We start from the raw sequence: 72,089 nt of genomic DNA on the forward strand, positions 1-72,089 counted from the left end.
ATCCTAAGTGATAGTTTTGGTTGGATGAAATTGAATCCCTACAGTGGCAGATTCAGAAAAAATATTAAGAGGGACTGGATAAAAGAGAATTGTTTCGAGTCATTTCTTCTCCACTAAAAATTTTGTTGCGGGGACTAAATGGGAGCTTCAATAGGGTAGATCGGATAGTAGGGGCTGAAGCACCCTGGCCCCGGTGGTAGATCCGCCCCCCAATCCCTGCATGGTGCACTAGAAAGGTCTGTATACAAATGCATGCTGTTCTTTTTAGCAATTATATAAATTACTAGACCTGATAAAAGTTTAGACAAAACTGAACCCATTCCTAGGCACCATCTACATAGCAGTGCAGGCTACAGATGCTGATAGCCATACCCAAGTGAAGCCTCTATCTCAAATTTTTCACATTTCCCTTGCTTTCCTAGTGGTGTTTTTCTCGTAGTGAAAAGGTGAAAACTCTTTACTTACTGGGTCAACCCGACCCTAGGCATGTAGGGTACAAGCAAACTGTATCTTATAAAAGGTAGTCAGGAGTCAGGAACAGTTACATGCATAAGAAACAGTTAACAGTACTAGAATGAGTTGCATTCTGGATTGATGAAAAGGTATGTCAGTAACGGGACCAAGAGTAGACTCAAGAGAGAGGATCACCCGTGCAGGATAGAGAAGAGCTCCTCGATGCCCTCTCTGCTGAGTTCTTTTCCCAATTATTTATCTTCTAGTCATGCTGACATATGTGCACTGAACAAAGTGCATATGATAGGTAACAATACCTGTCGTTAAGGAAAAAAGCATTGGATACAAATCCAAAATGAAACTTTGGTAAAAGTACCTATCCCAACCTAAACGAATTGTGTGTCATGGAAAGTGGCTAGACTGTGCACTAACGTAAAATAACGTTTTGATATAATCAAAATAACTATAGAAAAACAATTAAAAAACGCATAATTGTTTAATAGAAGATACATAGTTGCTTATCTGCTCTATATGCTGGCGAGGGACCGAGGGTTTGTTCACCCTAAACATACAAGCAACAAGATTCTTTAAATTCACAATTCTTTAAAAATAGTTGTGTAATACATACCTTCCAAAATCGGCATTACTCCTGCTCTTCCATGAAGCAGGCCCAAAATTAGTGTCTGTAGCTTATTTTGTTGCATTTTAATGATAAATTTCTATACAGTACAAAAGTCTGATTGCTTGTTTACTCTTTTCTGTGGAAAACATTCCAGAGCAATTTTGTTCAGTATTCTCAAATACCTGAGCAGTGGACAAGGGCCTAGTTGTTCACAACAGTCAGGCAACTGCTACATGATGTTCCTTGTTCTGAAGTTGCTTCCCAGCCTATATATACTGCTAATGGCATCAACTGCATATGTTCAAGCATTGCCATTCAGCAATGGAACTGATCTGGATGCTCTGCTAGCATTCAAGGCAGGACTAAGCTTCCAGTCAGATCCACTGCCCTCATGGAATGCAACTACTGACTTCTGCTGGTGGCATGGTGTCATTTGCAGCCTTAAGCATAAGCGAAGGGTCCTTGTACTGAATCTGTCCTCAGCAGGGCTTGTTGGCTACATAGCCCCTTCTATTGGGAACCTCACATACCTGAGAAGTCTAGACCTAAGCTACAATCTGTTGCATGGTGAAATCCCTCCAACAATTGGGCAATTGTCGCAAATGTCATATCTCGACTTGTCGAACAATTCGCTCCAAGGTGAGATCACACATGGCTTGAGGAACTGCACGCGGCTCGTAAGCATAAAACTTGACCTGAACAAACTCGATCATGGAATCCCTGACTGGCTTGGTGGATTGTCGAGGATCAAGGTCATGTCAGTAGGAAAAAACGGTTTCACTGGGATTATCCCATCATCAGTTGGCAACCTCTCATCACTGCAGGAAATGTATCTCAACGACAACCAGTTTAGTGGACCAATCCCTGAGAGCCTTGGCAGGCTTAGTAAGCTTGAGGTGCTGGCACTGCAAGTAAACAACCTCTCTAGGAACATCCCAAGAACGATCTTCAACCTGTCCTCACTTGTTCAGATTGGTGTGGAGATGAACGAGCTAGACGGCACACTGCCCTCCGATCTTGGCAATGGCCTACCAAAAATTCAATACCTTATCCTTGCCCTGAACCATTTGACAGGAAGTATTCCAGCTTCAATTGCCAATGCAACCACAATGTACTCCATGGATCTCTCAGGTAACAACTTCACTGGTATTATCCCTCCAGAGATCGGGACACTCTGCCCAAACTTTCTGCTGCTCAATGGGAACCAGCTAATGGCAAGCAGTGCACAGGACTGGGAGTTCCTCACTTCATTGACAAATTGCACTAGCCTTAGGGGTGTCACACTCCAAAATAATAGGCTAGGGGGTGCATTGCCGAACTCTATCACTAACCTATCGGAGCACCTCCAACTCCTGGATCTCAGATTTAATGAGATCACCAACAAAATACCAGTTGGCATCGGCAACTTTCCTAATCTAATTAAGCTAGGGCTCTCTAGCAACCGATTTACCGGCCTCATACCTGACAACATTGGAAGGCTGACAATGCTCCAGTTCTTGACACTAGAGAATAATCTATTGTCTGGGAGGATGCCATCCTTGCTTGGAAACTTGACACAATTGCAACATCTTTCTGTAGACAACAATAACTTGGATGGGCCTCTTCCAGCAAGTCTTGGGAACCTAAAAAGGCTTGTCAGTGCAACTTTTTCTAATAATTTGCTTTCAGGTCCATTACCTGGAGAGATCTTTAGCCTATCATCCTTGTCATTCATTCTGGATTTGTCTGGGAACCAATTTATTAGTCCTCTTCCATCTGAGCTTGGTGGTCTCACAAAGCTCACATACTTGTACATGCACAATAACAACTTATCTGGGGCACTGCCAGATGCTCTAAGCAGTTGCCAGAGCCTGATGGAACTTCGTATGGATGGCAACTCCTTAAACAGTATCATTCCAGTGTCTATAAGTAAATTGCGAGGTTTGGAACTGCTAAATTTGACCAAAAACAGCTTCACAGGTGCAATTCCAGAAGAACTAGGACTCATGACAGGCCTGAAAGAACTATACCTTGCACACAATAACTTGTCTCTACAAATCCCTGAAAGCTTCATAAGCATGACATCGCTGTACCAGCTAGACATATCCTTCAACGATCTTGATGGTCAAGTTCCAACACATGGTGTGTTTTCCAATTTGACTGGATTCCTACTTGTGGGGAATGACAAGCTTTGTGGTGGTATTCAAGAGCTGCATTTGCCTTCATGCCAAGTAAAGTCCATGGAGCATAATCGAAGGATACTTAAAATCATCCAAAAAGCAGGGATTCTGAGCGCTAGTGTCATCTTGGTGTGCTGCATATTGGCACTTCTGGTCTTCAGTTTGAAGAAGAGATTGAGCCCTCTGTCTGAGAGAGTAGAAATAATAGCTTCTTCTTTCATGAATGAAATGTATCCTCGAGTTTCTTATTCTGACTTGGCCAAAGCAACAAATGACTTCACATCCAACAATTTGGTTGGCACAGGGCGGTATGGATCTGTTTATAAGGGGAGGATGCAATTCAAAAATTCAGTATCTGATGTAGCTGTGAAGATTTTTGATCTTGAGCAATCTGGTTCTTCAAAGAGTTTCGAAGCAGAGTGTGAAGCACTAAGCAGAATTCAGCACCGAAACTTGATTGGTGTCATAACATGCTGCTCTTGCCCTAATTTGAACCAAAATGACTTCAAAGCTCTTGTGTTTGAGTTCATGCCTTATGGTAGTCTTGATAGGTGGATACATCCAGACACAGATACATCAAATCCAGTCAAAGTTCTTACGTTAATGCAGAGATTGAATATTTCTGCTGATATTGGTGCTGCCCTGGACTATTTGCACAACTGCTGCCAGCCAAGGATAGTGCATTGTGATTTAAAGCCTAGCAACATTCTTCTTGGGGACAACATGGTTGCTCGTGTTGGAGATTTTGGCCTGGCAAAGATTCTCACAGATCCAGAAGGTGAACAATTGATCAATTCTAAAAGTTCTGTGGGGATAATGGGTACGATTGGATATGTTGCTCCAGGTAAATTACATTTTTGTTGCAATAGTTATTGTGCTTTGTCAGGAATTGCTAATGATGTGTGTGGATTGCAGAATACGGAGAAGGTGGTCAAATTTCTCCAAATGGTGATGTCTATAGCTTTGGTATCTTGCTCCTTGAGATGTTTACAGGTAAGGCACCTACACATGAAATGTTCAGCGATGGATTGACCTTGCAGAAATATGTGGAAATGGCATATCCAGAGCTATTGATGGATATTGTTGACCCCCTTCTGCTATCAGTTGAGAATGGATGGGGAATAATCAACTGTGTCATGAGTGCTGTCACAGGATTAGCACTAGTATGCTGCAGGAGGAGACCGACTGATAGGTTATGCATGAGAGAAGTTGTGGCTGATATACACACAATAAGGGCTTCCTATGTTGCAAACATAAACAAAGTAGTATCTGACTGATGCAATATCAGTGACCTGTCCTTGATTTTTAGTATCATGAAAGGTGTTGGGTCTTGAGTGCTGAACACTAGAAACAAAAGTGTGTCGGATTTCATTGACATGACGATCCACTACTAATGTAGCACACCATACCTATCTGTTAGGCACTCCCATTGATTTTGAAGCCAAGTACATGGGCAAGATTTGTTATGAATAAATAATTAATCCCAGGAATGCTTCCAGTTTTTTTTGCTGATGTACACTAATTGGTTGTGTTATATGTTATTGGTGAACACAAACCATTACAATGAATGGCTCAAATTTTCACAAATTACCTATTGACACAGTTACAAGGAGTGCAGTTGTTTACTTCATAAAAAGATTTTGTAGGTGCACATAACAGTATATGTATATTTTTACTAAAACAGTTGAAAACGGTCTGAAATTTTCCATATTTATGAATTTAACTATTTAGTGGTAACTTCAATATGACACTGGCCGTTTTTTTAAAACTAAAATTTAAACACAGGAAAAATCAGAAAAATATTAGTTTTTTGGAAATGGTATCGGTACAGTCGGGAAGTTTCATACTGTTTACATCCCTAAGATGTATTACTATCCAAGAAATTATTGTGTACAAATAAAAGTGCATTATATTCTTGTCTAACAACTGAGCAGCAAGACCACATGGGCACTTGTTTTGTTTTTATATTTTGTTATCCTTTCACAAAGATATAAATGCAACTATTTTGATTTCGTTGAAAAATATGTAGTTACTGCAAGCAATAACTATGCTGGAAAAGTGTACATGTTGAGCTACTCTATCTAGGAGTACTTCATGAGATAGACCTAGGAAGCCCATTCTTCAAAGCAGGAATGGGCTCAATCTCTCTCTAAGATATTATCAACCCCCGGTAATACATATGCACACATAGCATTTTACTGGTGATAAACATAGAGTTCTAACTGAAAGATGTAACATTTGAAACAAGAAAGTTTAGAATCAAAATCATGTGACAGTATTTTTTACTGTAAGCTACTTCAGAACAGCATACCCAGAAGTTAGCTCTTTTTTTTTTTTTACGGAGGGATTAAGTTGAATTCCTTCCTGCCTTCCTCCTCCCATTTCTACTGCAACCTCTGCAATCTGCAAACAAGAAGGCAAACAGGGCTCAACACTCCTCAATTTACTCCAACAAGTTTCTAGACGATACCTGCAAAAACCACAACCATAGTCCACAGTGTTCATAGAACGAACAATGTAAAAAAAAAATCATGCTCCTCTAATACTCCCATTTGATGTGTAATACTAGCACATCAAATCGGCAACCCGTATGCTGGCGAATCGAAGGGCCTCCTGTTGGTTGATTTATCGGTTAGCCGATATTTAGGAAAGGATATAACCACCGTAATCTATCTCTAACTCTGAAATTCGTAACCCTCATGGGCCGTAACTGCGATCGGTGGTTACGGGTCAGAATCGGATTAGGAAAAGCCCCCGAGGCCCACCAGTGCTATATATAAAAGAAGAGGAGCCCAGGGGGACGCTCGTGTCGCTTATTCTCTCAACCAGAAATTCGAAATCAAGCTCTCCCAATCAGAGACGCGCTGGAAGGGTTTCGTGCGGCGATTCCAGGACAGTGCCGTTGGAGACTCGAAGGTCAGAGATTCAAAACAGATCACCGGCGATCTAATCTCGCCGGAGACGAAGGAAAGAAGACGAAATTGAAGAAAAGAAACGAAGGGAATCAAATGGCTTCATCTGCAGGTTTATTTAGTTTTCCGCATTTGAATTAATCGGTGATCATGTATTGATTAGGGTTTAAATTCATAATCTATTATTTATGATTGAATTGAATTATCTAACATTGTGGTATCAGAGCTTTCCTACTCGTACTTGGTCCCATATAATCAATTTTCGGCCTAATTGATTGTTGCAATCGGATTAGGGTTTGAATTTATGACACTGGTTGTTTAACATACAGTGTAATTGATTCGAATTCCAATCCGAGAAATCAACTAAACCCTAGATCAAAAACCCCAAAATTCATTCACTAAAATCAATTCGATTCGATTGAATGTATTGAATCGAAGAATTTACCGGAGTGGAAGTAGTAATCGTCGTCACTGCCGTGTGGACCTTGGTCACTGCACGGTGTCGCCGCTGTTGCTTCTGCTGCCTCCGCTTCGGGGAAATAGATCGCCGCCGTCGTGCGGGCTTCGTCCCGTGCGCGCGTGCACGTGGTCGCCGTTGCCGCCGTGCGAGCTTCTGCCCGTGCGCGCGCGCTGCCGCCTCCACTCTCCTCCGGCCGCGCCGGCTCCACCGCGCGTGCGTCGCCACCATCGCTGGACCTCCGCGCCGACGGGAAACGGCCGGCTTGGGCGCCGCTGCCTTCGGGCGCGTTCGCCCCCCCCAGCCGGCGGGCGACAGGCCATGTTTTTTGGCGCGCGCCCTCCCCGCCGGACCGCCACGCCGCCGCCATCCAGCGCTGGGCGCTCGCCGCCCGCCGCCGGAGAAGAGGAGAAGAGTGGGAGGAGTCGAAAAGGGGCTAGGGTTAGGGTTTCGGTCGCCGGGGTCTTTTGATCTCGTCGCACCAAATCCTAGTCGTCCGATTAGATCAGACGGCCACGGGCCGAGCACCCTTATTTCCTGGGTCACTGCCACTATTTGGGCCGTTAGCGCTCATGGGCCGACTCGGCCGCGTGGGCCGGTGCCCCCTACGCGCGCGCGCTGCCTAACGGGCCGACCTCTTGTAGGCCGGCCCGATAATTGGATGGGCCGAAAATTTAATTTAATTTTGTTTAAATTATTTTTAATTTCAGAAATCAATTTATACCTTGTTTGGGCTGTTTAAAATTGCTAAAAAATTGATAAAATATATTTTATTGCTCAGAAAATTATTTCTAGTCAAATGGAACCAACGGGAAGTTTGCTAGAAAGAATTTATGATGTGAAGTTATTTATTGACCAACGTTATTTATGATTTCACGTCAATTTAAATTTGATTATTTCTTCCTTGATTATTTCTGCCCAACGGTGATATAATTAAGGATTTATTTTATTATTTTCTAAGTCTTTTCTGCCCAACGGTGATTAGATTTGGAGAAGTATTATACACATATTATTTTATTTTGATCAAATGTTTTATATTATAAATTGTTATCTGCAGCTTTGTCACAGCTTAAAAGGATTGAGCCACTTGATGGGGCTAATTATGCTGAATGGAAAAACAACATGCTCCTGAATTTGGGGCTATTGGAAAATGATCTCGCACTTAGAGAGGATCCACCTGTGGAACCAAAATTAGCTGACTTCATGGATGAGAATGATGAGGAATACATCAATCTCAAGTGGGCTTACGATGAAAAGTGGCCCGCTTGGGAGAAATCAAACAGAGTGTCCCTAATGTACATCAAGAGCAACATCTCTCCTTCCATTATAGGGGGGATTGCTGACTCTGACAATATTAAGACGTACCTAGCAAACATTGAATCGAACTACAAGGCGTGTACCAAAACCTATGCCAATACTCTTATCATGAAAATGGGCTCTTCTGTCTATGCTGGAAAGAAAGGCATCCGACAACACATCATGAAAATGTCACACATGGCTCATCAATTAAAAACGATGGACATGGAAATTTCGGAAGCCTATCTTGTCCATTTCATCCTGAACTCACTAAACTCTGATTATGATCCATTCAAAATTCACTACAATACTCAAAGAGAAAAGTGGACCATTTCAGAGCTTATCTCCCACGCAGTGGAAGAGGAAGAGCGTCAAAAGGCCAAAAGGCAGAAACACATTGACCAGCTCAACCTCGTCAACTCTAAGGGTAAGAGGAAGTTCCATCAAGAAGAAGCCTCTGGATCAAAGAAAAAGGGCAAGCCACCTCACCCTCCGAAACAAGGAGGGAGTAAGGCTGCTCAATCAACTGCTCAACCTTCAGCTGGGCCAAAATTCAAGAATCCTCACTGCACTTTCTGTGACAGTGATGGACATTGGCACAAGGACTGCCCCCGCTTCAAGGAGTGGTTGGCCCGTAAAGGTATAAATGAAATTAATGAAATTTCCGATGTTAATGAATCCCTATATGTTGAGTTTTCCCGGAATTCTTGGTGGGTTGACTCAAGTGCCACTGTGCACGTCACTAATTCATTACAGGGATTGAATGGCGTCCAGATGCTAAGAAAGGGGGAGCACATCCTAAGAGTAGCTGATGGAGCGGAGATTGAAGTGGAGGATGTTGGAGACCTCGCACTCAAGCTTCCCAGTGGCTACAATTTAATACTTAAAAATGTCTTAGTTGCTCCTTCCGTTAAAAGAAATCTTATTTCAGTTAGAGTCCTAGCAGAGTCAGGATATGACTGCTATTTTTCCAAGAGAACTTGTTACATTAAGCATCTAAATAAAGTAATTGGTCTTGCCTTCGTGCGAGACAAACTCTACTTGCTCTCTTTGGATCATACTGGGATGAATGTCATAAATGCCTGCAATGATAAAAATGAGACTTCATCGAAATTGTGGCACTGTCGCTTAGGCCACATTTCTAGGGGGAGAATCGAACGTCTCATTAAAGAAGAATTATTACTCCCCTTAGATTTTTCTGACGCTGATCACTGCATAGATTGCATTAAAGGAAAATTTGCTAAATCAATTAAGAAAGGAGCCACTAGGAGCACGAGTCCACTAGAAATAATTCACACTGATATTTGTGGACCTTTCCCAGTGACATCTGTAGATGGTTTTGATTCATTCATTACATTTACGGATGATTACTCCCGTTATGGATATATTTACCCCATAAGCGATCGTTCTGAATCTCTCGAAAAATTCAAAATATTCAAAGCAGAAGTTGAAAACCAGCACAACGCGAAAATTAAAATAGTGAGATCAGACCGTGGTGGTGAATACTATGGGAAACATGCTCCATTTGGGCAAAGTCCTGGTCCATTTGCTCAATATCTTCAGATTCATGGGATTATCGCACAATATTCCATGCCTAGGGAGCCTCAACAAAATGGAGTGGCAGAAAGATGCAATCGCACACTCATGGAGATGGTGCGGAGCATGCTTAGTCACTCCAACTTATCAAATAAATTATGGATTGAGGCATTAAAAACGGCTGCACACATCCTAAACAGAGTTCCAAGCAAGTCCGTGCCGAAAACTCCGTATGAACTGTGAACCGGAAGAAAACCGACATTAAATTATTTGAAAGTGTGGGGCTGCCGTGCAGAAGCGAAATTATTCAACTCCCAATTAAAGAAACTAGACCCCAAGACTGTGAGCTGTCATTCTAAGGGATATCGATTTTACTGCTCAGACCGTGTCACTAAATTTGTAGAAACCAGACACGCTGTCTTCTTGGAAAACTATGAAATGGGGAGCTCACAGGAAAGGGAAATTAATCTTGAGGAAATTCGGGTGAGTGTTTCTTCTCCTCCGGAAATCCAAGAGAATAATGTCCCTATTTTTCATAATGTACCACAAACTGTAGTTCCCACAGTTGGTGCTACGGCTATTGCTGAGGAAAATATTGAAACCCATGAAAATAATGAGCCTCAACAGAGTCATGTGACACACAACGAAGAAGAAATTCCGCAACCTGATCCTGAACCGTCTGTGGTCAATAATGAAAATCAAGAATCAAGACGATCACAACGGAACAGGAGATCTGCCATCCCTGATTATTATGAAATTTACATGGGTGAAGATATTGGGAAGGTACACGACCCCACCTCATTTAAAGAAGCCATAAGCAGTAAAACTTCATCCAAGTGGGTTCAAGCCATGTAAGATGAACTCAAATTAATGAGCCAAGATAAAGTGTGGGATCTAGTAGAAATTCCTAAGGGAGTAAAAACAGTAGGCTGCAAATGGGTCTACAAAACTAAATTGGACTCCAAAGGAAATATCGAACGATTCAAAGCAAGGCTTGTGGCGAAGGGTTTTTCGCAGAGAGAAGGAATTGATTACAATGAAACGTTCTCTCCTGTCTCTAAGAAAGACTCATTCAGAATTGTCATGACGCTAGTGGCACATTATGATTTAGAACTCCATCAAATGGATGTGAAAACAACATTTCTAAATGACGACTTAAATGAAAATGTTTACATGGCTCAACCGGAATGTTTTGTTGTGGAAGGAAAAAGCCATATGGGATGCAAATTTAAGAAATCCATCTATGGACTTAAACAGGCGTCAAGGCAATGGAACCTTAAGTTTGATGAAATTATCAAGAAATTCGGATTTAAGGAAAATAAGGTGGACAACTGCATTTATACCAAAATTAAAGGTGGGAAATTCATTATACTAGTGCTCTATGTAGATGACATTTTATTAGCAAGGAATTTTTGTCATCGAAATTTGATATGAAAGATCTCGGTGATGCATCATACGTTTTGGGTATCGAGATTCACCGAGATATATTTCCAGAATATTGGAAAGATATAATATGAGCAAATGCTCGACATCACCTGCTCCAATTATGAAAGGGGACAAGTTTGGTTCATTCCAAAGTCCGAGAAATGAATTGGAAGAAAAAGAAATGACTAAGGTACCATATGTTTCAGCTGTCGGAAGCTTAATGTATGCTCAAGTTTGTACGCGACCAGAATTGGCGTTTGTAACCGGGATGCTTGACAGATATCTATCTAAACCAGGTATGGACCACTGGAAGGCAGTAAAGAAAGTATTACGTTATTTGCAAGGAACTAAACATTACATGCTCACATACAGAAAATCTGATAAGCTTGAAGTTATAGGCTATTCGGATGCTAACTTCGCAGGGTGTTTAGATACCAAGAAATCTACTTCTGGGTATATATTCACTCTTGCGGGGGGAGCCATTTCATGGAAAAGTACTAAACAAACACTGACTGCATCGTCGACAATGCAGGCAGAATTTATGGCGTGTTATCACGCAACGGGGCAGGCTGTATGGCTTAAAAATTTTATCTCGGGATTACAAGTGGTTGACAGCATTGAAAGACCACTGACAATATACTGCGACAATGAGGCCACAGTTTTTTATACGAGTAACAACAAGTCAAGTGAAGCTGCCAAACACATTGACATTAAATACCATGTTGCGAAAGATAGAGTACAGGATCAAACAATCAAAATTGAATACATAAACACTAAATCAATGCTTGCGGATCCATTAACTAAAGGCTTACCTCCCAACTTGTTCAAAGAACATGTGGCCAACATGGGATTGTGTAATGACCTTGAATAAAGATCCTGGAAACCGGGGCAATTAAGTTCAATCAACACCCGCTTAATTAATCAAGGGTTTATTTGTATGATATTGTGAACTATAAGTCTTGTCGTCTCAATGATACGAAATGTTGTTGTGACACATTGCTTTAGGGAGCTGTATTATATGATGGACTCGTAATTAACCTCTAAATCAAGGGGAGAATGTTGGTTGATTTATCGGTTAGCCGATATTTAGGAAAGGATATAACCACGGTAATCCTATCCGTAATCTATCTCTAACTCTGAAATTCGTAACCCTCATGGGCCGTAACTGCGATCGGTGGTTACGGGTCAGCATCAGATTAGGAAAAGTCCCCGAGGCCCACCAGTGATATATATAAAAGAAGAGGAGCCCACGGGGACGCTCGTATCGCTTATTCTCTCAACCAGAAATTCGAAATCAAGCTCTCCCGATCAGAGACGCACTGGAAGGGTTTCGTGCGACGATTCTAGGACAGTGCCGTTGGAGACCCGAAGGTCGGAGATTCAAAACAGATCACCGGCGATCTAATCTCACCGGAGACGAAGAAAAGAAGACGAAATTGAAGAAAAGAAAAAAAAGGGAATCAAATGGCTTATCTGCAGGTTTATTTAGTTTTCCACATTTGAATTAATCGGTGATCATGTATTGATTAGGGTTTAAATTCGTAATGTATTATTTATAATTGAATTGAATTATCTAACACCTCCACCACCATCGAGTTCGTCAGGAATTTAGGAAAATAGTAGTGCTTTTTTAAGTGCGCAAAAAAAAAATCTACTCGTTTGCCATGCTATAAAGAGGAAGCTTCTCACCTCGCATAGGGGCCTTGCAGTTGCAGCAAAAGGTCGCCTCGTCGGAGAAGAAGCTTCCGAGTTCCGACCACGCTGGCTGTGGCGGCGGAGCAGCTCGGCATCGCCCGGAGATAGCAGAGCTTGACTAGGTCTAACCGTCAAACTTCTGTTTGGGCCGTAGGGACGAGGCGATGTGGACGATCACGTATGGGCCCGCCCACTTAGCTCCTAAGGCCGCGTTCAGTTGTTCACGTTCGAGACAACGAATTTTTTTTTATTTTTAAAAATATTTACGGAACAATATTTCTATTAAAAAATTTTAGAATTCTAACATCCCGTGCCCAACCAACCAGAGGACGCGATATATAAAACGCCCTTGGAAGGACGTAATAGATGATGTGGCAAACGGCAAGTAGACCGTGGGCGACGTCCGTTGATTTAGGGAGGATTTTTTTTTTCATTTTGGCCCCTGGGCGCCCTTACAGACAACGGCAAGAGGCCGAATGCAAAAAGCTCCATCATCCGCCCATCGCCTTCCACGCGTGCCGCCTCATCGGCTGCGTGCTGCCTCGTCTTCTGGGCATGACATCTCGTCGTTCACGCTACGTCTCGCCTCCCGTGCTTGACGCTTCGCCGTCTGCACACTGCCTCGCCACCCACACGCTTCGATTTTTGCATTTGGCCCCCTTGCCGTCCTATGTAAGGGTGCCAAGGGCCCAAAATGCAAAAAAAAAACCCCGTCAAGGACCATCGCCCATGGTTTGCTCGTCATTTGTCACGTCACCTATTGCGCCTCAACTCAAGACACATCACCTATTGCGCCCTTCTGGATGACGTTTTATATATCGTACCCTTGGTTGGACGCAAGGGGTTACAATTGTAATTTTTTCAATAGGAATATAGTTCCATAAATATTTTTAAAAATAAAATAAAAAATTCCGAGACAACAATATGATTTTATATATATATACTAGCAAAAATATTTGTACGTGGATTGAATCAATTTAATTTTAGTTGTATAAATTAAAATAAATTTTGAAAATAAATTGCATGTGTAGTAAATTATGGTCAACATATAATTGATTTAGGAAGCGTACGCCCTTACATCAATAAGCTTATCTCGAGAATAGTAAATTATTATCACATCATAAATTAATTAAATAAGATGGCAGCCTTTCAATAACAAAGGAAGATAGATACACAATAGACTATGTTATGTCATTTTTAATCAAGTTATCAGGGGTGGTGTCAGGTTAGTACTAAAATCTAAATTAGACGTGAATTCCATATTGTATTTAGACGAAACATTTCTTTGTTTTCTTTACATAATGCTATTTTTAATTGTCTTTCTACTTGGAACTTTCTTTTAAAATAAAGGTAAATAAGTTCCTATGGCACCGCTAGGCTTTAGGCCATATTTGTTTCCACTCAAGATTATTATAATTTAAATTATTAGGAATAATCTAAAACAAACAGATGAATTATTATAATAACTTATTATAATCTATAAGCTAGATTACTATAATCAGATTATTAGTTAGCTAAAGAACCACTGCTCTTTTGATATTTCAAAGACCTTGCCACCGTTTACCCTAAAATAGTTAAGGGCATTACATATTTTTAGTCATGCAAATCCAGTAATCTTGCATATCCAATAATCTGATAAATAAATAGATTATAACTTATTCTTCTCCAGCTTATTGTAATCTAGCTTATAATAATCCTAAATGAAAATAAAGGTGGCCTTAGAAATTAGATGTCTTTGCTCGAGATCAAACACTAGAGCTACGGTTTGGTAGATACCCAGTTATCCATTGGCCACGGAGTCACAGTGGCATGGATGAGTGCGAGTCAAATCGAAGCAACTTATTCGGTTACGATTAGGTTCACGCGATCGAGCGAACACAAGGGGAGACGGACGACAGAGACACTAAAGATAAATATTACCTCCTGTTTTTTTATGCAGTTGACTTTTGGGTCTAACCATTTATCTAATTTAATAAATTTATATAATTATTATTAAGTTTGTTATGATTTGATTTATTACTAAAGAAAATTTAAAAATAATTTACAATTTTGCATATATACATAATTTTTGTAATAAGACGAAAGGTCAAAGGTAAGGTAGATCCAAAAGTCAACTGTGTCCAATATAAAAATTGGAGGAAGTATTTATTTATATTTAAAAAAATATATTAAAAATATTGCAACGCTATACCCCTAACACCCATTAAATGAGTTTTTAGTTTTGAAAAATGCCCACCTAGTAAGTTACTTTTCCGACATGTCAATTGGCAAATGATCATTGGTCCCTGGTGAGGGTATTATTGCGGACAGACCCCTTAAAGCCCACTAGCTAGGTGATTTTTGTTTCTTCCATGAAAATTTATTATTTCTGTTATGTGTAAAAATCCCGCCAGTTTCAAAAAACTTGCCATAAAAATCTCAATAAAACAAATGTAAGCTAATGAAAATAGTTGTCGACTTTTTATGCATCTGCTTAAAAGGAAAACGTGTTCATGAAATATTATTTATATATATATATATATATATATATAAATAGGCAGGAAGCCTCTATCCTACTATCAGGTGTAGCTACTCCCTTTATGTCTAAGGTGCAGAAACACATTTATACATATTTTTCTCTCCTCCAACAAAAAGTACAACTATATACATGTATACATGTAGTTACATCATTCACATAAGATTTAATAGTGTCTATATATATATATTACTAGAAAATGATTTCATCATTAGCTTACATTTTTTTATTTTTGGGAGATTAGTGTGCCGGGTATTTTGCAACCAATGGTTATTTTACATATAACACAAATATTATTTTTTGGAAAATATATAAATCTTCCATCTAGTGAGCTATAAGGTGCCTGCGAAATTGCCAAAACCCCGCCCCCCAAGGGTGGATCGGGTTTTGCAGCAAAAGTGCCCTTCGCTGCCCCCCCCCCTCCAAGGCTGCCTTCGTTTTGGTTAGTTTTGGGTGAGTTATCCGGCACGAAAAACGTAGTAATAGATTAGTATATGATTTATTAATTATAAAAATAAAAAATAGATTAATATGGTATTTAAAGCAACGTTCCTATAAAAAATTCATAAAATAAACATCATTTAACAATTCAGGAAGCGTACGAAAGTGGCCTAAGAGCAGGTACAATAGAAGACTATAAACTAATTATAAACATATTTTAAGGTGATAAGAGAGAGAGTAGAGCAGCGAGCTACTGATTTATAACCAGCTGTAGCACGGACTCTAAGATATATGTGTGTATGACAGATGGGGGCGCATATTAATTGTGTAGTAAATGACTATTATATGAATTGACTATTAAGTTGGCTATAGATAATTTGTAGCCAGTAGTTAGCTATATTATTGAACTTGCTCCAAGTGTCTCACGTGGGCTATCGACCATTAATTTGCCATATCGGATAAACAACCCACGAGTAGTTGTTAGGGTACAATTTTTAACATTAAAAATGTATAAATAAGAAACATATTTATATAGGGTTAAATACTTTTTCGTTTTATGTGAGCACCTTTCGTGAACTCGGTTTGTTTATATAATATTTAAAAATATCTATAGAAAAGTTGCCTTAAAAATTATATTAATTTATTTTTTAAATTTAAAATAATGCAATAATGGCTCGCCTCATTTCGCGTATATTTTTCTTCTTTCATTCTATGTCAAACGTAGCCTGAATCACTAAAGATGGAGTATGTTATTCGAGGCGAGACTATGAACTCATACACATGATTGCGACAAACATGGCCTGTAAAATTTTGTCATCCTTCGAAATGCCAGTTAATTTCTACGCATTTGACTGTTGCAGAGGTATATGTTCACATATCATTTTCGTGAAGATCTTCTTTTCAAAGAAAAAATAGTTTTGCATGCTTTTTATTGGTACGGGTATAGTTATTGCCGTGGAACTTATGAGGGTTGCTAGTACTTGTTTTATCGGGGCTAAGCACTCGTAATAATGTTAGAAACTAACATGGTTTCTATACTTTAGGACATCGTGTCAAGAAACTATCTTTCACAATGTAACTTTTGTATCTTATTATCACATGGCTCACTCAACTCTCTCATAATCAATCTTGTTTTACGTGAAGACACTAGTTATTAATCTAATCTAGAACTAGTTTCTTCATTTTTATCTCTCTCTTCAATAAATAACATGTCACATCACCAAATTATTTACGTGACATAGCAATAAATACAGATAGAAATTACCTCTTGGATGTGCATTGTGAGTGCCCTAATGAGTCATTGTGTAATATGCAAACAAAAAATAGTTTATTAATAAAAATTTTATATATATGTCCATAATGATCTAAAAGTCACGGCTGTTGAATAAACTACTATGAAAAATTAAAATCAGCTCTAAATTTAAATTAAAAAAATTAAATTTTAGCTTATAAACATGAGCAGAAACGAAATACGAGAGTCTCTGTTTTTCTGGAACATGCAATGATCACGGTTGATCAATCATATGGAGAGATTCTGTTTTAAATAGAATGCTCATCTAGTTTGCATACTGATACTGTGCATGTGATTTCTATAAGGATAATGATGTTAGTGCAAACATAATTTAGTGTTTTAGTCTCTGCCATTACTTGTAAGATGATTTTGTTCCAAGTACTTGCTGATTTTCCTAGGGTCTATTCAGGGGCGGAATCAGAAATTTACTAAACAATCAAATATAAATCCTTCGAATAAATTTTAACTAAGATATACTCTCCCAATTTCATAATGTAAGACAACCTAGATTCATATGGATGCTAATGAATCTAGACATATATATAAATTATATACATTTATCAGTTGATGAATTTAGGCAAGACTAGAAAATCTTATAAAATATAAAATAGAGGTAGTAGTAATTATTCAATGTATTTTTTCCCAAGGGTGGGGCTTCAGCCCAAGTTGCCCCACACCTGATACCGCCCTGGGTCTACTCTCTTCGTCCTAAAATATGGCTACATATAATTGGGTTTGACCTGAAATCCCAGGGAGATAGCCTAGAGGGGCGGTGAATAGGCGACCTAAAAATTCTTTTGAATTGCAGCGGTTAGTAGGGCCGTACCATCCGGGCTCAGGAGCCGGACCGTCCAGTCGAGGCCTTCGGGTTGAGCCGAGGCCTCCGGCCGGACTGTCCGGGTATGAACATCGAACCGTCCGGTCAGTGAAAGTGAGGACTTTTCAGTCCTCCTTTCTTGGTATGGTTCCTGCGAGCGTGTAGTGTGTGTGTTGAAAATGAACTCAGAAAGAACACAGAAACAACGAAAAGCGAAGGAAGACACAAATATGAACCCGAGTGATTTTTACCCAAAGTTCGGATCCTTCGATCCTACTCTCCACTAAGGCGCTCCACTGAGCGCGATCTCTCTCGATCTTTTTCATCTCTTGGCTTCTTCACACAAGATCGACACGGGTCTTCGAATTCACTCCTAGGCACTAGCAAGTCCTTGATCGACCACCAAGGTCAAGATCAATCTCTTGCCTAGTCCTTGGATGCAATTCGCTCTACCCTGCAACCTTCTAAAAAGAAGCTTAAGAATTCACAAGAGAACTTGCCTTTTTCCTTGCGAAGGTTAGGCGCCAACCTTCACAAACTTGATCCCGGGCAATCCACAAAGCTTGGAGGCTCGCGGGCAACGCCTATCCGTCTAGGAGCTCAAGCTCCAAGAGTAATAGGTCTCCATGTCTCCACATGCATCCTTTTGGTCCCTCAAGATCAAGTGATCACTCTCTTTAGGGCTCAAGAACTCTCAATGTCACACACTAATCCCTCTTAACACAACCTAGGCTAGTTTCTCTCTTTAATCACTCTAGAAGGTGTTGGGATTGGTGGAGGAGGCTTGGAGAGGGCTAGAACCAGCCTGGGAACCCTATGATTTGAACTGGAAGCCTCACCAACAGCTAGAATCCCGAGGTGGGTTATATAGGGCTGTCAAACGTCAGCTAGCTGTTGGATAAAGTTACATGGGCCGGACCGTCCGACCCACACTTGGGTTCTGGAAGCTGCCTAGGGGCCGGATTGTCCGGTCCAGGCTCTGGAAATTTTCTTTCCTAACCTCTAACACTCACTAATCACTCACGGATGCATGTGGTGACTAGGTGACCCCTCTTAATAGTACGGATTATCCTATGACTCAAAGTGAAAGAAAAAAAACATATTTCTAAGGCTTCAAATCCGTTCGTTTTTCATCTTGCGGGTCACTTCTAGTCTAATCTTAACCTTTCGTAATTGAGCACAAGTAAAGCTTCGCTTTACTTCTCTGCAATCACAAGCGGTTAGCGCACACATGCTTTGACTAGGATTGTCATTAATCATCCAAAACCCGCTTTAAGGGCTAGATGCACTTTCATGACCTATCTTAAAACTACGGATCTAGACAAACATATCATAGGTTGCTATATTTTAGGATGGATAGTCTTTCCAGATTTATATCTAGGGGTGGAAACAAGCCAAACCGAGCCCAGATTGGCTCGGCTCGTGAAAGCTTGGTCAAGGACTAGCTTGGCTTGGCTCAGCTTGACAAAGAAAACGAGCAAAAAAGACAGGTCGGCTTTGAAGTCCCAGAGAGACAGCCTAGAGGGGGGTGAATAGGTGTCCTAAAAATTCTTTCAAATCGCAGCGGTCAGTAAAGGCCAGACCGTTCGGGCCTAGGGCCGAACCGTCCGGTCGGCACTCTTGGGTTGGGCCGAGAGCTCTGGCCGGACTGTCCTGGTTAGAACACCGGATTATCCGGTCAGTGAAAAATGCAGACTTGACAGTTTGCTTTTCCGGTGATCTTCCTAGGAATGTGATGTGATCGTGTGTGGAAAATAAACGCAGAAAGATCGCAGGAACAAACAGAACACAGAAAACACAAGAACAATGGCACGAGAGATTTAACCCGAAGTTCGGATCTTTTAATCCTAATCTCTGTTCAGGCGCTCCTGTGAGCAGGATCTCTCTCGATCCTTTTCCTCTCTTGGCTTCCTCTCACAAGGCCAATACGGGTCTCCGAATTCACACCTAAGGACAAGCAACCCCTTCGATCGACCACCAAGGTTAAGATCAAGGCGATTTGCCCAGCCCTAGGTTGCAATCCGCTCTACCCCGCAGCCTTCTATGAGAAAGCACAATAATCCACTATCAATCTTACCTATTTCCTTGCGGAGGTTAGGCAACAACCTTCACAACTTGCTCCCGGGCGATCCACATGAATCGGAGGCTCGCGGGCGACGCCTATCCGTCTAGGAGATCAATCTCTAAGAGTAATATGCCACCTTGACTCCACTTGCATCCATCAACGCCCGAGAATGAACACTCTATCACTCACTAACCTAAACACTCTCTCTAAGACATGATCCAACAATTAATCTCTCTAGAAAGTGTTTTGGGTTAGTGGGGAGGCCTGAGAGGTGCTAAACTTGCCCCAGAGAACTCGAACAGAAAGCCTCACAAACGGCTAGATCTCAAGAGCCCCTTTTATAGGCTGTCAGACGTCACTTAGTCGTTGGAAAAGTAACCTAACGGACTATCCGGCTAGGGGGCCGGACCGTCCGACTGACACTTAACTTACTCACTCCGAGCAGGGCCCGGACCAAGGTTCGAACCGTCCTGCCACCGGACTGTCCGGCTAGGAGTCCGGACCGTCCGGTCCTTACTGCTTGCGGAAAACAACAGCGAGCCTCCGCTCGACTTAGACTTAACCCTAACCACTCTTGGATGCATGCTTAGCTTCTGGTGACCTCTCTTAATAGTATAGAGTTCCCCTATGACTCAAAAACGAAAAAATAAAATCTTCTTCGATCCCCTCTGGGTCACACAAGCATCAAGTTAGTCGTGTATTTCTTCAATCAAATTGATCCCTTAAACTTCTCTGCAATCACAACTCATTAGCGCACACATGCTTTGTCTAGTATTGTCATTAATCATCCAAAACTTCGTTTAGGGGCTAGATGCACTTTCAGGCTTGCCTTGTTTCAAAGCTTGAGCTAGCTCGAGCTAGCTTGGTCAGGGATGCCAGCAGCGCGAGGGGCATTGAGATGGAGCGGCATTGGGGAGGGAGGCTAGAGCCGACAACCGCATAGGGGAGGGAGGGGTGTCGCGGCGGACATCAACTCCTCTCGCCACCTGGTCGTGCTCGCTGTCTCGACCTCGGTGTGACAGCGGCATAGCCGCGTGAGAAGCTAAGAAGGGGAGGAGAGTTTTTGTTATGTGAGCGGATAATAGGTTAGGGTTTCTCTATTTCTTATGAGCCAGACAACTTGTTAATGGGTTAGGTCAATTTTTCCACAGCTCTACAAGCCTACCGAGCAGCTTGCGAGCCAGCATGGGCTTGTCTTGATTTGCAAACGAGCTATAGAGGCAGCTTGGGCTTGGCTCATTTAGTTTTCGAGCCAAGCCAAACTTTGCGAGCTCAAGCAAGCCCAAGCCGGGCTCACGAGCCCGAGCTTTTTTTGTCCACCCATGTTTATAATGGTAGGATAAACACTAGATTAGTGGTATCTTTAGACTTTAGTAGCATGTTGAGTACAGCTATAAAGACATGGAAATCTTGGATGCGAATGGGCTCATTGTTTGCATTTTTCTGCCAAATGGCATATTTATAAATAAAAGGTATTTTTAAAATATAACTTTTAAATACGTGCTTTTTGCGAGAAGCAAGTGTTGTAAAATAAACTATGATAAGAAAATTCTAAAGTTAACTTTAAATTTAAGATTAAAAATTCAAATTTTAATTTATAAGCAAGCATAAACGAAAAGATGATGGTGGATAATGTCATCTGATGTTGCTAATTAAGAGCTACCTTTACCGCTTTGTACGTGCATATGAAAGACTGAAAACATAATAGTTTTGCAGCAAATTTTGGTAGCTTGCTGTTTCCAACATAGCCGTAAAATGTTCTTTCCTCCAAAAAAAGAGAGAGAAAAGGGTTCCTCTGATGTGCAAAGGGCACACGTCGCCTTTCCACTTTTTGTTAGATTCGGGGGTGTTTAGATGGCAAAAAAATTTTAGTAGAAATGTCACATCAGATATTTGACCGGATGTCGGAAGGAGTTTTTGGACACGAATGAGAAAACGAATTTCACGGTTCGCCTAGAAACCGCGAGACGAATCTTTTAAGCTTAATTATGCCATCATTAGCATATATTGGTTAATGTAGCACTTTATGGCTAATCATGGACTAATTAGTCTCAAAAAAATTCGTCTCACGATTTCTTCCATAACTGTATAATTAGTTTTTTTTATTCATCTATATTCAATACTTCATTTAAATGTCCAAAGATTCGGCGTGATGTTTTTGAAAAAGAAAATTTAAGAATCAAAGAAGACCTCATTCCTGGCACTGTAGTTGTTCTCCAGGCACTATGGCAGTATCAGATTTGGATCTGATCGAGCTGTTGGGTACGTACCCACGTTCCTCTGCAGCCACTACCTTTACTTCTTTGTCGACTTCATCATGGTCTGGGTTTTATATGGGTGTGAGAAGTGATGCCGATGAACCTATTTAAAGCTTCTTGATCGTGTCATCTGTAACTGGTCCAATATCATTGTGCTGATTGACATTTTAATGTATGATGTTATTAACTTTTTTTAGCATATTTTTGATTATTTTCCTTGTTTTAAAATTTTATGTAAATGTATGAAACTATAATTTATAATTAGCATACATTTAGTAATAAATTAAACCATAATAAAATAAATAATAATTACGTAAGTATTTTATTAAATGAATGATAAAATATGTATAAAAAAGTCAATGACTGTAATCTATTTAAATACGGAGGGACGATGGAAACACCAATCGTTGGATGATAGAGTTGTAAGTGTATGACTTTGTTAAATAGGGTTCAAATTCTAATGCCCAACATCATTATGCACTCTCGGGTATTATTTTTATACGATTTTAGTGAGGCTGGAGATTTGCCTTTGTACGTGACTACTTTAGAGTGTGTTTGGAGGAGTATTTGCAGTGTATGCGTATGTAGTGGTATATGTACGTATGCATCATTTGTGTGCTTGTGAAAAGTAATCTTGGTTTGAAAAAAACTTGTCAAATTTTGGTATTATCAAAAGTTTAGAGTATGATAGAGGGTCGATGCGTTTGGCTTAAAGATCTTACCATTTTTAGTACAATTTGAATACCAATTTTTGGTATGATCGTGATGTTCAGAACATGTTTGATTTATTTTCATACTCATTTTTTTAAAATTTTCTATACTCTGTAGTACTTCAGGTAAGGGCATCCATAATATACTATAAAAGTAGGTATTATACTATAAATGTTTTTATATAGGACATTGTGAGGTGATTTCTAGTAGTCTATAGCTATATGAATTGTTTGTAAGAATAAATGCTTTTATATTTTTTCTTTAATATTTGAGACCCACTTTATTTTCTACTCTATCTATAAGCATTGTGGAGTTTAGTATAAGGACATTTATAATGCTATGACTAGGATGATGCTCATATAATTAAATAAATTACCACATAAGATGATGTGACAAGTGATTAAATGAAGAAAAAGAAAAAACCACGTCTTGCATAAGATATAGTTTCTATACAACACTCAAGACATGATTAGAGATAAGTAACATTAAATTTATATGTGAATTAATAGTGTTTGTATTGTAGCAGTAGTGTCTAGTACTAATTTATTAATTTATTAATGACATGAAGGATATAGAAATCATGACTAGTGTTTTACACTAGAAATACTCTAACTATAATAATAACTACAGTGGATCACACCCATATTGACTACATGGTCTCTATACATTGTCAATGCACTAAAATATCATGATCAGTTGCGCATCATTTTCATAAAAAGTATGGTCATTTGGGTAAAAATAGTTTATTTTTACCAACCGAAGTCGTTTTCATGGACAAGCTACCAATTCTGACAATTTCATCCCTATGGCATGAGTAAATTCGATTTAACAACGTTGTTCGATGTGTCATTGTGTTACAAAAATGCAACAAGATTGTGGCATCCGAGAAAAAATTGGCTGAAAGGTTGCATAGTTTTAAGACATGAACAAAGCAGACCTTTAGAGAAACCCAACATATCATCTATCATATCGTCCATCATAAACATAGATAATATAAGAAAAAAAGTTCCAACAGGTCATTTATCACTTTATTCAAAAATAGAGCATCATTCATATTAGAAATAGAAACTCTAAATATGGATGTTCTCTCTCCTCCATCCATATCTAAATATTCAATCATAATAGAAGAGGACAACATCAACATAAGAGGGTGATTACAAAATATTAATAAAAAAATATATATAAATAATGCAATATGAATATTCTGTTAGAGTGATGCATGATATAGAAGGTCATCCAAATGATAATATAGGTGATAAAATTTATATGAGCTGTTAGGGAGCTCTTGCCCCGTGAAAACAACTTAAAATAAATGTAATAGGATCTTCCGTAAGATTAAGATCCCCTCGATATATAGTTCCAGATTCACTAATCTATCACCATCACCCACAGGATTCCATGATATTTGAGAGTGGAGACCATGACGGCATTACATGGCACATGCCGTGGCTTTGCCTGCTACTGTCAGTCAACAGTCAAGATCCACTATCTGCAAATTAGTAACAGCCACATGCTCCTATTTTTTTTTCTGAAATTAAGCACGAGTGAAATGGATTATTAACCAATAAAAACAGTTTGTAGATAAAATGTGTATATTTATATTTTTAGCAATTCAAAAGTAAATGTTAAAAAATAAACAACGATTAATGATATCTAATATCGACTTTAAATTTAAATTTTAATTTATAATTGTAAGTATTAGGAACGTATTTGTGAGGACTCTAGCCTCGTATTGTTATAGAAAACAGAGGAAGAGAGGGGGAAGAAGGGAAGGAAGAAGAGAGGGCTAGAGCCTAAAGGAAAAAGAAATAACCCGCCCTGCTCTCCTAGATCGGTCATCAGTAAAATAGGCGAAAAGATAGTACCCAAACGGGCACGTGCAATCTTGAGCTGTAAAGGGGAGGCGATAGGGTGCTAATCTCCTATCCAGATGCTGCTAGCTGCAGCATGCGCCTCCGTGCCTCACCACCTTCCTCGGATGGGATTGGCTTAGAGCAAATATAATAGTATAGTATAAACCGGCTAAATGCTGATGTGAGCAGGGAGAGAATGAGAGAGATGAGAAGCGGACTATAAGCTTATAGTCAGCTCAGGCAAAAGAAACAAGATACTCTGTGAGAGAGACATATGTGTCCTGCATTAAAGATGAGTAGCTAACTATTATATAAATGGACTATAAAAAGACTATAAAGAGTTTTATAGCCGGCTGGTTGGCTATATTATTAGCCTTGCTCTAGAGCAAGTATAATAGCAGGCTATAAGCTGCCTATATGCTTATGTGGAGGAGATAGTTATAGCTAGCTTGGACACAAGAACCAATAAACTACGTGAGAGAGACATCTGGACCCTGTATTTAATGATAAAAAGCTACTATTGTATGGGTGGGCTAAAAAAAGACTATAAGAGTCTTATAAACAGCTTGTTGGTTATATTATTAGTCTTGCTCTAATGCTAGTTGCTTAATTAATTAGTACCAATTTTGGTTTGCGGTCAGTCTTAATAACTGTTTCGTGGATGTATCATGCACATTAATTAGATGACACATTGTCACAAAAGAGAATATTTACATAAAACTGTGAGAAAAGAGAATTCATTTTATGGGCATGAAACATGTGGGCACCGTTACCAAGTCATCGGTAACGCAGGGAAACTCGTATTGAGGGGCTTGAAGCGTTTCATGCAATCACACTGTCTACGTGCAATCAAACTTTTAGTATTAATTAAATGTTTTATTTAGTTTTAAAAATGATATAATAAAACATTACATTGTGATTAGTTGTTTTATACATCATTTAATTGAGTTAACTGTTTTGGAAACTGTATAATTAGACATGAGACTGTCTTTAGGTACAACACAGTTGTAATTAGTGATTAAAAATTTATATTGAGCTGCTTATTGGTGAAACCTGAGGGGTACACGACGAGCTGTGGATGTGATCGATGTGCTGTCTGTCACAAAGCTCTTTTCATGCAATTTATTGATCTGCAGATTAGGGCTTTATCCGGTGAAGGTGTGATAATGCAGCAACTGCAAATTGATGATGAGACGTTAACACAAGTTTCTCCTAGTGACTGGCCCTCTGTGGGACCTACTAAAAAACCAGTTCTTCTCTTGGAGTTGGACTCAGCTAGCTAGAAAACGAAGCGTGGAAAACGACACGCATTAGCAGCGGCCAATGATTGTAAAGCGTAGAAAGAACAAAATGTTGTTTGGATTAGTGTGAAAAACCCTACTACATACCGGAAGACGGGTTCTAATGTGCCGACTGAACCTACCTGGTCTTACACGTTTCCACCTCTCACATGTATGTAACATAAAACTGGTTATGTAATTTGCCAAAAAAGACGATGATTGTTTGAGTTTTTATGAAAAAAAAGTCAAACGACATATTTGCAAATGAAAGATAATTAGTAAAAAGATTTTTATATACATATTTTTAGTGATCTAAATGTGAAGGCTGAAAAATAAACTTCGATAAAACAACCCTAAAATCAACTTCAAATCTGATATTGAAAATTCAAATATTAGCTTACAAGTACAGGCAGAAATAAAAATATATGTAATTGTGTAAAGTGGCACTATCTAACATAGTAGAAACTTAGAGGCTTGTATGGTTTCACTTATGCACCCACTTATAAACTAAAAATGTGGATTTTAAAAATTAATTTTAGAGTTAAATTTAGAGTTTATTTTATAACATTTGCTCTTATTTAATTCTTATTGAAACTTATATATTTTTTGAAACCAAATTATTGAAACTTACATTCAACCACATTTTATTTGATAGTAAGAATATTATAGTTTTTTCTCATCCATATTAGCGTGTGCTAAAAAAAGCTGTGAGTTACGGCATCTCCCAATTTTTGTGAGCTCGTGGTGGTTCGTGATATCACTGTTTGAAGCACTGATTGATATAGTGAGAAATAATCAAGACAAAAGAAAAATTATACTACCTAGGTCCTATAATAAATATATTTATAAATTTCAAATTTATCTAACAAAAATGTATATTTGTGAAGTACAAGTTCCTATATTTATGAAATACAATCAATAACGTCATATTCAAATTCCTATTCTTTTACCCTCACCTACCTGTCACTTTATATCGTCTTGTTATTTAGTAATGGATATTTACATCATTGTTTGGTCTAAATAATTTGTCTATATGGTAGTGCTCTCTGCACCCTAAATTAATCATTGTATAATAGAAACACCCCAAATTGATCATTAAGAAATCCCAATTTGACATTCTATAAGCAAATAAATTTCATCATGCCTCAGTTAGGATGCACACAACTCCATCCAACCGGCTTCCAAACAATTTGCAAATTCATTTTGCATGTATAAAATGCAGGCTGCGATTTATGATTTTAGTTCTTTTCATATGGACTAAATAGAATTTTATTCATAGTTCATACGTTATATGATAATCAAATCACGATGAAGGACGTATAAATACCTTTTATATTGTGACGAAGGGGCTATACTGTAAAAGGGAAGTAGTCACTTATGTTATGTGTTCTTGGCCATTGCAAGCAGGTTTATTATCTGTCTAAAATAGAATTTTATATTTTTATTAGTTATTTCTATTGTATCAGATAGTGTTGTCTACCATCTTCAGCCAGGGAAATGGCCGAAGTTTTGCACTCTCGCTATTCGCTAAGGTCCTATTTAGTTCACAAAAAACTTTTCTAAAAAATATCACATCGAATCTTTGGACACCTAAATAAAGCATTAAATATACATGAACATTAAAACTAGGGTTAATTTGATCCGTGTCATTGCAAATATGAGTATTCAGATAAATATCATTATAATTCGTCTATTTGTAGCCATGCCACTCAAATTTTACGAAATTGGAACCATGTCATCGCCGTCATGTTTTCCATCTGCTTCTCCATTTACATGTGGGATCCACCCGTCAGATCCATCCTGACGGCAATGGCGACGAGGAAACGGAGCAAGAAGACGAATCGTGTGGTTGCTCACTAGGAAACCTCTGAATGTTGCCTAGATCCTGATGGCGGCGGCGCTGAGGCTACGGGCGTTGCCGGCGGCGAGCACAATAGCCGCGCGACCCTTGCTGGTGAGCCACACAACGGTAACGACGACCTGAGCAGCCGCCCTGGCGGCATCAGCTGCGGTTGTGGTTGTCCCGGCGACAGCAATGGCGTGCTTGCTCTGCTCCCGTTCCCGCTCCACGTCAGAGTACACCAACCTGAGCCACGCTTCCTCGGCCACCCTAGCGATCACCGCATTGCCACTGACCGCCTCCGCCGAACCCCAGCGCCATGACCGAGCTCGCCGCGGGTCGGTCCGTCGAGCGGCGCCTATAAAGCGCGTCCATGATGGCGGCGACGGAGTCCTCGACGTTGAGGTCAAGCGAGACGATGTCGATGGAGATGCGGAGCGACAGGTCGTGCAATGACTCAGAGAGCAGATCAGAGGATGTGGCGGCGGTGGAGCCAGAGGCCGAAGGGCTGGACGGGATGCGGTGGAGGCGGAGGCTGACGGGCAGGGCAAGACATGACGACGAGGGTGGAAAGAAGAAGATAAGGTGGAAAGAAGGAAGTGGGTAAATCTGACGGGTGGGTCCCATGTGTAAATGGAGGAGAAGATGAAAAATGTGACGGCGATGGCATGGTTCCAAATTCATAAAATTTGAATGGCATAACTACAAATAGACGAATTGTAATGACATTTATCTGAATTCTCATATTTGCAATGACATGGATCAAATTAACACTTAAAACTAATTACACAGTTAAGAGGGAAATCATGAGACGAATTTTTGAGTCTAATTAGTTGATGATTAGACATAAGTACTACAGTACCAATATGTGCTAATGATGAATTAATTAGACTCAAAAAATTCATCTCGTGGTTTTCAAACGAAATCTAAAACTTATTTTTTAATTAAACTATATTTAATACCTTAAATATATAATCGTACAATATCAATACAACGTCTCCTAAGAATTTTTAGGAGTGAAAGCAGCCTAACAAAACCGCCAGCACGCAGCTGTGCCGTTGGGCTCGCGGTGGCCGGTCGGCTGTCCCAGCAACAACAGCACGAAGCTTCCCCACGCTAGCACTGCCACTCCCCTGGCCGCACCGCAGCACGGACGGACACGCCCTGACAGGACCACAATCTGCACGGCAGGGGCAAACCCGTCCTTTCCACTATTCACAAAACTAGTAAAAACACCCACGAAAAAAAATAATCACTCCCCTCTACGAAGACGAAGAAAAAAAAAAGCCCAAACCCTCGGCGCGCCGAGGCGGAGATCGCCCGTCCCCGCCGCTCGGATCCCCGGGGCGCGCGGCTTGACCTAACCGGCGGCGCGGGGGGCGCCCCGTCGCGTGGTGGCGCGCGGCCCAAGGAGCCCTCCGCCTCAGCCTTGACACCCCGCGAGCGCGGGGGAGGGGCCTGCCGCCCCCCAAAGCCTTTTCAGCCATGGCGGCCGCGGACGCGCGGCGCTTGGCGGTGGTGCCGCAGCTAGGTGAGCATGGGTTGGCGTCGTCCGTCGCTGTGGTCCCGGTGGGTGGGTGGCCGCCGCCGCCGCGTGTGTCTTCGCTGCGTGCGGCGGGAGTGAGTGCTTGCCGGCTCGATCCGATCTGGGTGGGTTGTTGGAGTGACGGTGGTCTCGGTCAACGCGGCGGTCGACTGGCAGGGTTCGTGCGAGGGATTCGTAGGACTGTACTATATTTTTTCCTCTTTTTTGGTGCTGTGGGAGGGTGGAGCATGGAAGAACGGTGGTGCTCTCGGCTGCTTGGACATGTCGATAGGCTAGTGTGTGGTGGGATACTGGGAGCTACTGAGACATGGTACTGGAATTGTACGCCGTTGCTCTTGAAGTTTCGGTCTGCTAACTAATCAATTGGGGGGGGGGGGGGGGTGTTAAGGACTGGGCTGGATTTCGGAGGTTGCACTGCACGGGCACAATTGATTTCGGAGGTGGCTCCGTGGTTGGTTGTGTTTCCCTGTTTTGGTGGTGATTTTGTTCCACCTTTGCAAAAGAGGGATCATGTTGACCTGCAGTTCTCCACTTGTTTGGCCAAGAGTGCTACTACCATTATTGTCTTGTTCTGAAAAATAGTCTGATTTTGTTCTGTGATGACCTCCTGCCTATGCTTTTCTGAGGAATATGGTGCGTTGCTTAACTTTGTTATGTGATGTCTAAACAGATATCGCACAGATTCTGAAGGAGGCTCAACAGCGATGGTTGCGTCCTGCTGAAATTTGTGAAATACTTAAGAACTACAGAAGTTTCCGTATTGCACCAGAACCACCAAACAGGCCTCAAAGTATGGCACTTGTCTCTTACATTAAATGCTGCTGTAATTTGTTTTACTTTTACATTGAGGTATTTTTTATTGGTGATTCACCATACTGCTAGCTGTTAAAATATCATTTAAAAAATACCAGCAGATGCACGAATTTTTATTGCATCCTAATTTATGAAATTACATTTAACCTCAATAATCGGAAGTTCTAAACTTCTATCTTGTAGCTATCTGCATGTATTCTGGTAATTTTAGCTTGTTATATCCTTCTTTGCCAAGTATCTCTGTATTCCAGTGGAATTTCAATGTGTATTGTAATTTGTAAGTAACTAAAACATAATATGTTTTACTGGGCTCTATATGACTGCTGCAATAGAACGCTTGTCAGGTTGTGTCTGTGAGGCATTAATATATGTTTCTTTTGCCGGAAGAAGTTATTTCAATTCTTTTGACTCTGATACCTTTCTTAAAAAGTACTGCCTTGCACATAAACAAGATTTAGTGGTGTGCGGATTTAAAATTCTACCTTTCTATTGACCTGATCATTTATTTGCAACACTAGTCAACAATTAACTTTTCTCACATCACCATTGCGTGTTATTGGAGTTGATAAAGTTTCCTCAATATATACCATCCTCAAGTTCAATATTTCTTACCATTCTTGCCCTGCCTAGGTGGCTCGCTTTTCCTATTTGATCGGAAAGTATTGAGATACTTCAGGAAAGATGGCCATAATTGGAGGAAGAAAAAGGATGGGAAGACTGTCAAAGAGGCCCATGAAAGGCTGAAAGTAAGTCTGCTTTGCAGTATTCAATATACTCCCTCCATCCACAAATATAAGAGATTTTGCCCTTTTTGGAAAGATTAAGGATGAAGAGAAAGGACTAGGATACCCCTATTAAATGAGGACTGGTTGAGGGTAGCTGGGGGTAAGATGGGAGGAAATTTGAAATAGAGTTGATTGATAGGATAACTAGTAAACCAAAATCCCTGGACAAGTGGGAAGGGGCAAAATCCCTTATCTTTGTGTGCGGATGGAGTACCTTTTTACAAACAATTTTGTCATGTCGAAATTCCTGTGCCTAGCATTTAGTCATATGGAGTAGTGGTTATTTGTCAATGTGAATAAAACTTGCTGTTGTTTGCCAATCCAGTCTGGAAGTATTGATGTGCTTCATTGCTACTATGCACATGGGGAAGAGAACGAGAATTTCCAAAGGAGGACTTACTGGATGTTGGAAGAGTAAGTAGAATTCTTCCAAAAATTTTGTATGTTCGATTACGTGGTTGTGCTATGCTATGTTTTATGAGCCTATGGGGCTACTAGCATGAATGATTTCTCATAGGCGCATAAAATGAATGCATCTGCATGTTGAGTTTGCATACAGCATTGTAGATTTTTGCGTTTGAATAACCTTGTAGACTTATATTTTATTTTGCAGGGATTTTATGCACATTGTTCTTGTACATTATCTTGAGACCAAGGTAATACTGAACTGTCCTATTTTTCACTTAATGATTAGCTTTATATCTGCCTTAATCTACAGTCCATCATTCCGTATGCAGGAGTTAGATTGTTCATCATAATGTTCGATTCCTTTTCTCATGCTTTTATTCTATATTGCATTGTTGCAGTATTTATTCCTTTCAATTTTTTATTGACTAAACACTAGTACTACTGGATTGATTATTCTAAGTATTTAAAATTTAATAAATACCTGTACTAATAAAATATTTAGGAAGCTATGTGTATTATTATTATCATTTATTTCTGATGATTGATATTCACATAATATGGGGAAGTATCTTGTAAGAAAGACTTCTTTTCCTTTGTATTTGTACATCGGGTAATGCCTGTCTCATGTGGTAATCTTTGAATTGAGCATACTCTAGTATATTAGGGTATTGCATGGTCTACTACCAATTTCACATTGCACAAATCAGTGCTATGATGCCCAACTCTAGGAGTTACATGATGTTGACTTGACATAATTGGATAAATGTAGGTGGTAGCATCAGATGTTTTTATAGTATTATTATATGATGGTATTGGATATGTCTGGGACATTAGATGGAACAATCCTGTGATTTTTGTGTTTGTATAGTTGGAACTAGTTCTAATAACAGAGTGCTACTGTTTTCCAATATGTCTGCTGAATGGATTTTTATTCATTTTCATTGCTAGTTAAATCACTTTTCTGGTTTCACATAATGAATAAAATTCATCATTGCCTGTTGAATTAGAGGTTTTTTCCCCTCTTTTTGCTCTTGTAAGAAGTCACTTAACCCCTCATTGCATCTTGCTCTGTGGACATGAACTTCAGGGTGGGAAATCTCGTACTAGGGGGCATAACGACATGCTTCAAGCAGCTGCTATGGATAGTCCATTAAGTCAATTACCTTCCCAAACTATAGAGGGTGAAAGCTCAGTTAGTGGGCAGTTCTCTGAATATGAAGAGGCGGAATCAGGTAAAATTGTTTGGCTGTCTTCTTTGGCTATATGTAATGACAAATCAATGAAAAATACTGCACAAAAAAAAAATAGTTTCACTGATACATACTCCAATTATGCACAGCGTATCTAAAGAAAAATTCGGTGCAGCAGATATTTATTCAGGAGGAGCCGGATACAACTCTTTCACTCAGATGCAGCACCAGCAAAATGGAATTGGACCTGTGATTGATGCTTCTATGTTCAGTTCTCATGTTCCTGCTTCATCCATAGGTAATTAACAAGAGATACAATATGCTTTGTACCTAAGTGAAGTTGATATTAACTCCTTTTGTTTTCACATGATTTCAGGTAATTATCAGGGACAACATGCTATGGGAGACACAGCAAGCTTCTTTTCTAGTACCCAGCATGATTCACCTCTTGTCTTCCGTGATCCAAACCTTGAACATGCAACTAATGGGAATGAACTATCATGGAATGGGGTTATGAAGCCTGATGAAGGGGCTGTTCAAATGTCTCATCTACAAAATACTGTTCAACCTGAGCAATTCACACAAGGTCCAGGGGTTGAATACTTGACATTTGATGAAGTATATTCTGATGGACTGAGTCTTAAGGATATAGGTGCTGCAGGAGCTGATGTAGAACCATTCTGGCAGGTACGTGCAAGTTTTGTAAGGTGATGCTTAAAACGTTATCCTGTTGCAAAGTTAATAGTTGTTCTCATGGTAATTCTCCCTGTTTTGTGTGCTAAAAATGAAAGCTTCAAATTTCAAATTACCTTATGTCGTGAAATATTTAATTCCAACTACTTCTGTCCATATAAAAGGGATTTTGGCTATCACTTATATTTTGGTATGGAGGTAGTACTTGATATGAAATGTGAAACTTTACTTGCATTGTCAATGATTTTAAGATTTTGTTGGATTCCTTATAGTCAAGGAAAAGACTTTCTATTCAGTGGACATTCACTGGTGACAACACTAATGTGCAGGTGCTTCAAAATTCAAATTAGTTCAGGATGCTGAATCTGCAACAGAAAAAAATCTACCTTGTACTAGATAATGACAATTTACTTTTGCCATGTTCATGGTTACTTCTGTAGTTCTGAATTCTGACCATGGGATGATTAGCAAGGCAGACAACTTTTTTATCTGATAGTAATATGGCAAGATTGCACTTATGATTCTTTCAGTATTAGTGCAAGTTATTTTTCTATTGGAAATTGTGGAGTTCTATTCTTTCTTGAGATATGCTGTAGAGGTTTCCATGTCCATAGCCCTTGGTAAGTTAATTTCTTAGAAAATATAAATTGGCAAGTATTTTGTTAACATAAAATGTGGACAAAGCTGCCAAGCAAACTCGAATAGGAGTTTCTATTACATTGCCTTTTCAGAATGTACTTCAATAATTACTTTGTGTATCTTATTACATTGCCAAGCAATATCCTATTTCTTTACTTCGATAATTACTTTGTTCAGATAGAATACTGCAGTTGGCTGTGCTCTTGGTGTTCTTGTCTGGTTTAGTTTTCTTTGAACAGCTATCTAATGGAAGCCTTTGCATTACAGTTCTCTGGTGCCACTGGTGATATATCTGCAACACAGAATAGCATCCAACAAAATGATGGATCTCTAGAGGCAGCTATTGGCTACCCGTTTTTGAAGACTCAGTCATCCAATCTATCTGACATCCTGAAAGACAGCTTTAAGAAATCTGACAGTTTTACAAGATGGATGAGCAAAGAGCTTCTTGAAGTTGAGGATTCCCAAATCCAGTCTAGCTCAGGGGCGTACTGGAACACTGAAGAGGCAGATAGTATTATCGAAGCATCAAGCCGTGAGCCACTGGATCAGTTCACTGTGGCCCCTATGGTTTTGCAAGATCAGCTATTTACTATAGTTGATTTTTTGCCAAGCTGGACATATGCAGGCTCAAAGACCAAGGTATAGTGTTCTGATGGTGATATTTTTTACCTTTTCTTTTATGACGAGGACATCACTAGCTTGGATATCACCTTTGGTTGATGGATGTATAAGATAGCCATGGTCATATCCAGGCTAGTGATGTCCTCATCATTTAGCATTGAAAGTATTGATGGTTCTAGTTGAAATTCCAGCTGAAAATAGTGTTCTCCAGTTGCTCACAAAATATGTTGTATGCAATGTAGGTTTTAGTTACTGGTAGATTCTTACATGCCAATCAAGTCACAGAGAGACACAAGTGGTCATGCATGTTTGGAGAAGTTGAAATTCCAGCAGACATTTCAGCAGATGGGAGTCTTCGATGTTATTCTCCCCCACATAAACCGGGCCGAGTTCCTTTCTATGTCACCTGTTCCAACAGATTAGCCTGTAGTGAAGTACGTGAGTTTGAATTCCGACCAAGTGACTCTCAATACATGGACGCTCCTAGCCCGCTTGGTGCAACAAACAAAGTTTATTTCCAGATACGTCTTGATAACCTATTGTCCCTGGAACCACATGATTACCAAGCTACTATAACTAACCCCAGTAAGGAGATGATCGATTTGAGCAAGAAGATAAGTTCACTGTTGGCGAACAATGATGAGTGGTCCAAGTTACTCAAGTTGGCTGATGATAACGAGCTTCTTACTGATGATCAGCAGGATCAATATGCTGAAAAATTGATCAAGGAAAAACTACATGTCTGGCTTCTCCATAAAGTAGGCGATGGTGGCAAAGGACCCAGTGTGTTAGATGACGAGGGGCTGGGTGTGCTTCATCTTGCAGCTGCCCTTGGTTATGGTTGGGCCATAAGACCAACTGTTACTGCTGGTGTGAACATAAATTTCAGAGATTTTCATGGATGGACTGCACTCCATTGGGCTGCATTTTGTGGCAGGTATGTGATCGAAAAAGGGAAATAGGGTAATATTTTGTTTTAAATTTTTGAATATTGAACAGTACAAATGCTCTTGACCTATGATGCAGAGAACGGACTGTTGTAGCACTTATTGCATTGGGAGCAGCTCCTGGAGCTTTGACAGATCCACATCCTAATTACCCTGCTGAAAGCACACCGGCAGACCTTGCATCTGCTAATGGACATAAGGGTATCTCTGGTTTCCTGGCTGAATCCTCTCTGACAAGTCATCTTCAAGCACTCAATCTGAAGGAAGCCAATATGTCTGAAATCTCTGGTCTACCTGGTATTGTTGATATCACTGAGAGAAGTGCATCGCAACCTGCAATTGGAGATTCATTAGGTGCTGTTCGAAATGCTGCTCAAGCTGCTGCTCTGATATATCAAGTTTTCAGGGTGCAATCCTTCCAGAGGAAGCAAGCAATTCAATATGAGGGTGACAAAGGTGGCATATCAGATGAGCATGCGCTTTCTCTTGTGTCTATGAAGGCATCTAAACCAGGCCAGCTTGATCCGCTAAATGCTGCTGCATCTCGTATTCAAAATAAATATAGGGGATGGAAGGGGAGAAAGGAATTTCTTCTCATCAGACAGAGAATTGTAAAGATCCAGGTATCGTGTATATAAAATGGCTCACTTGACAGTTTAGTTTCTTATTTTTCTCTAGAGTTGCTTGCTCTTGATTATCTTGATATTTGTCTGCCACTGCGAACATTAGTGAACACATGGATGGGATATTAAGTCAGTCATGCCATACTGGGATAATCTTTAATGTACTGTCTAATGGAGAGTGCTATTGTTCCTTTTTGTGCCATTGGCGATTAATCTGTTGCTGATTATTTTTTACTCTTTTACTGGCTAGGCTCATGTGCGAGGCCACCAGGTGAGGAAGCATTATCGGAAAATAGTTTGGTCTGTTGGGATAGTGGAAAAAGTTATATTGCGCTGGAGGCGAAGAAGGGCTGGGTTACGTGGTTTTAGGCCCACAGAAGGTGCAATAGAGAGCAGCAGTGGTGGAACAAGTAGCAGTTTGGTCGCTGATAAACCTGCTGGCGATGACTATGATTTCTTGCAAGAAGGACGAAAGCAAACTGAAGAAAGGCTACAGAAAGCTCTTGCCAGAGTGAAGTCCATGGTTCAATACCCAGAAGCAAGGGATCAGTACCAACGGATTTTGAACGTTGTATCAAAAATGCAAGAGTCGCAGGTAATGCCCTGGTTTCCTTATAATCTAGGTAGCATTTAGCGTTGATTTTATGGCTTACTCTGCATCTTTAATCCAAATGGGCATATGCTGTGTTTACGGAACACTTAACACCATTTCTCTGCTGATATAATTGCAGATTGTGCAAGAAAAGATTTTAGATGACTCAGCCGAGATGGATGAAGGCAATTTCATGAGTGAATTCAAGGAGCTGTGGGATGATGATACACCTCTACCTGATTATTTTTAGTGCTATAGACTAATTGGTGGTGTCGCTGTAAATCTCCTCCAGTGCTGCCGTATTGACACCTACCGAAGTTGATAACCCAAACTCTCGACGTAGCATCGCCAATGAATATCGTGATCTTAAAATCTTAAATGCTTGGATTTGGATTCAGTTTCGGTATTCTTTTCTGTTATGTTATAGCGTTATGTACAGTAGAACCTTGTTTACCATTGATGGAGCCATGTATATGCAGTATGGATGAATCTAATGTAGAAAGTTGGTGGTTGTATCATTTGAGTTCAAAGATGCATGCGTGGTTAGCAACTTCTTGCATTAGAAAAATACAATGCAGTGTGGTACTAATTGATGCACTTTTCGATTCATGGTGACTAGTGCAGTATACGGGGTTCTGCAAACACTAGTTGTACGAACGGTTTTGGCAACCGATGTTCAGGTGGTTGGCTTGCAGATAATAAGATGTTAGGAAAGGTTACTTGCAAGGTAGAGCTCTGGTTTTGCGAGTGCGAGGGGTGACTCCATTGGATATAGATTAACGTCAACCATTTTATTGAGTTTATGAATATTTTTTGTATCAAGTTCATGAATTTATGGTTTAATTAGTAGTGTCAATTTATATCGAGCTCTGTGCGGATATGTTAATTAAAGTATATAAACGTGTTAAACCTCACCATTCCTGCCCTAATGTGTGACTGGCGCAAACTTTTGCTCCATAACTTTTTTTTTTGGAAACAGTACCGCTATACCTATGACCAATTATATTGCCTACATAAGACTCAAACACTACGACCATTGATTAGACAAAGTAGGTCAAGTGAGTGGCATTGTAGCCGTTGATCAATTGGATTATATATAAGTCGGATTAGGGATTGCAATTTTCCCGAGGGGCTGAATCCTCAGTGGGTACTCGCCCCTATGGGTATGGGGATGGGTCTTAATTTTGACCTGTGGGTAACCGGGTCCGGAGTCTTGTATTTGGACGGGTGAAGGGATGAGGATGGAGTTCTACCTGCGGGGACCCGAGAGAGATATATTAGACTATGACCCCATTAAATTATAGCCTATAGAAGGTGCAAAAGTCTAATCCTAAGCCCATATTTCTGTTATGGTAAACCATTTATCTCTTGAATTCATCATTATTATTGCAATCCACTGAACTGCAGTACTGCACATCCATCTAATTCAATTATTGTTCTTGTTAAATTCATCATTGTCTTTTGTTTGTTGTGTTGATTGAAGTGAGTCATTACTCAATGCAGGTGAGCGGGTCACCGGTCGGGTCGGGTACGGGGATGGATTCCGACCCGCTTCTCAACTCGGGTCCGGGTACTGTGTTCCCTCAAAAAAAAACTAGGGTCCGGGTATAGAAGTCAGGTGACTGGTTCGGGTACGTTCATGTCCAACCTGTTCCTGACCCGCCCTGTTGTCATCCCTAAGTCGGATGGTTGAGTCGTATGCATAGAAATTTTCTTTTGGAAAACCAAGCTCGTAAGTGCTAGTCTCATGGCTACACTTTTTTAAAATTGTCAAATGTTAGCCACTTCTTCCTAAATGGTTAGGATTGCTTTAAGAGTCACCTAGCCCTTTAAACCTTCTCATTAGTTCATTTGGTAGTTCATCACACTTGCTCTCTACTTCACATCACATGATCGTCCATCTAGATTTTTCTGCTTGTGATTAGTTTTCTCCAACAACGAGGTTCCCCTCTACCAACATTGGCCCAATGCCCTCCTCCCCTAAAGCCTATGATGACAACATCACTGTCTTGCTGTCACCCTGTCGTTGTGAAGGTCTACTCCGAATCACCACAACTTGAGCCTTAACTCCTGTCTCTTTTTTCTATCTCTCATCGTCCACCACATACCCTAATATTGTGATACCATCGCTATCTCTCATCGCCAAAGAAGATGTTGGCCTCAAGGTGGTGATGGGCGAAATACTCCTACACATGGATATACATTTAGTAAACTAAAGTCATTTTTAATGATTTTAGTCACTCGACAAGCGATGATAATGACAACAGCGGCAATGTGTTCAAGTTGCCGCTTGGAGCATATCGGTTGTGTCCAGGATATGTGGCAGTAGATCTGGTGCGCCAATGGTGTGACCATGGCAACACGTTGGGGGATGATGCTAGGAGCTTGCAGGCTGCAGCAACAGCGACAACACAGAGGGGAATAGGGAGGTATGACCTCATAGGCGTGGGTACGAAGTCGCTCTCAATGACAACTTGGTAGCTTATACCTAGTGTTGGTAATCCATCTATGGTCAGCAACCATATGACAATGGTTGGGCGGTGGAATGGGCTATGGTATCTGAAGGGTTGATAGTTAACGAACCTTCTTTATAGGGAGTTCGTAGGCAATAACGATGGCATGGTGTTCTAGCTATGATAGCTCCATGTACATGCCAGTTTTGGGTATGGAGCTGGTAGGGAAACGTTAGCGAAAGCCTTGCCACACCATTGACTGACTTTGATGACGACGACACTCTTATGTTTTATTTCACATCTTAGAAGCGTTGTATGATATCTTTTTTCCTTCACACTGATCTTCAGGTAAAAACTTGCTCTGACTTTTGGACGAGTGACAACAGAGAATGATGTTGCATGTGTTGATTTAGAGAACCTTCTTAGTACATTAGAAGCCATTGGTGCAATTCTTCCTTGGCTTGGGGCTATTGATAGTCGTCATTGATTGTTCCTTATGTTTTGCAGCTATATTTGGACAACACCTGTCTTACAATTTAATTACTTTTTGATGATATCTTCCGATTCGGTTTGATTTTACTAGCAATGATGTGCACAAGCTCGAACGAACAAATCAATCTGGCACTAATTTTAGGCAGTCGGTTTTAGGCTTCATAAGTATACTAGGATTACATGTAATTTTTAATTTTTTTTGCCATCTATGCAATTTTGGTTTTGATTTTAATACCTATAATCATACATTTGTTTGGGGTTTTGAATCCATTCCCGACATACAAAATAAAACAACTTATTAGCGCATAATTAATTTAGTATAGGCTAAAATAATTAATTAAAATAGATTAACATATTTATTAAAAATACTTTTGGATCACCCACACTAACTTGGCTTTACATAGTAGAAGTCACCTTCAACTATTATACTATTTCATTCTTCATCTACTAACTTTTATACCTTTTCCTCACCTCGATCAATATTTATACTATTTTATTACTCTACTTACTATATTTTTTAACATAATTTATACTACCGATATTTTTTTAATTTAAAGAAATATTATGAGTCAAAGAGAGTATTCTGAAACTGCAAATTTTCATCATAGAAAGAACATATTTTTCACGGTTTATATTCGATGACCGGTAGTCTTATTTAATATTTTTCCTTTATTACAAGTAGCAGTACACTTGTCATCACGGCGATGGCACATATGAAAATGCCGCAGTAAGACGGAGTCCACCTCAGATCCCCTCGATCCCCGCCCGCCGCCTAATGCCGCCGCCACCGCCGCCCCCGCCCCCGCCGCTGGGCGCCGGCGCCGGCGGCCGGAGGCGGTGGCAGCACCGCCTGAGCCCCACACTCGCACGGGACCGCTGCTACACCCGCGCCTTCCGCTCCGCGGGCCTCCGCCCCACCGCCGTGCCGCTCCCGGACGGCGCCGTCGTCCACCTCTGGCTCCCGCCCCCCGCCCCCACGGTGCCGGCGGCGCCGCCCCACCCCGTCCTCCTCCTCCACGGCTTCGGCGCGCGCGCCACCTGGCAGTGGGCGCCCTTCCTCCGCCCCCTCATCGCCGCGGGCCTCGCCCCGTACATCCCCGACCTCGTCTTCTTCGGCGACTCCGCCTCCCCCGCCGGCGACCGCTCCCCGGCCTACCAGGCCGCCTGCGTCGCCGCCGCCATTGCGGCGCTCCCCGGCGCGCCGCAGCGGTACGCGGTCGTCGGAGTCAGCTACGGTGGCTTCGTGGCGTACCACCTCGCCCACGCGTTCCCTGCCGCGGTGGAGCGGCTCGTGCTGGTCGCGGCCGGGGTCTGCCTCGAGGAGGCCGACCTCGCCGCGGGGCTCTTCGCCGTGGAGGATATCGCGGAGGCGGCCAGCCTGCTGCTGCCGCAGCGGCCGGAGGATCTGAGGAGGCTGGTCGGGCTCACCTTCTGCCGGCCGCCGCGGTTCATGCCGTCCTGCTTCATCAGGGACTACATCAGGGTAGGTAATCCAGTGACTCGCTAACTAATTTTGCTGCTTTTGATTACCGCTGAAGTGTTGTGTGGTTGGATGCTGTGCACTTTAGATAGGGTGTTTGGGGTGCTAAAATGCCCAATTTGATTTGTGATCACTACCTTCTACGCTATAAATCGAAGAACATAGAGTTGCATCCTCCATGGGTCCACCTGTATATCAATTTCTACATAGAAATTCTGTAAGCGGTTGTTTTATATAAGATCTTGTTTTTTTAGTTCATCTAAATAATTACTTTTTATAGAATGTGATGCTTAGGTTATCCATTGGCTTTCTCAATGGGTGAATGGGCGTTAAAATTTCCAATAATGATACTGTCCATATTGGTCCTTTTGTTGTGAGGGAGATGCTTTTATTCACCACATTTCTGAGCTCAAGAAATTCAGTAACTCATTGGTATAGATTAAGCTTATCTGGTTCATCTGCATAAGTATTTTTCCACCCTATTTGGCTTCATGGGTATGGTTTTTACTAGAACCTTATTGTCTTATTTTGTGATGCAATATAATCAGTTTAACTATGTCAATGTATTTGTACCAGGCCATTTTAGGATGATAGTGATATATTTCTGATGTAGTACTTCAGAAGTTGTTAGCATTGTTACAGTTGCACACCCTGATAGGTCCGCTGGAGCATAATTGATGAAAAGCTTTTGATTTTTGATGAGCCGTGTATTGAACAATTGATACATTGCTTTTGAATGTTGTTATGTGGGGAATCCCCTTTGGGCGGTTCATGCAGGAATCGAGATTAATTAGGACTCTAAAGTTTGATTAGGATAAGGTTTGTTAAGTTTGATTAGAATTAGGACTTTAAAGTTTGATTAGGATTAGGACTCTAAAGTTTGAGTAGGATAAGGTTTGTTAAGTTTGATTAGGACTCGACTTCTTTGTAAGGCTATATATAGCCCATTAGTTCATGGTTATTGCAGGCTGAAATTAGTTCAAGCAGAAAATAGTACAATCTACCTCGTTCAATCTACCTCGTCCAATCTACCTTTGTCTATTTCTCTCCTCTCCCCTACCCCATAACAAATGTTGCAACTTGAATGTTGTTTTATAAGCAAAAGCAAGGAACTTTGATGAAATATTCTTCCTCATTGAAGATTGGCTGTGGTGACAGGAAGTTGTGAGTTAGCATCTTTCTGTGTTAACTTAGTAGCCAAACACATCGATTACGACTACTTTGCTTGAAGCTGTGGCAACAAAATTATTTATATTTTACTCTTTCCATGGAATTAAGATGACACTGTCGCACTAGGTACTTAGTTCTTAATCATGAAAAGACTTGACATTTTTTATTCACTTACAAATAGTATGTACTCATTAGAAGTTTAGAACTAGTACGAGCTCAAAATATTTTTGTTAGGGGGTGCTTCTGTGCATCACCATTCCAGCCAGCATGAGATGCATAGATCATAAAGTGAGTGACATCCACCCTATTCATGCTTTGACATTTGTGCAAATGTGAGGAAAAAAAAATTGAGTACTGTTTTCCTTATGAAGAGCTCTATGCAAGCTCTCCCTTTCCCTTCAGATGTCTATCTTTATAAGAATGATTCTTTGCAGCATGGACCTTTATGCAAGAAGAGCCCTCAATAAGGGAATTTGAATATATTTCTCAAGTGATCAGGGGTTTAAGCATGAAGTGCATGCCTGTATGTTGTAAAGGGTACAAGTTAATTTGTTTTCTTGAAATGATTGGCTCTAAATCTATGGAGGGAAATGATGTTGCTGACTTTCTATAGGGTTCTTACGGTGTGATGGATGACCATACTTTTAAAATGAACGGATGCTCTTTCAGCGTAATAAAATGCAATGAGATTTAGTGGAATAAATGAGTAGGCTCCTACCTTGTGAGGAAAAAAAAATTCTTTTATGAATATTTGACTTAAATTACTGTGATTGTGCTGGAGTGCTATTTGATTATCCAGTGCAGATCATATGTATATCTGATATATTATATGAAGACATCCCTGTAGAATCATTATTGCATTTGCCATTCTTAGTAGGTTAATACCATAATGTTTGTAATTACATGTTTCCCACAGAGCAAAGAAATGAAGCAAAATATAACATAATGCTAGTAATTAAGTTTATGCAGCTAGATTGAGATTTAAATGTACATTACTTATCATCTGGTTACTTCTCTTTCTTTATACAGGACATCATATGGGGAAAATTAACTAGATTTAGAATCTTTTCTATGTGTTTTTTTCACAAAAGCAGTCAGCAGTTCTATACATTTTTATGTATTAATTTGCAGGTTATGTGCACTGAGAATGTAAAGGAAAAGACTGAGTTGTTATATGCTTTGATCAATGGTAGGAAGCTCTCAGATCTTCCAAAAATTAACCAGGTAATTATTTGCATATTACAAGCAGAAGTTGATGCCTGTTCATGTTTTCTTACTGTTAATTTAATCTCTTTCGGGTTGCATTTTATTGTTTTGACAGCAAACCTTGATAATCTGGGGAGAACAAGATCGGGTCTTTCCATTGGAGCTTGGCCTACGGCTGAAGAGGTTTGTCTAAACAACTGTCATCATATTCAAGTTACTATCACAATCTAATAAAGCAATAAATTTTGATATGGATACAGACATTTGGGGGATACATCTGAGCTAGTCATTGTCAAGAATGCTGGCCATGCTATAAACCGTGAAAAGCCAGCTGAGCTATGTAGACTTATAAAGAACTATATTGCTGATCCCTCAGTCAAGTATCGAGATGGCCACAAGGTACGATCTCACTACTAAAATATAATAATCCTGCAAATTACGCTATGATGATTATGTTGACATTGTTGAAGCTCTATGCTGCTGAAGAAATATTTGTTGGTCATTGCCAGTGGCTAGGAGTGGTAATGGGCCAAGGCCATTGGGTTCTTTCACAACCCTATTTAATTCTTAAAAATTTTTAGCTTAAAACTCTATATAATTTTATTTTCAACCCGTTTTGAACCTAGCCCTTAAATTTTGTAGGCGCCTATTACCACCCCTACCAGTGGCCTCTCAAAATAAATTAAGAAATTGCTACCTTCGTTTGCATGCAGGGCTCCTGGAAGAACACTATAAAAAGGTTTGCTGGGTCGAGTCTGAGAAAGGTTGACTCTACCCGACCACTGCTATAATGCATATAATGAGTTACTGACCAATACTATAATGTTTTATTTACTATTTTTAAATGTTATTGGATAAAGAAAACACAAAAAAATGACGACGGAATTAAGATTGACAAGTTGTGACCGCAGCTATATTTCGTATATAAGGATACGACCAGTTAGGAAACTGGGCTTATTTTTACAGACATATTCGATTCTCTGAATTGGGCCTTTTACTTGTCCAATATATCCATCAGCATGGCCTTCTGAGCCTTTTTCCAGTTGCACTGGTGGACCCATTCAGGAGAAATATATGTTTGATTTGTTCCAAACAGATTTAATGGTATCAGGATGATTTTAGTTATCTTAGCTTTTAATAGCTATGGTTTATTAAATACCCCACAACTCAACTGAGCACAAGTGCCAAAGGAGAAATTCATTCTCATGGTGACATGCTGAGTTGCTGACATTACCATAGTGCTGCCTAAGGCAATTACTATATGCATCACATCTGCAAGGTTGCACCATTTCCTGGAGTTTCGCTGGCGCCAAGAAGCACTCGCCACCTGGAACATCCGATTCGCTCAGCACCAGCAACAGGATCACCTAGCATGGAGTACTTGCTATGGCATTCAGAAAAGAAAAAGAGTTTGTGATTGCGACCCAAGTGGTTTCGGTTTGTGGCTTGGGAATTAGGCCATGTCCATGGATGTCCTGAGATTCTTTGGTTCCATGTTCTGGTGGCTGGGCACTCGAGTACAATAATAATTTCTCTTGAGTCATCCAGCCATGGCATCTTGTTCAGTGTCCACTCTTCTTTGGAGAAAAATGTTCTGCTCTTGCTGCAAGACTGTTAGATTTGTATGGGGACAGAAAGGAAGTGGACAACTCTTCAGAATTCAGATAAAGATAATTTGGACGGTGTAGATTAATTTGAGATCACCAGGATGCCGAAACTATGCATATGAAACTTGGATCAGGTAGCTTTGATCTTACATAAACATGTAGGTTGTTATGAATCTGGGTATTTGTCAATAAATTGATGCTTGAGTATGCCCATTTGCAAACACGGCTTGGTCCTGTTTGGATGAGAATCATCATACTGTTCCATCGGATCAAGACATTGGACATAAAGTTCAATTAATAGCTCGAGTGCGAAATTTTATTTTTTTCCCTTTTATTTTTCACAAAAAGTTCAATTAATAGCTCGAGGGTGAAATTTTATTTTTTTCCCTTTTATTCTTCACAAGTGACGTTTTGGTCTTGTCAAGTTTCTCAACGGTGTTGGAAGTAAATGCCTCAATGGTGTTGGTGTTGGAAATACAATTTTGACTACTAGTTTGTTTCTTGTATATTTACAGAGTGAAATTATAATATTCTGAACGTAGCTATTGGATAAAATCATGTCATTTTCAGTCTGGCGTAAAATAAATACTCATGGAATGGATCAATGGAGATATTAAAAATTAACACACATTTGCCTTTTTTTTTTCTCGCTAGAGGGAGTGCCAATGGAATGTGTCAGTTTCATAGGAACATTATATTTTCTAGCATTATTTTCTTAGTCCATTATGGAAGTTTTGTTCATACGTCAATGATATATATTATTTAACAGTGTATTATTGACCATCCAAACAATTCAGTTCTTTGCATCCTAGATCCATGTGCAGAAGTCAACCTGGACTAGAAAAATAAATCCTACCAACAAAATTTTGGAGTTGGTCTGGAAGATAGCTGGGGTAGGCAATTGGCCTTCATAGAAATAATGCTATTTGAGAGAAGAAAAACAGAGAAATGTTATCCCAGTTGCAACAAGGACACAATTTAGAGCATGACTGGTTCTTTGCCGCTGATATAGCAGGCGTGCATATAGTACAAAAGTGTGAAGGTGTTTTAGATGAGCCTTGTATAATTCTTTGATTAGGTCTATTAGTTGGCAACTTGGTATTTTATCTCTTGGTTAATTATCTTAATATTATAACATTCAATCCTACTTAACCTAGGAACAACTTAAAGTTTTGTAGTCATCCCAACACATGCATCTGTAGAATAGCCTAGCTTTGTGGTTACATGTAAAAGGTTGACTTTCAACGTATTTTCTTGACCTTTTTAGTAAGTTCAATAGCCAACTACTAACTCTAAATTATCTATAGTCAATCTAATAGTCAATTCATATAATAGTTACGTACAAAACATATATTAACTTGTCCTAGCTGTCATACACATATTACGTCTTGGAGTCTGTTTTGTAGCCTATAAATCTGTAACTTAGTACTCTTCTCTCCCCTCTCTTATCTTCTTAAAATATGTTTATAGCTGGCTTATAGTCTGCTATTGTACATGCTCTTAGCGTAATGTCTTGGGTATATATCTCTCCTTGGTTTGAGTTTTTTTTCCACCGTGTGGCTATGTAGCAATATTTGTATTATTTAATAGCTCAACCTATGCCACATTCAGCAGGATGAGGGAGGTGGGTTAGTTATCCAGCGCGAAAAATATAGTAATAGATTAATACATGATTAATTAATTTTAATTATTTTAAAAAATATAAAATAGATTAATATGATTTTTAAAACAACATTTCTATAGAAAATTTTGTAAAAAATATACCATTTAGCAGTTTGGGAAGCATGCACATGAAAATAAGGGAATCTGGGTTATTAGGTGGATTGCCGAATGTGGCCGTAATGTCCACAACGACATGTTTTCATGACTACAGGAATAATTGTTTCCTTTCCCCCATAAAGGGCGAGGATGCGTATCCATGCTTGGCACAACTGTGTCACGTTCAGAAATTTTTCGCACGAATTTTTTAACCATCGTTCTTTAACTTGGCACAACTTAAATGTGTATTAAAAAGCTTTGTCCAGGATCAACTATGGTACATAAATAGACAATGTTGATTACATAACCATCGTTCTTAGAAACAACTGAAAATGAATAAATAACCTAACGAAAATGCAGTGAAAAAGATAAAGTAGACTAGCTCCCGCAGCACGACTCTAGTCCACAGACAACGTCTTGACGATGGACAACTTACTCCAAAGAATTATCTCCATTCGATTCAACTTCTAACTCTGAAGGGGAAAATTATATAAGGCTGAGTACAAACCACGGTACTTAACAAGTAGCATGGAGTAAGAGTAATAAATGATGTATCGGATCACAAGGAATAGACTATGGTTATTTGCACAAAGCAATATTTAATAAATACAAAGATTGAAAATAAATAACATAAATAAATAAGTAACTAAATAAATAAATAAATGTTTGTAAAGTACCAACATCTTTGTCCAACGTTACATCACGTTGCAATAGACCCAACCACTAACCAACGTTACACCACGTTGCGGTAGTCCCAAACCAAGTCTAGATTAATCAAGTTATTATTGCTTTGACTAATCATAGTGAATTTGGTAGTTTGCCCTTAACCGTGGGCACCATTATTTAAATAGGTTTACTATGATAAAAGGTGTACCACTGTATCTACAAGACACAGTTCCACTATGCTTGAACGTGTGTCGACGTGCCACCATGACACACACCAGATAGGAACCTGTGATAGAACCTATCGCATAATCCTCCCTATCCAATCGCACTATAGTGTAGGTTTCATTCCCTACTTTAAACCAAGTCGGGCAGCTCCCTCTTGTGCCTAGGCAAATTCGAAAGCAGCATAGACCGTCGTGGGGTCCATCCATACTCCATCACGCTCACACTAGCCTGAGTATGTTGAATAGTTCGCAATTACACTTCAAACCCCGCCGCTGCCCATACTGGCCGGCTTGTGGTCAACACAAAAATAACTTTCAGAGTTTTCTGCGAATCGGTCCTTAATTGTCATGGGTGTGATTCTCAAAACCATGCACCCATACTATGACTAGTCCTCAAGAAAGGCGTGTTGCTGCGCTGCCCGTTTGGAAACGAGAAGAAAATCGGTATAATCATGTTGCCGTGTGTGTTTATTATGAAATTGAGTCAATTAAGAATGCCATACTATAAAGAGATGTGTGCAATGGATTCTAGGAATGAATTAGGTGCTCGGAAATATGTTTGAAGCACATCTCTTGTTGTCTTGTTGGGGTTTTTTTTGAACCTTCCAAAGTTCCGAAGGAAGCTTCGGAAGTTCCGAATAAAGCTGATTTAGGTACTGTATGATTCACGGAAGTTTCGAAGATTTGATCGGAACTTCTGAAGACTTAATTTTTCACAGTTGACTTTAAATATTTTTAAGTGTTAGGGGCTACCATTTTGAACTAACCGAAACCATTTTAAATTAACCGAAAGTTCCGAAGAGAGCATCTTTTGCCCCTCTCCCCAATAGGTAGAAATTAGGTGGATGGTATAAATACCCCCACCCACCCTCAAGCTAGGGTTGCTGGTTCATTTATTCATCTTTATACCCTTGGTTTGCATTTCTTGAGATTCACTTTGAGTCTTGCTTCCTCGCTGCTTTCTCTCCACGGATTTAAGTGTTTTGGATTTTACGCGTGTGAGAGTTGGTGGATTTGAGTTGGTTTAAGTGCTTGGTGTTGACTTCATGAAAAAATTTCTTAAGACATGTTAGAATATTCCAGCGAAGTTAAATTTAATTAAATTAAGTCTTTAGAGGGATTTTTCTAAGTTAATTAAGCTAATTATTATTAAGCAATTTCTTTAGTGATATATTTAGGCTTAGCATAGAAACTCAGGGTGTGATAACTGTCACTCATCCTCATTCAGATTGATAAATCTTCAAATCATCCACAAGATATAAATGCTTATTCAGTCATTCTGACGAGTGATCGTCAAATAATCCAGGAGGTGTATTATTGATTTTCTATAGGTATTTAATGATTAAATGAAAAAAATAATCACTAAAAAATTTAAGACGATGAACCTTTATATATAAACTAAACACGCTGTTTAGCAGCTTAAAAAACGTCTAGGTAGAAGCTAAAAAAATAATCTATATTGTAGCTGTGCAAACAAACGCAACCTCAGCGCTGTGATCTCAGTGTATGTACATGTGCCTCCTAACCATGTGATCTGTTAGGCACCCCAAGGCCGCGTTCGTTACCCTCCTCAAGTTAACTTATCTCTCTCGTTTTTCGCGCACACACTTTCTAAACTGCTAAACGGTATATTTTTTACAAAAATTTTCTATAGGGAAGTTGTTTAAAAAAATCATATTAATTTATTTTATATTTTTTAATAATTAATAATTAATTTATCATGTATTAATCTATTACTATATTTTTTGTGCCGAGAATAAGTTAACCTAACCCCTGCATCCGAACGCGGCCCAAGTGATACAGTTCAGGACCATGGCCTGTACATTTACACACCTCAGTATCTCGCGGTGTGTTGTCCTCCTGATTAATTACGGATTGTTCAGCCTGTGAGCCATGCATGTGGCAGACAAAAACAAATCTGCTGATCACACATATTTGAACAGCATTAAACGTGTGATTGGTGACCGTACAGATCGAGTTGATAGATAACACAACAGAAAGATACCACAGCAGGCTATCATGGAGTACAGATCGAGCATGGCAGAAAACTGTAACAAACGAAGAAAGAGAGAGGAACTAGTTATGGGGTGATTGAAAAAGCCAAACGTTAAATAAAAACTAATTTGTAATAAAACTTTTATATATGTATTCTTAGTGATGTAAAAGTCAATGCTAGAAAATAAATATCGGTGAAAAAATCTCTAAAAGCAACTCTTAGTGATTTAAGGTTAAAATTTAAATTATGGCTTATAAGTATAAGCAAACGCGAAAAGAAAAAGGTAGATATAGTTTCTTTGAGAAAGTGCAAAAGACAAATGAATATTTGAGACCTCAGAACATGGTTGCCCTCTTACTACACACCCAGACCTATGGAGGCTAAAGATAAATCCATCCGGTCTTGCAAAATTGTAACCATGACACACCTGCTTGTGCACGAAGATGAACACACTGAGATTTAAAACATGATAGGTCCACACTTTATAACCAAGTAATCGATTTTGTTTTTTGAAACTGTGAATTTGTCTGGCTCATATGTGCATCTAGTGTGGTGATTGTGAAGTTTAAGAAGGACCATATGTATTTTATGGGTGTTAAATTTATAGAAAATTTATGTAGTGGATATGTTAGCTGTGTCATAATTCATTGTGCCAATTATTCATTGTCTAGCACAAATTAGGATTTGTCACTTTCTTTAATAGTTTTATAGGTTCTTGGCCCACGTCTTCTTTTGCCACTTGTCTAACTTGTGGTGGACAATTTTCTAGCAACTAAAAGAGTTGCTTGCCACACTTCCAAAGTTACCCGTGGCATCACTAAAATTTGACAAGCATATTATTCTTTTAAGTAATCCTCACAAAACAATGTGACATTTGTATTAATATAGGAAAAGAAATTACAAGTCCATATCTCACATGGCTATAGCCAAGAAAATAGAAAAAAAATACAGCCACACCACGCGCCTACAACTGGAGTCCCGTTAATGAAGACCAAACACACAACACCCTCTAAGAGCATCTCTAATAGTGCACCAAACCGGCTCCCAAAACGATTTCTTTTGGATTTACGTTAAAAACAGGTGTCCAATAGAGGTCCAAACTTGCTCCTAAAATATCCGCAGTCCCAATTATACCCTAAAAGTAAACCAGATCTGGGGAAGTAATCTGCTCTCCTAATCGGTCGTACCGCGGGAAAATTTCACAGCTATGAGGCGTGGAAGTGTCCGTGCTGCGCTTTTTTTCCCAGTCGCGGCAAAACTTTTTTTCTTCCACTGCGTTCGACTGATGCTTGTGCCCCTAAATAATCCGGCCTCTCCACCACAGTCCACCAGTGACACCGACACCCTCCGCTCGTCGACGCCGGCCATCCCCCTCCGCTCATCGATGCCAGCGTTGCTTCCTCCACCAACCCCGACTCCGTCCCATCTGCTGCAGGCCGGCGACCAAACTCCTCCGCCACCTCTGCTCCAGGTCGTTGGCGTCGGTAGCCTTCCTCTGCTCGTCGACGCCAGCCATCCCCCTCCGCTCGTCGATGCCGGCGTCGCTTCCTCCACCGACCCCAACTTTGTCCCATCTGCTGCAAGCTGGCGACCTAACTCCTCTGCCACCTCCGCACCAGGTCGTCGGCGTCGACAGCCTTCCTTGCAACCGGTTCCCTACATCCTCCACCAACCCGGCCGCTCCTGCCCATCTGCATTGTCGGCAAGCCATCGAAGCTGCCCCTCTGCTGCAGAAGGGAAGGAGAAAGAAGAGAGCGATGTGGCAGTGAGAAAAAGAAAATACCGTCCACAGGCAAGGCAATGGGCGGCGACACGTATACAGCAGGCGGCGACGATGTTCTGCCAGGCAGCGTCGGCAACGTCGTACGTAGAAAGGGGTGGTGACGTTAAAAAATAAGAGAACGATACTATCTTAACTAATTTGGTTGATTCGACCAACTAACTACTTTTAGGACTTGATTTTTTGGCTTCTATTAAAGCAGGGGTATTTTTTAGGCTGATTATTTTTTAATTAAAAAGGCCTCAAATACAGGATTTTTATGATTTAAATTTTAGGACTTAATTTTTTTAGAAAGCCTCCAATACACGATCTTCAAACGGTGCCTTAACGGAGTTATGGTGCGGAGAATGTTATTGTCCATCCATCCTAGGAAACCAGGATGTGGTTTGCACGTTAAAAAATCTAATAGTGAGATAAGGTGAGACTGATGTGACAACGTCCCAAGAAGTTTATGGTGCACCCAGAACCCGTTTATAATGAGCACTTTATGATATTCCTTTTATACTAACTTTATCTTGTACTTTAATTTGAGATTATTCTGAGTTTTAACCTCTCTCATATGGAGTTTGGATATGATCATCTCATCGGTAGCACTAATGTAGACAAACATTCTACGTTACAAAACAAAGGTAGCACTAACGTAGTTCATGTTTATACATATCGCTAGTATATATATGTGTATACCCTATATATGTTTGAAAATTCAAACCGTATAAGTACTACTAAACATTGTCTTAAGTTACATACTGCTAGGTTGCACACTGTGCAATCATTAATTAAGTTGCATTATAGGCTTTTTAAAAGTATATAATTTCCACGATCGGTCCAAAAGACTGTTATAATACGGCAGCGAACCCATTAGCTTAGCTAGAGTGCAAAACCAATAAGTTAATTCTTCCATATATTATACTCCACAAAAATTAGTACGAACCTCGCCAAGTTAATTAATACGTAGTTCAATACCAACAAGCATTGCATATCATAATGACGCGTAGATAATAATTACGAAATTGCACGTTAGGTTGGACATGTTAATCAGTCGCTATATTATTAATATTTTGTTGAAGGGTTAGGATGGAAAAATTAGCCATTTGGCTACCGAAGCGTCCAGAAGCCGTGTCATACCAAGAGCCCAATTAATCACATAGAGTAATTAATAAGAGGAGCCAGATCGATGATATAACGTCCACGACAACGTGCAAACGTATGTGGCCAATTAAACTCTAGTCAATTAACGGGTCCACACATATACGCGTAAATGCAATTAGGATTATTTTAAATGTACTTGTGGATCAATGTCTGTGTTTCGATATGGACAAAAATAAAATGTAAAAGCATTATGTCAAGTAAATAAAAATATATTTTCTAAAATGTGTTGCACGTTTCTTATGGGGGACTAGTCACCTCCATTTCATTTTATAGATCATTATCTGTTTGGCTTTGGTCGTTTCTTAGTACTGAGATGCTTGAGATGTTTAAGAGATAACTCGTAAAATTTATGATATTATAAAAACGTCCGTGCATTGCATCGATGCAAGTTAATTTTAATTGTATAGATTAACATAAGAATGAAAAATAAATTACGCGTTGAGTCAGTAATAATAAAGTACGATCAATATCATAAATACATTAAATAATATCCGTTGTCTAGGAAGTAAGATATAGGCTCGCTAAACCCTATTATGATATTTTCAACCAAGTTCACTAGTCATACTTCTTTTTATTATTTTATTTGACGCAAATATTAATTTTAAATAGTACACAGTGATGGCTAATAAGAATCTTTAATTTTAAATTTTAGTTTTTTTATTACAGCATACGGTGGCGAATGGTGGTGGGTTGGGACTCAATCCGAATAGAGCGTGAATTTTACGTCCTATTTAGATGAAACATCAGCTTGTTTTCTTTTTAAAAAAATAGAAATGGAATCATAATGCTATTGTGATTCTATTTTTGTTGTTAATTATATTTTCACTTTGATTTTTTTTAAGTTAAAAGGTAAACTCTATTCTCACTTTACTGATCATATATTTGTATTGGATATAAAAAGAAAAAGGAATAAATCAAAACGGCACTGCTAGTTAAAAGACAAAAAAAACATGATCGTAGATTTGTATCGTATAGAAAAATTAAAAAAATAAAAATTGTATTGACCAAAATATTCGATTTAAATAGCGCACAAAGATTGCTTGTAAGATTGTTTCAATCTCTAATTCGTTTAACTTTTTATTACAATAAAACAGTGGTGAGTGGTGGTGTTGCGTTGGGATGAAATCCAAATTATATGTAAATTTCACGTCCTATTCAAGTAAATCATCTGCTTGTTTTCTTTTCAGAAAAATAGAAACGAAATTCTAGTGCTATGATTTTATTTTGTTGTTAATTGTATTTCTACTTGGATTTCTTTCTAAAAAGTTAAAGGCAAAATACATCCCTATTTCACCCATAGTAGATTTGTATTAGATACATAAGATAAAAAGGTTGCTACGTGCATATGAAATTATATGAAAAGGTTGCTACGTGCATATGAAATACTTGGAAGATATAAGTTCGTAAACAACGGTAAAATAGAGGTAAATAAGTTAAATGTCAATGTGTACTTCTTTAGCATTTATGCCTCGCTTATGAATTTTGTATATATCTTCTAACAAAATTGAGCTAGATCTTAAAATTATACATATTTTAATATGTTTGTTTAATTGTTTGATTTCAATAAAGAATTTGAAGAAAGTTTGCGGAATGATATTTCGTAATTTTACTAATTTGTGGTTTCCACTATGGTACATTCAAGTTTTTTTGAATATAATAATAATGGGTATTTAACTTTTTCATGCACGTTATAATGTTTGTTCGTGTATGTGTATTAAATTATAGTTGAGCAATATTTGTACTATCACAACGTAATTACAATCATAACTTTTCAACGGTATGAAAAATCCTGATCGTACCGTCTGCCATTTCCACTTTCTCCCTACTGTTTTAGCTAGTAACAGAAATTATCAGAAATATAAATGGAAACAATAAAGTTATATGGAAACGTTAGTGCATTTCATCCGACTATTTTGTCAGAATTTTGTATTGGACCGAAAATTTCCAAAAATTATCCAAAAATTTCTGAAAGCCCATAAAGAACCCCTAGCCCGGCCAAGTCTCATAGGCACGACCACTTAACCCATCAACCCATATAACTTACTAATCCTAAACAACCATTACCCTCCCGTCCTCTATACTTAGTACGACATTGATTGTTATGATGTGAGTATGAAGTGATATTGTTATGCCCATATCTTTATACTGAATATATATATATATATATATATATATATATATATATATATATATATATGTGTGTGTGTGTGTATATATATATCGTTATTTTCGACATGTATTTTTAATATCGATATATTTTCATACCGGTGGTTTTGTTTTTAGAATTTCGACAATAACATATCGTTTTCTTTTCCGCCTCTACCGTTCTGTTTTTATTTATGAAAAAAAAATGAAAATGAAAATGTGAGAGATAGTTTTCCGACTGTTTTCATCCCTATTCATAAGTACCATGCTTCATGTTACTCCTGATATCCATAATTATGCTCAATCGGGGTGTGGTTGCACGTTATAATGTTTAGGGGAGCTTCTCCCAGCTGCAACTTTTTCCAAAAATTGCTTCTGCCAGAAGCTGCCCCAAACGACCCACAACTTCTGTGAATCTATAGTTATAGATTCTGGAAAATGAACTAAAAAGCCAGAAGCTGGGTTTTAGAGCTTTTTCTAGATTCTCAGAAGCTTGCTACCAACCAGCTGCTTCTCAGAATCTAAAGCTTCCTAAACAGGCCCTTAGTACGATTCACCTCATTGGGCCTCAGTCTATTGATTATGTATTATAAGGTCTACTCGTAGATGTGATAGGTGTGGTGCATCCAGGATTATTTTGTGTGGGCGTGCAACTTCAATGTAGTCGGCGAAAAAAATCAGAAGCATATATTGCATATGTGTTGTATATATACCCATCAACATGACACCACATACACACTTGTTCAATAATGATTACATGAAAGACTCACAAACCTACACATCACTACACACATCCACTCAAAATGATGAAAGTAAACAGCGAAATTCCTAATATTAAAACAATGTTAAAATTGCACTATGTCACTACTTAAAAAATTATTTTTTTAGACACCCTCTTTAGTTTTATTGGCAGACTAAAAGATGAGACTTGCCTACAAAAAATGTTTAAGAGGTGTCTAGTAAAGACCCGTCTAAGTAAATTTATTTTTACAAACGGACCCCTTACAGAGATACCCGCCTATGTTTTTCACTTGCCCAGCCAGCCTCCAATATATCAAAAAATCATGGTACATCTCCTCACCCTCTCAGAGTCACCCACATGGCCTCATCTCTCCTCATGCACCCTCTACTCCCCTCAGAGTCTCCTCTCCTCCATACGATAGTTGACCGCTCTCCAGGCAAAGGCGGTGTCAACAAGGAGAGGCGATCCTACGAGCAAATCTAGGTGCAGACAGAGACGAAGTCAACGGAAAGGGCGAGGCAAAGGTGACTAGGAGGAAGTGATGGTAGATGGATCAAGGAGGTGTCCTCAACAGGGAGGGGTGGCGGCGGATGGATCCAAGTGGCTAGTAGGCAACTGGCGGATCTAGCGATGACGGGTGGATCTAGGCAGTGCACACATTCAAGCAAAGCGCTCCACGGAATGTGCGGATCCTCGACAACATTTCAGCGACGACGACAATCTCAAGTAATGTTGGAGCTACTGATGTGAATATTTGGGATTTGAGATTTTGGATAGTTATTTTTGGAAAGTTTTGCAAATATGAATGTTCTCTCTCACCCCCATATTATTGAGTTTCACATGTGATCGTTGATCTGCCTGTGAAAATAGATATGCTACACGCCGGCAATTCCACACCGCACAGCCTGCACTTCTGCAATATTCAAGTTATTTTCAAGCTAATTAACCAGGAGAGCAGTGTGATTAATGGGCCTCCATTCTTTCTTACAAGAATATTCTGATCACTTCCAGCTTTGCATGAGATTTGTTATTTCCAATCCTGTCTCTACCACTATCTTTATTTCTACTCAGAAAATCTCCTAGTAGTGAGCAACATTTTCTTTGTACTTTTTTTTCCATGGGACCAATTAAATCTAGCTATCCACATGCTGACACGTCAAGGAAAGAGAGATTGTGCATATCGCCAAAGGATAGGATGTTTCTTCTACACACACAAACTCACATCAACAAAAAGGTATTTTCTTTCAATAAGATTAGAGTGTATATATCATGGATAGCAATGAGAAATAGTGTATGGCAGGCAGATGTGAAGGTATCATCATCTGAGAGCTGAAGGAAGATCTTTTGTCCACACAGCAAGAACAATGTCCTCTTTTGAAAAGAATGGCCACACTTTCTTGTACCTGATATATAAAAAGATTGCTGGTTGTAGTGTTGCTGGGCTGTGATGTGATGCTGGTGTTTTTGGGCAAAAAAAAAATGAAGAACACAGTGTTCCTGTTTAGGACATCTATGTAGAATTCCATTGATATATAGCTGTTCTGGAGAAAAGGGACAAGTAATGTATGGCTGAATAGTTGAAAATCTCCAAATATAAATGCACTAATGAATCTCTAAAGGAAAAGAAAATATTTATGCTATCCAGGGTAGGCAGCCTAGCTAATTAGGTGTACCCCATTCTATATACATAAGATCACTTCTCAGCTACTCCCTCTTTTTTCTAAATTGAGACTTATAGGTTTTGACCATTTGTCTTATTCAAAAAATTATATAATTATTAGTTATTTTATTATGATTTTATTTAGTACTATAGAAATTTTAAGAATAACTTTTAATTTTGCATATTTGTATAAGATTTTTGAAACAAGACAAGCAGTCAAATATTGATCGAAAAGTCAACTACGTTGATACATTTTTCATCGTATAATTATTAGTTATTTTATTAAGACAAGCAGTAATTAACCACCAGAAAGGGAGTATATTCTGACTTCCACCATTTTCCATCGTATGCATTTATTTGTTTACCTTCTCCACATAACACTGATGTTCACAAAACATCTCTACAGGCGACTGGTAACCATTTTAGACGAGGGGTTTACTCCGGTGTATTTTACTGGTAGTATAATTTAATCCATACTGTTGATACATTTTTATTGGACGACTATGATTAAATTATACTACCAACAATATTAGGTGTAGTGGAAATTTGAAGGGGTAATATCGTTCTTTTATTGTGATCTTTATTGCAATGAAACAAAATTACAAAATACTGCTAATCAAGTAATTAATAAAGTAAAAAATATAGTTTTTCTACTGATAGTATATAGTAAAATACACCGGAGAGTTGTCCTTTACACAAATGTTTATCGAGCTTTACATGTGAAGTGTCCTTAGCATGCGAAAATCAGCTATTTCCAAGCGTATAACAAGCCACCTGCGAAAATCAATTTATATAGACGGTGGCCATTAGTCTAAGGATACGCATGGAAATACACGTGTATGATGTGCGAAACACGTTCTTGTACGTAGTGTGTACTCATGTTTCCTTCTTTACAAAACAATCGATTTGAATTTTTGAAAATTATGTGCTGAGGCGGATCCAGCCCTATTTCAATGGTCATATGAACCCAACGGAACAGCAAAATCTTATAGAGAATTAATGCTAAGTGATGTACATTCACAAAGATGATCTCATGGTACAATTGAGATGATCCTCATGATCTTTTATTTTTGGCTAAATCTTATGTTTCTTATACATAACCCAATATAGAGCAATATATATATATATATATATATATATATATATATATAATGTAGAGGAAAACTATATAACGGCTTCCCGTCCGTATTATTTGGTACATGACACCTTAGTTCCCATACCAAGTAGTTACTATTTTTTCTTTATATAAGTATTTCCGACAGTTTATCAGTTGATATCATCTTAATATCAATTGATACTGTTTTGGTATCAGTTGGTACCACCATAGTATCAGTTAGTACCAACTAAATTTGAGCTGATATCGTGTGAGTATATATTAGCTGGTATCGAGGTGATATCAGATCTGATACCAGTAAGATATTATGTTTCGTATCCGTAGAAATCATTTCATTTCAAAACGAAATATCGTAAAATAACAATCTCTATCCTATAATATTTTTAGGATTCAAGCTGGCTTCACGAAAGATGCCGAGACAGGTTGGTCTGACGCAAGAAAGGTGCAGCGCAACCGAACTTGGATTTTGTCACGTACACCACATTTTGAGTGATTCGGTCGGTGCACGCAAAGCAGAAACCGACGAGCGCGGCCGTACAACGGCGGGCATACGGCCGTGTAAGGAACCGAAAGGGACGGCGGCCAGCCACCGTCGACGACCGACGGCGACGCCCACCTGCATAAATATGCTGCTCCCGGCCGGTGGGGCCCCACCTGTCAACGTCCTCGATCACAGCTAATTAATTAATTTAGCCGCCTGGGCCCCACCTTTGATGCTTTGGTAAACTGGCCCGCTTGTGAGTTGCATGCAGCCACGGCTAGCGTGGTTTCCGCTCAGTCCGTTCTAAAATATATGTATTTTTAGATTTATTAGTGTAGGTGTAGGTTGAGAAGATATTAAAAATTCTTTTTTATTATTTTAGTGATTAATTTTTGAATTTTGAATTGATTAGATTCTCTTTATAAATATTTGATTGGCTCTAGGATCAAATCATAGGAACCAGTGCAGAAAATTTTGTGCAGTGGCACACAATTTGAATCATTTTTTTTCTTTTTTGCCGTGTTTCTTCTTTTTGTTGTTTTTGAGAGGTCAATAATTTGGCAGGATGGCTGACTGGCTGAATGATCGTTCAAATGTTCTTATCACATGATCGATCGAACCATGATTGATTGGTTGATTGACGCAATATCTGGTTGTGGTTTAAGATGAGGTCCAGATTTTGCGAATATGTAGTGAGGTTGCCAAGTGATCGTACTCGGAAGGTGGTTATTTTAATTTGTCTTTCGTTAATGTAGATTTTCCTGATGGCCGTCTCATGGGCCTCTCAACTTGTCAGTGTTTAATCATCACTATTTAACCATGTTAGAGCATTATATATATCCATATAGCATGTGTTAATTCATGAACTCATCGTGGAAAATTCAACCGCAAAACAAGGGCCGGCCACTGTTGCGCTTATCATGTCTGCTAGATGTGTTCATCGTCTACGGTTTCATCAAGGCCGGTCAAAACCAGAATATATATATATATATATTGGTAATGGCAAGTCAAAGATTAGCATAGTTTTAGGTCATTCTCTTGCTACTAAATGATTAGAGTTGAACCGGTTGGGTTTTTTCTTTCAATCCGTAGTTTGATGAACCCTAATGCACACCGGTACTATATACCTCCCACTCTCTCGCCGGTGACATGGCCTCCATCCAAACATAGTGTAGCATTTGTCTGTATCTCGAATATATTTGCCGGTGTTATATACTATCTTGGTGTATATATATATATATATATTCAGTGTACAATCAAATCATAACATCCATGGTCGCTAGCGTAGATCCATAATATTAGGATATATGATTGGCATGTACGGGCTCTCAGCCAGCCATATGTACGGCCAACCAAGCTGGGAATCTTCGGTCTTCTTTACCATGGGACCGTATAATAAGTATGTACATGCCAATCGATGTGTCTTCTTCGTGCTCTTATGTGACATGGTCTATGCATGTATTTATGTACAGTGTTATTGTAACCCCATTTTTTATTGTAAGATGTTTTTTTCTAAGTTAAACTTCTTTTGGTTTGAGTCTGTCCAAGTTTATAAAAAGTAGCAATATTTCTAATATAAGACAAATATAGTATCAAAATGCATTTAAAGCTAGATTTATTGAAACTAAGTCGGTGTTAAACATTTCTATATTTTTCTATAAACTTGATCAAACCTGAAATATTTGAATTGGAACAAATTGAAATGTCTTGTAATATGATTGTAATATGAGACGAAGAGAGTAAGTGGCTAACACCTCGATCGACCGTCGTCAACATCCGGCTGGCCGGAGGTCATTTGATGCGTGACTAGGACGGACGATGTTGTGTATGTCCAGCAGTAGGGCTTGGAACCATGATTCTATTTCGATGCAAGTTGGAGAACATGCGCTGATGGAGACTAGATAACGCTACCACGCAGTGGATGCATGCATATGGTTCTAACTTTATATCGCTACTTATGTATGTATGGCCTTTTGATATGGCCATGGAGATATGGGTGTGTGCGCACGTGTGATTTTACATATTAGGATTTAAACTGTGTTATTCATGATTATAAAATATTGGGATGTCCTTTTAATAGTAATATATATACTTCGAGCAGTTTTTAGTTTGTCTTTTTTTCCATGTATGGATTCCCAGTGGTGCTAAGGAGGGCGCACTAGTAGCAGTGTGTAGTTGATAAGTATATATATGAGGGGTATTACGTGCATGTGTGTAGTTGTATATATATGTTTGAGCATTCGTATTATTTAGATTATTTTATAAACATAAAAAATATAAATCTTGCTTAAAATATTACTTAATGATAAAATAAATTACGTTAAAATAATTATGTAATTTTTTGAATAAGATAGGTGGTCAATTATAGGTTGAAAAGTCAATGGTATTAAACAAATAAAATTGGAGGAGGCAGTAGTAAAGCTATTTTTCTTTTTCGTATTCGGTTTTCAGTTGGTCCACATTAACCTCGCCGTGTGCCGAACTTATCCAGAAAAATGTATGGCATGGGTGTTCTTAAAAGCAAAATCCCATGTCCATATCTTTTATTTTTGTTGCTTGCTGTTTCTATCCTTTTCTCTCTGGTTTTATTTTAATTCTGTGTGCTTCTATAAATCCTGTCGCTTGAACGTTCGCGTACCTTCCATGGTTGTCCTACGTACCTTGGACCATATATATCTCCTTTGGTCTGCGTGTACATTAATTTTAATTAGCTAGGCATCATCCTTCTAGCTAGTTAGCTTAATTAAGCCAATGTCTTATATATCTAATGTCTAGTATGTTTTCGATATTAGTTGAAAATAAAACGAGAGAGATTATTATAGCAAGATTAATTAAGTTTATGGTATTGGACAGTTGAAAAATAGATTTATTTGATTATTAAAAACTATGTAGAAAAAACATTTTTAGAAGAAATATATTGTTTACCAGCTGCATGTCCGTGATAATCTAGATGAGTAGCCAGTCTACTCTTCAGAAAATGAACGGGGCTTGAAACGGTTAGCTTAAGTCATTTTTTTTTCTTGGTATATTTAGTAAATATAAATATAAATTATGTGTACGATATAAGATAATTTGTTTGTCTTTGGAAATGTATGAATATGTATTATATTTTTCTAGTATAAATTCTCTAACATTTTAGTTTGGTACCTATATACTAGGTATCAAGTCAGGGGTTCTATAAATGAACACTATATAATTTGATATATCTCTCGATACCTCATCATAAACAGTAATTGATCAAAGCATAAATACGAACATTATCAATATAGAGATTAATTGCCAATCAAGTAGTCCTAACTTCCATGTTTTCTTGATCCAGTGATTAATATTAATACCTATTATTAGGCTAGTAATTTTTATAAGGTGCATTATTTTCATTACGCTCTCTATCCCAAAATATAGCTACCACTAGCTAAGCACCTGAACATTTTGTGCTAACTCGATACTCCAAGAGACTTTTCATGTTAATCAGAAAGATCTGGCCATTGTTTAAACAGGTCATATTGTCATCACTCTAGATTTTATTCAACTTATTGAGAATCCGTGTAAAAATAGGTTGGCCCGCTTGTGATCCTATCCAGTTTATGTTACTAATTTTTCCTATCTATGCAACTACCGTACAGTCTATTTTATAATTTTATATAATAAATTTGTCTATATGTGTAGAATCTAAATAGTTTTTTTTCTAGAAAATAGCTCTACAAAATTTGTCATGGTAACTATTATTATAATAAAATAATTTTCCCCATCAATAGTCTGTAATGCGCATGTCTAATCATTACTTTCATAATAATATATTCATAAATATAATTAGAAAATATAACTATGTGAAAAAGTATTCTTTTCATGATAAACAATCTACTTGTATGTAGTTTTCACAAATCAAATCCTAAAACATTTGCATAAAATATTTTCTACATTATGATGTTATAAAAAGTTTGAAATTTAAGGTGTCATGTATAGCTAATGATGTGTCCAGAAGGTTTTACCATCAATTACTTATATATTGCTACTTCTTTTGTTACATAATGTAACATGTTTTAGACTTTGATGTTTATTTAGACATATATACATGACACCATATACATCAATCAATGGATGAATCTAGACAGTACTAAAAGGTCTTATAATATGGAACGGGGTGAATAGCTATATTCGTAGTCACATTTTAGAATTGATGCTATCTTCTTTAAGCATGGATAGCATAGGTCAGTATACATTATATGTCCTATGTAGCACGAAAGACGGTTTCCATTGCTTCTAGATAATGTAAAGATTCCCAAGAAAAATGGATAAAATATTCTCTTAAAAGAAGATAATGGAAGATAAATTTTCAGCCTCTGCAAAATAGACAGTTTTGCTTGCTGAGCTCTTCAAGCACCTATTCTGTAGATGCCTTCATAAGCCGAGGAAGAAACTATTCCAAGCCACCAAGGCACCAAACCTTGACCATCCATGCACAGCAATGACCAGACACTGTACACCTGATGACAGCTCCAGTTCAAGATGATATATATTATTCTTAAATTGACAACCTAATTTAGCTAAGCTAGCTATAGCTTAATTCCCAAGCCATTAAACTATTCCAGTTACCTAATTAACCTAAGATCACAAATGTGTGGTTGAGGGGTTAAGGATAGGGCCCACCCACATGAGATGGCCTGAGTTGGCATCTCATTCCCCATGTTAGTGGGAGAAGATTGAGGAACCAGGACTCCTGAAGAACATTTGTGGCTAGCTTCATGCATAGTAGTACCATTGCCAACCTCCAATCAGTTGGCTGTGGCACTTGATTCCTCCTCTTTTGGCTTCTGCCTCCAGATATTGATATGGAGCTTTAGGCAGTGAATCTAATAAAGGCAACCTGTTTTATTTGTATACAGTTTGTGATAGAATAATGGTAGAGGTTAGTTTGTGTATGAAGATGGAGCATGATTTAATTTATTAAATTAATTTGTTGATTTGTATTTGTATAGATGGATATGACCATTTCAAACAGTACCATGTGTCTCCTTTTTACACACATGGTGGATCAAGCAATTAATGTCTGTGTTTAGTTTTAGACAAGTTGTACAATTTGATTTACATTTGGATGTACTTTCAATTCTTATGATTTTGTTTGCATTGACAACTTGTAGTAGAAGAAACTACCAATAGAAGTTCAATATTGGTGATCATCAAGCCAAGTCAACTACCATAGGTTAAGTGATTTATAATTAATACTGTGGCATACATAGTACTGTGACATATGAGACACATGCAGGGATTAGGTATTGTTCGGAGCTAATAAGAAAAAAGGCCTTGCATATTAGCAGGGATTAGGTATTTTAAATTTCAGTTTTTTTTTTATTTGGGACCATATGTTGTGCGAATGGATCCGTATGAACTCAGAGTTTTTCCATTCCAGCACGCAGTGAATTGTTTTGAAAAACTTCGATCACAAATTGCAATCATCATGATATGTAATATTTTTATATATCCCATAAATTATAATCCTAATTATGGCATACTTTATTATTTCCCCGTGCAAATTGACAAGTATTAATTTGTGACCGAATGGGTTAAAAAAATTATTACTGCATAACTTACACACGAAACTACAACTATTATGGTCCTAGTTACATAGAAAAACACATTTTGGCATGTGCCACGTAACAATGGTATTATAACCTGAACGTTTTACAAAGCCATATCGTTAAGCAATTTTGGTATTATAGTAAAATAAAAATATTTAACCTTAGATAACTGCAACGTGTATATGATATATGTGTCAACGTAATTATAAATATTATAAATATTATATATGTAAGTTTATATATAATTTTAACTCGTAATAATGATCGAGGCATAGTTTTATGAAGTTCCATGACCGTATGGTTTTGTAAAGTTTACTTTTCCCATTTGTGATTAATTTAATATATATATATATATATATCCTATTTTGTTATATATTTTTGTGGGTTTATCCATCGGTATTAACATATAGCCTCTTATTCCTCTAGGGTATAGTACTTTTATTCTGCCGTTACATAGTGTACCCAAATTTTTAATCAATGTCAAAACCCTACGTTATGAATTGTCTAACGTATGGTTGCCCTAACCCAAGTCTTCTTCAGCCCCACCCCATCTCATGATCACAGTCACATCTCTGCCGCCGTTATATATCGTCGTCGAAACCAAATTTTCTTTAATTTTTCCTACGAGTCAACACCAAGTTATGAATTCAGAATAAAGCCACGTTTTTAACGAAAAATGTGGGAGTGGATTAGCATATGATTAATTAATAAAAACTTGAAAAATAGATTGATATGATTTTTTAAATTAAGTTTCCAACATAATTTTTTTTAACAAATATATCGGCTAGCCGTTTGGAAAACGCATGCACGAAAAACGAGAAAATCTAGATTATTTAACTTGGATAAACAACATGGCCTAAGTCTACACATCTTCGTTTAACCTCGTCCCTAGCACACCTCTCTGTCGTCAGCGACATGCCCTTACAGCACGTAATGCTGCCGAAAAAGAAAGACTGGCAAGTTTTTTAAGTAGCCCAAGAATATTATAATTATCTTACTACTTGTATAATCAATAGCCACTAAAAATAATTCAGGTAGTAAGTAATTATCCTCTAGTACAAATAAAGTAAAGAAAATAACAAATTATCAACCAGAGCACCGGTTCCATGGTGGATTTAAATTTCCATGCCAATAAATATTATGTACATGTATATACTCTTTCAATAAAAATTTAGTGGGACCATAGATTTGTCATTAGTCTTCGTCTTTTTATGCATGTACGAGTGTGATGTGCGTATGCGTATAGTCTAATCAGACAAAAATAATAATTTACCATCAAAAATACCCAATTAAAACTTCGGGTCTACCCAAACTATACGTGAGTGTTGCGTATGTGCGTCTTCCATAAAATTGGAACAAAACTACAATAGGCTAGACCCTCTATTTCAAATAAATGGCATATTTTATTCTGTTAGGACCAATAAAAATGTTATTACCATACCATTTATACACAAAAGTAAATTACTCCCTCCTTTTCTAAATATTTGACGTCATTAACTTTTTTAAAAAACGTTTGACTATTCGTCTTATTAAAAAAATTTACATAATTATTAATTATTTTTATATCATTCATTTATTGTTAAATATACTTTTATGCATATATGTAGCTTTACATATTTGATAGATTTTTTTAAATAAAACAAATAGTCAAATATATATAAAAAAATCAACTGTGCCAAACATTTAGGGACGGAGGTAATATATTATAACGAAAGCTCTCTGCACAAAACCAACAAAACCCAGCACTGTTCTGTACATTCAACCAAAGAAACAATAAATTAACATTTAGAAACAAAACAAAACAAAAAAAACACCAAAATTCCCCAATAAAAGGAACAAGAACAAGAAGAAGAGAGAGGGAGAGACTGAGAGAGTGAAAATTTAAGACGACAGAGGCGGCAGTATTCTGATTCTACTAGGCTTGCGCATCGATCGCTAGTGGGAGTGACGTCCGAATCCTACCGTGTGCCCACCGCGTGCGTGCTTAGCTTTCCCTCCACCACCACCACCGCGGCCATGGTGTCGTCTCGTCCAGCATCACTCCCTCTCCCTCTCCTCTATTTCTACCACATCCTTCTCCTCCTCCTCCTCTGCACACCTGCGGCCATTAGCATCGCTGCTTAGCTTAGCATAGCAACCCGATCCTCCCTACCCAAACAGAGAAGTAAACACAAGGCGGCTCTGCACACCGGCCGGAGAACAATCTGGCTCTGAATCTCTTGCTGCCTGGGAGAGGAAGGTTAGGCCTCCTTTTGGTGACACTTCTTTTTTTTTTCTTCTGACAAGGGTGCTTCTCTTTTGGTGTTCATGTGATTCACTCATCTTTGTTTGGTTGTTCTCTCTGCCTTTAGTTCTTGGGGGACTCTCTGCTGCTGTTCCTGGTGTTGAAATCCTGCCTGAAATCTTCAGAGTTTCCTTTGGTTTGTTATTTTGGTTTTGTGTTTCTCTGATTATTATTGTTTTTGTGTGTGTTCTTGAGGAAGAGGTCATTGGTTGTTGTTGCCCTGCATCTTTCTCTGCTTGATTATTTATGTGTCTGCAGTCTCTTTCTGAATGATTCTGTACTGGCAGTAAGTGGTATTAGCAGGAGAGGAAATCAAGATTAGCTTCTTTATGTGTAGTACTGGTGAAATTTCTAGTCTTGTTGGAAGTTGACATCATGGTTAGAGAAAGGAAACAGATGCAGAGTTAATTTAGTAAATCCCAATGCTTCCTTCAGGGCACTGAATGAAGCCAAGAATCTGGTAGCTTTTCACCCACTAGATTTCACACAGCTAATCCAACAAGGTGCAAATCACTGTTCTTTCCTTCTTGTTTCTGCAGCGGCAATAATTTGGCATTTAAATTGCATAGCTGTCATGACAATCCAGCTACCCACCAACTAATTTGCGAACAGAAACTAGACTAATTTGTTCTTTTTTTATATATTTTTGACTCTTTTTTGTGATTCGGAGTCTTCTTCTTCCTCGCCGCCGTTGTCGTCGTCGTCGTCTCCGGCCATGGCCATGTCTGATCGCCGTGTGTGTCAGCGCGTAGGAGGATTCAGCTGTGTGTTTCTGAAGTCGATATGTTGAACTTTTTGCAGCCTAGGTTGCCAAGACGGCTCCGCGGCGGCGTCTCCGGCTAATCTCCGGTCACTCTGGCCTTCCCCGTGGTGGTGCCGCCGCCGCCTCGCACGCTGAGTGAGGTGTGGCGTGCACGGGAGCATGCGACCTCTTCCACCGTCGTCGTCCTCCCGATCTCGCCGTCGCTGCTGCGGAGGGTCTCTCCCGTGGACAACGGCTAAGTTCTAACGAGCAGGCTGAAATTTTGGAAGGAATTCGTCTGAGGAAGGAAGAAATTTTGGGAGGAGGAGTGATCTCGGGTTGGAGAAGATGACCAAGATGAGCTGCATCCCCGCTCTGCTCGCCGGCAGGAGGAAGAAACGAGTGGTAATTCGATCGAATTTTTTTTTAGTTTTTTGTTTGTGATTTTTTTTGCCTGCTTGTGCTGTTTTCGTTGAGATTTTAATGGCTGCTTCGTGTTCGACAGGTTGCTGATGCGAAGAAGGTTAGCGGGGACTGTCCCAAGGTGAAGCCGGTGGAGTTCATCGACGCGCCGGCGGCCAAATGCGGCGACAAGGTCGTCGTCGACGCGGTTGCCGCCGTGGTGGCGATCAAAGGCGGAGGCGGCGGCGACAAGGCGTCGGCGAAGAAGGGCAGCCTGTCGTCCGAGTTCGAGTTCGAGTTCGAGTTCCACCCGAGCGAGAAGCCCGACGACGGCCATAGCGCGGAGAAGGGTGTTGCCGTCGGCGCCATGCCGGACGCGGCGATCGCGAGCGGGACAGAGGTGGAGGAGGCGGCGGCTGTGGTGGTGGACGCGTCGCCGAAGCTGAAGCGGTCGTGCTCCAACATCGAGACGAAGCGGCCGGGCGGCGCGCAGGACGCGGCGGAGGCGCCGGCGCGGTCGAGGTCCTACGGCGATCTCAAGAACCTGCACGGCGGCCTCTCCTTGGAGACAACGCCGCACGGCGCGCCGCCGGAGGCGAGCCCGGCGTCGGCGCGGACGTCGCGCACCGCCGACCGCGTCATGCTGAAGAAGCGCTCGTCGAGCCAGGTGCTGCCGTCGCGGAGCCGCAAGCTGTGGTGGCGGCTGTTCCTCTGGAGCCACCGCAACCTGCACCGGCCGTGGCCGGCGGCGCGCCCGGCCACGCCCACCGGAGGCCACCACGGCGGCGGGTACACCTCCGACACGCTGGAGGAAGGCCCGCCCGCCGCAGCGGACCGCAAGAACAAGAAGGTGATGGTCGACGACTCGCCGCCGATCCCAAACCAGTGGGTCGCCTTCTCCGCCGAGAACTCCCTCCACGACCGCGTCAGCGCGTGGGTGAACAGCATCGGCAACGACACGTTCCGCATCGCCGAGGACGGCGACGACGACGACGAAGACAACCACAACCACTACCACCACGTCGACGTCGACGGCGGCGACGAACGAGCCGCCATGGAGCACGGTGACTGCACGGCGCGGCCGCGCACCCTGGAGGTCGGCGAGTCATCGGGGAAGGGGCACGGCAAGCCGAGGAGGTGCACGGCCGCCGACGAGGTGGCTCAAGCCAACACCATCATCCAGTCCCTCAACGCGTTCTCCTCGGTGGCGCACATCTCCGGCATGGGCCTCAAGGTGGTGCCGATGATCGCGCCGTTCTCCAGCCTCCGCGCCGTCAACCTCTCCGGCAACTTCATCGGTGAGCACTCACTCACTGACAACACAAGCATCTGTCACTGTAGCATTTCAAGTGAAGTTACTACCACAACTCCTAGATACAAAGCACAGTGCTTGCTCCGGTTGCCGGACATTGTCTGAATTTTGGCATCCACTGCAGTTCATATCTCGCCGGGATCTTTGCCCAAGGGCCTGCACTCGCTCGATCTGTCGCGGAACAAGATCACAAACATCGAGGGGCTCCGGGAACTGACAAAGCTGCGCGTGCTCAACCTCAGCTACAACCGGATTTCGCGCATCGGCCACGGTAAGCACACGGGGCTTTTAACTTTTTGTCACTCTTTACCCGGAGGGTTTAATCCCTGAATTCTGTTGCCACTCGCCCATAAGAGTCGCAAAAGGTTAAATTTTTCCCCAATTTCACCTCTCACTCATACTAGTAGTTAGCACAGCAATTTTCAGGCACTCTTGTTGTTGCATGTCAAGTGGAGTCCTTTCTCCTGTGGAGTGATCGGTGAAACCGGTAGTAGTGACAAAGATTAGAGTTTCTTGATCTGTAGCATCTGGCTGACAAAGGCCAGTCTGGATCAGAACAGCTGAGGATCCAGGACATGTCACGTTGGTTCTAGCATGAATCTGCTTCATGTATTGGCTGTCACTGCCTCACTGTCCACAATTGCCGGGGTCCAGGACCATCAGTGCAGTTGGGATGGGGCCTTATCATCATCATGATCAAATCCCTGACCTCTGTCCATCCCATCTCATCCCTGGATGTAGAGAAGTGCACTCCTTTATTATTGCCCACCTGATCCATGCTCCCTAATGGCATCAACTCAATTCTCCAGTCAATTCAGAGAAAAACTGTCTTCACATCAGATTTTTGCAATCTTGATAGGAGGCTCAAAACCTGAAACTTTGGAAAGTAAAAAAAGATAAGAGAAAAAATGTCTGCATTCCAACTACATTAACTCTGAATTTCTTCAGGTTTTGAGAACCTTTCAGTCTCAGAGATGGCCATGGTCATGTGTGACTGAAAATTAGAATTTGCCAATCAATTCAGACTTTACAACAAAGCTCTGTTTTTTACTTCAGATTTTGCAATCTTGCCTAGAATCATGCTCAGGACCTGCAACTTTGCAGTGAAAAAGAAAAATAAACAATATCTCTGCACCACAACTACATCTAACAAAGAAAAAGAAAATCTCTGAACATAACTGCAACTGCATACGACTGAATTCCTCTTCAGATTTTTGCGAACCTTGCACAGATGGATCATGGTGCCGAGCGACCGAAAAAAAAAAAACTAATCAAGATCGCATTTGATTGATGTGGAGCAGGGCTGTCGAGCTGCACGGCGCTGAGGGAGCTGTACCTGGCCGGGAACAAGATCAGCGACGTGGAGGGGCTGCACCGGCTGCTGAAGCTGGCGGCGCTGGACCTGGGCTTCAACAAGCTCACCACCACCAAGGCGCTGGGCCAGCTGGTGGCCAACTACCACTCCCTCCGCGCCCTCAACCTCGTCGGCAACCCGGTCCAGGCCAACGTCGGCGACGACGCCCTCCGCAGGGCCGCCACGGGCCTGCTCCCGCACCTCGCCTACCTCAACAGGCAGGCCGTCAGGCCCCGGGAGGCCGCCGCCGCCGACGGCGCCGTGTCGCGCGCCGCGCTCGACGGCGGCGGCGGGGGCGGCGCCGCCGCGCGCAGGCGGTCGGCGTCGCGGCGGCTGGGGCAGCAGCGCGGGGACGGGAGCGGGAGGAGCAGGTCCAAGGGGAGGCAGTCGTCGAGCGGCTTGGCGTCGAGGAGGTGAGGGTGGCGCGAGGAGGAAGGAGAAGCAAGCAAGGTTCCATGTGTTTGGAAATAATGTGCATGTACATACTACATTCGAATTTGAATTTGGAGGGTTTTTGAAATTTGAATTTGGATTCGAGAGATGGAGAGAGATTTGCATTGCTGTGGGGTGTGAAGTTTTGAGTTGACTGAATATTCAGTATTGTTCAGTTGCAAATTGAAATGCAGCTCATTGGCTCTGATGAGGGAAAATGATGTCCAAACTGGAGTATTTTTTTGTCCTAAACATTTTGGAATTTTGGACTGTTTGATTTCTATGATACAATAAACAGCCGAATTAACTGTGTAAATGTTAGAAGTTTTGGAATTGAGCCGATTTTTGGTCAAACTCGTTCCATTTTGTTTCCTTGTGAAAAGAGTAGATAGTTCAAAACAATTTCGAACGCTTATGAATTAAAAGCTAGTTGTTTCATAGCACGGAATTCCAAAATTAAAAAAAAATATCCGACCTGCCGGATTCGAACCAGCGACCTAAGGATTAATCTGCAACACTACAGTCCTCCGCTCTACCAACTGAGCTAAGGTCGGATTGTTGTTTCAATATGAGATTTTCTCAATTGTTTTCATATTCACACAAACATGGATTTGTTCTTCTGCTGCTAAATTTGATGTAGGATTGAATACTAATTCTAAACGGGGGCTATTTACTTTCAGTATAAGCACTGTCCCATATATAGGAAAAAAAATATACTTCGCAAAAGAAAAAACAGAAATGGAAATTTTGATCTATACTTCTGATTGCTGCAAGGCCGGCCCATGGGCTACACTTATCATATCATAGTTTTTTTCCTTGGAATACCAAAAATCAACGTTGTCAGTATCTGCAATTTTGACATTTTAGTCTTTTTGAAAACTTATTTTATAAATAGATCAAAAAAGCCTTATTACACGAATATATCTTTTTGACCACGCCAATATCATTGGCGCCGTCATTGAATATGATGGCGTCAATATCGTAGACGCCGTCCTCCGGCCACATGAGCATAACATAATGATTTAGACTCTACAATGACGACGCTAATGACGTTGGCATGATCAGAAAAGTTCATTCGTACAATAAGCTTTTTAGAGTATATTTGTAAAATAGGTTTTTTGAAAAAAGCCAAAATGTTAAAATTCAAGTATACCGTTACGTATCATAGTAGCAAGCCAAAATGATACTGATTCCATCTAATATCCTAAGTTTTATACTATACCGACATGCTATTCACTTCCACACCATATTACCCAATCTTACATAAGTATCCCGATTTTAGGATCCTTTAAGACGATTATATCGAAATACGCTTTAAAATAAGGTGGATTAAAAATAATATGGAAGTTTATAAAAAATGAATTAGTTCACCAAAATC

The 72,089-nt window shown here is 39.7% G+C and overlaps 4 protein-coding genes and 1 non-coding gene across 7 annotated transcripts; 4 read left to right on the plus strand and 1 right to left on the minus strand.

Moving 5' to 3' along the window:
* The first annotated feature begins 1,188 nt into the window (after positions 1 to 1,188).
* On the plus strand, positions 1,189 to 4,797 carry LOC102702217 (probable LRR receptor-like serine/threonine-protein kinase At3g47570). Its single transcript, XM_015841817.2, has 2 exons — positions 1,189 to 4,078; positions 4,150 to 4,797. Exons 1-2 carry the CDS (start codon positions 1,309 to 1,311, stop codon positions 4,509 to 4,511), a joined length of 3,132 nt encoding a protein of 1,043 aa, XP_015697303.2. The 5' UTR covers positions 1,189 to 1,308; the 3' UTR covers positions 4,512 to 4,797.
* Positions 4,798 to 28,875: 24,078 nt separating this feature from the next.
* Positions 28,876 to 37,036, plus strand: LOC102719048 (calmodulin-binding transcription activator 3-like). 2 transcript variants are annotated; one of them, XM_040528077.1, is made up of 13 exons: positions 28,876 to 29,157; positions 29,843 to 29,962; positions 30,616 to 30,731; positions 31,096 to 31,184; positions 31,384 to 31,426; positions 32,266 to 32,410; positions 32,544 to 32,666; positions 32,745 to 33,055; positions 33,968 to 34,342; positions 34,567 to 35,261; positions 35,351 to 35,894; positions 36,145 to 36,489; positions 36,626 to 37,036. In XM_040528077.1, exons 1-13 carry the CDS (start codon positions 29,112 to 29,114, stop codon positions 36,734 to 36,736), a joined length of 3,063 nt encoding a protein of 1,020 aa, XP_040384011.1. In that variant the 5' UTR covers positions 28,876 to 29,111; the 3' UTR covers positions 36,737 to 37,036. The 2 variants fall into 2 exon arrangements, with proteins under 2 accessions (XP_040384011.1, XP_040384012.1); XM_040528078.1 differs by having other exon boundaries at positions 32,547 to 32,666.
* Positions 37,037 to 40,060: 3,024 nt separating this feature from the next.
* On the plus strand, positions 40,061 to 45,145 carry LOC102719330 (2-hydroxy-6-oxononadienedioate/2-hydroxy-6-oxononatrienedioate hydrolase-like). 2 transcript variants are annotated; one of them, XM_040528062.1, is made up of 5 exons: positions 40,061 to 40,914; positions 43,213 to 43,305; positions 43,403 to 43,470; positions 43,548 to 43,686; positions 43,930 to 44,021. In XM_040528062.1, the coding sequence occupies exons 1-5, from the start codon at positions 40,207 to 40,209 to the stop codon at positions 43,966 to 43,968; spliced, it is 1,047 nt and encodes a 348-aa protein (XP_040383996.1). In that variant the 5' UTR covers positions 40,061 to 40,206; the 3' UTR covers positions 43,969 to 44,021. The 2 variants fall into 2 exon arrangements, with proteins under 2 accessions (XP_040383996.1, XP_006662302.2); XM_006662239.3 differs by having other exon boundaries at positions 40,083 to 40,914; positions 44,001 to 45,145.
* Positions 45,146 to 66,065: 20,920 nt separating this feature from the next.
* On the plus strand, positions 66,066 to 71,047 carry LOC102719620. The gene is made up of 5 exons (XM_040528061.1): positions 66,066 to 66,424; positions 67,271 to 67,616; positions 67,717 to 68,911; positions 69,050 to 69,196; positions 70,227 to 71,047. The coding sequence occupies exons 2-5, from the start codon at positions 67,560 to 67,562 to the stop codon at positions 70,694 to 70,696; spliced, it is 1,869 nt and encodes a 622-aa protein (XP_040383995.1). The 5' UTR covers positions 66,066 to 66,424; positions 67,271 to 67,559; the 3' UTR covers positions 70,697 to 71,047.
* A 133-nt stretch (positions 71,048 to 71,180) lies between these two features.
* TRNAY-GUA lies at positions 71,181 to 71,265 on the minus strand. The gene is given in 2 exon segments: positions 71,181 to 71,216; positions 71,229 to 71,265. It is a non-coding gene; the product is annotated as a tRNA-Tyr (tRNA).
* Positions 71,266 to 72,089: the final 824 nt, after the last annotated feature.

Source organism: Oryza brachyantha, chromosome 10, assembly GCF_000231095.2.
Source record: "Oryza brachyantha chromosome 10, ObraRS2, whole genome shotgun sequence".
Taxonomy (NCBI): Eukaryota; Viridiplantae; Streptophyta; class Magnoliopsida; order Poales; family Poaceae; genus Oryza; species Oryza brachyantha.

Bases quoted from the DNA above. Each gene is read 5' to 3' on its own strand.
- LOC102702217 (XM_015841817.2), top strand. From the start codon at position 1,309: ATGATGTTCCTTGTTCTGAAGTTGCTTCCCAGCCTATATATACTGCTA. The intron at 4,079-4,149 runs GTAAATTACATT...TGTGGATTGCAG, and splicing joins GATTGGATATGTTGCTCCAG to AATACGGAGAAGGTGGTCAA.
- LOC102719048 (XM_040528077.1), top strand. From the start codon at position 29,112: ATGGCGGCCGCGGACGCGCGGCGCTTGGCGGTGGTGCCGCAGCTAG. The intron at 29,963-30,615 runs GTATGGCACTTG...TGCCCTGCCTAG, and splicing joins ACCACCAAACAGGCCTCAAA to GTGGCTCGCTTTTCCTATTT. The intron at 33,056-33,967 runs GTACGTGCAAGT...TTTGCATTACAG, and splicing joins ATGTAGAACCATTCTGGCAG to TTCTCTGGTGCCACTGGTGA.
- LOC102719330 (XM_006662239.3), top strand. From the start codon at position 40,207: ATGCCGCCGCCACCGCCGCCCCCGCCCCCGCCGCTGGGCGCCGGCGCC. The intron at 43,471-43,547 runs GTTTGTCTAAAC...ATATGGATACAG, and splicing joins CTTGGCCTACGGCTGAAGAG to ACATTTGGGGGATACATCTG. The intron at 43,687-44,000 runs GTACGATCTCAC...GTTTGCATGCAG, and splicing joins AGTATCGAGATGGCCACAAG to GGCTCCTGGAAGAACACTAT.
- LOC102719620 (XM_040528061.1), top strand. From the start codon at position 67,560: ATGACCAAGATGAGCTGCATCCCCGCTCTGCTCGCCGGCAGGAGGAAG. The intron at 67,617-67,716 runs GTAATTCGATCG...CGTGTTCGACAG, and splicing joins GCAGGAGGAAGAAACGAGTG to GTTGCTGATGCGAAGAAGGT. The intron at 68,912-69,049 runs GTGAGCACTCAC...CATCCACTGCAG, and splicing joins CCTCTCCGGCAACTTCATCG to TTCATATCTCGCCGGGATCT.